This window comes from Durio zibethinus, chromosome 17, assembly GCF_047325235.1.
Source record: "Durio zibethinus cultivar Kanyao isolate XHJ-2024 chromosome 17, ASM4732523v1, whole genome shotgun sequence".
NCBI classification, from domain to species: Eukaryota; Viridiplantae; Streptophyta; class Magnoliopsida; order Malvales; family Malvaceae; genus Durio; species Durio zibethinus.
This window is the reverse complement of record NC_143178.1, coordinates 16,902,616-16,974,704: the sequence shown is the minus strand read 5'-3', so window position 1 is coordinate 16,974,704 and position 72,089 is coordinate 16,902,616. Positions and strand designations below refer to the sequence as shown.

Sequence of the window (72,089 nt, the reverse complement as noted above, 5' to 3'; positions counted from 1 at the left end):
GATGTAAATGCGAATGTCATTTTTGTTTTTGCAACATACAGATTAAATGTCTTTCTCATGATGCAAATGCAATTTTTTTTGCAACATGCAGGTCAAATGTCTTTCTCATGATATAAATGTGAATGTGAATACAAGTAATGCAAATGCAAAAACTCTTTTTATTATTAATTTTTTGAAATATCTCTCTTCAAATTTTTAATGTTTACTTTTCACCAAAAATGATCTCACTGTTTTGTACAAAATGCTCAAATAATCTTTGAACTTTTCAAAAGTAATCACAAAATTTTCATACATAAAGTATATTCGTAATCAATGAAAAAAGTTAAAAAACCCATAACTCTTGAATCTCTTGAAAATTGATGATTACTATTTGGAATGCTTGTGAATAGGATAATTGACAATTTAATTTTTTTCACTAGTGCATATTTTAAGAAAAGCTTGACAAGGGTTACAAGGATTTCTCTTGGGCTTATGAAAGAGATAATTTTTCTAAAGAATTTTCTTTTATTGAAAATCAAGCATGGCTTAATGTGATACTTCAATGTAGGTCAACACTAACTATTATTTTTCAAAAAAGATTTAAGAAGAGAAAAAGATTGGCTTTTTATTTTTACTCTTTAGTGAAATGCAAAGTTTTTAATGGGTACTGATCCTTTAAAAGGTTTTGCATCATGACTTTTTATTTTGGATAGAACCTTGAACTCTAAAATTTTTTTGGGGCCTCAAGAGTGGCTCTAGCTCTAAATTGCCCTTTTGAGTTTTCACCTTAGAGCTATATTTTCTACCAATGAAAAACTTGGTAAAATCTTGCCAAATACTAACAAGTATATACAAATTTTCAAGGACATAATTCTTCAATTTAAGTGTCCACATTTAACTAAAATAGATTTTTCAATGAATGTAATGTAAGCCAAGGTTCAAGGTTCTGAAAGAATAGATAAATAGGCTTAAAATATCTTGTTTAAGGTAATTAGGCTAAGGATCTTATGAAGCATTCTCTGGACAAAAAATCTTATGTTTTTCTTTCTTTGCTCTTTCTTTTTTGAAAATATTTGACTTCAACTTCAGTATTTTATTTTCTTGAATTCTATCTTCTTTTTTTACCTAAAATTCTAAGTGAAACTATTTTCACTTTTTACCCTGAATCCTCATCTTCAAGGTACATGTCTTTCTTTTTTACTTTTTATTTTTTGGAAACATTCAACATCATCTTTAGTATTCTACTTTCTTGAATTCTTTCTTCCTTTTTATTTAGGATTCTAAATAAAACTGTATTCACTTTTTTACCTTAAACTCTCATCTCTGAGGTGCATGTTTTTCTTTTTTACTTTTTTTTTTTGAAAACATTTAACTTCAACTTTAGCATTTTACTTTCTTGAATTCTATCTTTTTTTTACTTGAGATTGTAACTAAAATTTTATTCACTTTTTGCCCTGAATCCTTATTCCTTTTTTGGAAACATCTAACTTTAACTTTGGCAATCTATTTTCTTGAATTTCTTGGGATTTAAACTATAACTTTATTCATTTTTTTAGCTTAAACCCTCATTTTTGAGGTACATGCCTGTCTTTCTTTGCTCTTTCTTTTTTTTCTTTTTTTTTTCTTAACATTTGATTTCATCATTAGCAAACTACTTTCCTAAGTTCTTAGGATTCTAACTGAAGCCTCATTCATTTTTTACCTCAAACTCTTATATTTGAGGTGTATGTTAGATGTTCTCAATATCAAACATTTTCCTTAAAGTTGGTCTTTTGAAGATATCTTTATTTTGCCCCCTATTGTAAAAGATGATCCTTAGCTAGGGTTCATTTTGGAACAAGAAATTTAATAGGCTCAAATGGGTAACAAGTGGATAAATTTTTTATATGCGAAGGATAGAGAAAGATATCCATTCATCATTTTAAACACAATCACTTAGTTAAAAGAGAAAATTATTTGAAGAAAGAGATAAAATGCTTCTTTTTGTTATTATTTATTATTTATTTTTGTATTATAACCATCAATTATTTTTGTGTGACTGATGCCCCATCTTGTTTTCCACTCAAATTTCTTATGACGGTGAAAATCAAGTTATATGGGACGTTTTTAAATTTGATTGTACAGTTTATAAAAAAGGCTTATCTTGGTTTCAAATTGTCTACATTTTTAGTAAATAAGGGAAAAAGGTATTAATGCATAAAATAAATTACCTTAGACAAGAATGAATTTTGCTTTTTTTAGTCAATATGCCTTAAGACGTGAAATAAAGGCTGCTTGAGAAAGAAAGTTCAAGCTTTTTTTGGGTCTATGATCATCAAAACAATTTTGGATGTTTCAATCATATTGGCAAACTTTGACACACATTAAACTACCAATTAAAAATTTGAAAGAGAATCTTGCTTGGTTTTCAAAATTTAAAATGAATTTTCAAAATTAGCCTATAGTGTGCAAGTAACAGTATCCACACACACGAGTCCATAACCCACCCAATCGATTACTCAATGAGCGAATGAAGGAAATGACATAGGAGGCCATGCCACAACCGCTTGGCATGGGAAAAACGCAAGCAATGGCCATGAGATTGCCCTTGTCATCAAATAGGCAACAATGGCATGACACCACTGATGCTTGGTTTGGCTGAGATCGTACACACAAACTTTACTATCATCATCTTAGAGTGACATTTCTCGATCAAAAACTATTTTTAGGGTCTTGAGCAGCATCGACTACATAGGTTATAGGCTAAAAGCTTAAACTTAGCTATGATGTGACCTTAGGCAGGAAACTACTATCTGTATGCCTAAGTAACCTTTAATTCACTCTATTATGTGCACTAATCGACTGTGCTGTACACTTGTGCTAGAACTCAACTTAACCTCCTAGGAGTTTAGGATAAAGCTAGGAAGGAAATGGTTAAAGCAAAAGTATTATATTCATTTGATAGGGTTTGTACACTTGCTTTTAGAACACAATCCCTATTTGTTCTATACAAAGGCTCTAAAAGCCTAAGTCCTTATTGCTTCACCCTATTGTTTCTCTATGTTGTCACTTATTGCTTATATATAAATGAATAGGAGGCTCTCCTATTTATACTTGAGGCCTCTTGGTACTTATGGTTATAATGAATCTAAGTATAAGGCCATTAAGGGCCTTTTAAATAGTTCTAGGGTGCCTAGGCTCTAGCAAGGTTAGCTAAGGCCTTTCTAAAGGTCTATTGGTTTCAAGCTCCTTATCGAGCAGCTGGGTTTGGAAAAGTTTGAGCACTTTCACTGAATGCCTATGACTAGCGAGTTCTAATGCCTTTTCTATTTGGGTGTCACTCTACTCACAGCTAGGGTTTTCTAGAGGCTTTTTCACTTGGGCGCTACAGTGCCCATCACTATGCTTGTGTTTGGCCTTTCTAGAACTTTTAGTGCATGCATTTGGCCTACTTACAAGCTTCTCTAGACTTTTCTATGCCCACATACTTGGCCTATCTCCAGGCTTTTTTAAACCCTTCCATGCCCATGTTTATGGCCTATCTCTATGTGGTTTTAAGCCTTTTTGTGCCTGATTACATATGCCATATCTTAAGGTTTTGTAGAACTTTCCAATGAGTAGTCCTTATCCCTAGCACCATACAACTCATCTTAAGTGTACTATTGCACTCTGACTTTGACCTTGGCTTGTACACTTGCGTAAATTATATGCCTTTAGGACTTTAGTCTCAATCTTTCCTATTGCTTCGCTTGTTCAATCTCAAGCAAGTCTTGTCATGCAACCCTTGTGGTCTAGGACTCGTATACGGTCCATGACATTCTCTTTCACTTGTTTTAGCAACATCTTTTTTGCTAAGGGAATGTCGATCTTTTGTTACACGTGCATGCTTGAATGATGTCTGTCCCTCATCCCGATGGTCTTTGGCACGCAATCATGATAATCTTTTTCTATTGCTTGATGCTAACACAGCTGCTATTAAACTACTTTTTCATAAAAGTCAACCATTACGCACTCTGATGGGAAGGGTCAAACTGATCTTTTTGGTTCGACTGGTGGCTCTCTATGGCCACACTTCATCAATCCTGTTGGGATGATTGGTGGCTCTCTATGGCCATGCCATTATCGCATTCATTGAGAACTTGAAATGTTCGCTCCTCTTGGTTTAACCAAATAGCACCTAACCTCAATGTTCTTGTAGAGTCTTCAAGGTGCTGATGGTTACCACTATTCTAACCATTGGGCTCCTTATAATTCTTCACAATGGCTACAAGTTTTTTCTGCTATAGGCAGTCCTTAGGCCTATGTGATCCCAAACACAAGAAGCAACTTAGATGGCATTTGGTTTAGGGGAATCCATAAAATTTTTTTTGAAATCTTACTAGTGGGTATTTGATTCCAACATTTGGTTTAGGGTAATCTAATTATGAGGGAAAGTGATAGATTTTTAATAGTATCTAAAGTCTTAGAATCAAAAACCTACATCTCCCTATGATGTTCTAGGATTTTGAAAGGAAAAGTAGTGTTATTTCCAAATTTGACCTGAATAAAAAATTTAGCAAAACATTAAAGTGCTAGAAAAAGAAGTTGAACCTATAACCTTATGGTTAATAGCTATATGCTCTAACCAACTAAACTACTCCAATTTTTTTTGTATTTAATCTCTTAAATTTTATAAGTAATGAAGGGTATTATTTAAGGCATTTTTAGTCCAAAAACGCCTTAAATAATCTCATTCAATTAAATAATATCCTTTAATTTTTTGAAGAGTATTATTTAAGATTTTTTTACCACAAACGTCTTTAATAATGCTTTTTAAAATTTTAAAAGGGATTATTTAAAATGTTTTTGAACCAAAAGCGTCTTAAATAATCTTTTGATACATTTTAAAGGGGATTATTTAAGGTATTTTTTTGTCAAAAAAATGTATCAAATAATCCCCTTATATTTTTTAAAAGGCATTATTTAAAGCTTTTTTGGACTTAAGCTTTTAAAAAAATAAAGGGGATTATTTGAAGCATTTTCCAATTAAAAACGCCTTAAATAATCCTTAATATTTTTTATTGATAATATTTTATAAATAAAAATAGCAATCAAATAAAATATTTATCTTCTTTTTCTATTAAAGGTATCATTTGTTGTTTGGGTATTTATTATTAATAAAAGCTAATAAAAAGTTATCATTACATATGTTAAGGAGATTATGATTATTATTTAGGAATTAATATATGTGGATTCTTCGACACCAAACAAGTGAATCTGTACATGTGATGTTCAAAAAATAAAAGAAAACCCCAGGTATCATACTTTCTCGAGGATCACACTTTCTCTCAGAATCTAAGATTTCACAAATTAAACCACCCCTTAAGGTAATGGCCTTCTTACCTTTGTCCGTGTTAGGCTCTTTGGCCCTTGCTTTATGATGTTGAGGCTTTTCCTTATTTCATCCTTTAAGGAGGAGCTGCTACTCTTTTCTCTCCCAGTCAAGTTGCTATCTTAGGCTCAAGAGACTTAGTGCACGTATACTCAACCAATGATTCGGTAATCATAATTGCTTGACTCAAGTCTTGGACCTTACATTGCTTTAACTTGATTTGTGCCCGTGGCTTTAGTTGATCGAGGAAGTGAAATAAGGTTTCTTGCTCGTCTATGTTGGGAACCACAAATGATAGTTCCAAGAACTTCTAACAATAGTCTCGCATTTTTTCCTTGAATAAGCCTTTAATAGACTACCATCAGTATGCCTAAGTAAGCCTTTAATCGACTCTATTCTATACACTAACCAACTGTGCTATGCACTTATGTTGGAATTCAACTTAACCTCTTAGGTGTTTATGAGAAAGTTAGAAAGGAAATGGTTTAGGCAAGATAAGTATATTTACTTGATGAAGTATGTACACTTGTTCTTGGAGAACAATTTCAATTTGTTCTTTACAAAAGCTCTCAAGGCCTAAGTCCTTATTGCTTTACACTCTTGCTTCTCTATATTGTCACTTGTTGCTTATGTACAAATAAGGGGAAGACTCTTTTATTTATACTTGAGCCTTCTTGGTACTTGTGATTACAATAAATCCAAGTGTATGGCCATTAAGGGCCTTCTAGGGTGCCCAAGCTCCAATAAGGTTAGCTAAGGCCTTTTTAGAGATTTACTGATTTCAGGTGCCCTACTGAGCTCTTGGGTCTAAAAAAGTCCAGGTAATCCCACCGAGTGCCTACATCTAGCGAGTTTCAAAGCCTTTTCCATCTGGATGCCACTCTGCCTATAGCTAGGGTCTTTTAGAGGCTTTTTCATCTAGGCACTATAGTGCCTATCACTATGCCCACACCTAGACCTTTTGGGACTTTTGGTGCTAGTGCACCTGGTTTGCCTCTAGACTTTTTCAGACTTTTTTATGCCCATGTACCTAGCTTACTTTGAGGCTTCTTTAAACCTTTCCATGCCTGCACGCCTGGCCTATCTCTAGGCAATTTCAAGCCTTTTTATGCTTAACTACCCATGCCATATCTTGAGGCTTTCTAGAACCTTCCAACGAGCAATCCTTATCCTTAGCACTATGTAACTCACCTTGAGTGTACTCTCGCACTCTGACCTTAGCCTTGGCTTGCACACTTAGGTAAAGTATGTACCTTTAAAACTTTAGTCATGATCTTTCCTAGTGTTTTGCCTGTACCATCTTGAGCAAATCTCATCAGTAACCCTTTTAGTCTAAGACTTGCTTGTAGTTTGTGACACATGCACGGGCTTGGCCAGGCTAAGGTATTTTTATGATCGATAGAAAGGGACCATGAGGCTAACAAACACTTGAGAGATTTGGCTTAACCAAGCCCATGATTACAGCTTCTTTTTACACCAACTTAAGGAGCCATTGCTCGATTCAAGGACTTTGTATAGAATTTAGGGTAACATTAACCATAGGCACAGGCTTAAGCCTGACATAGCTGAGCCCATTTTTCATATGCACGCTAATTGATCGAGGCCATGGGCACTTTCAGGTCACTAAAGCAATCAGTCATCAGATACACGGCCAAAAGGATGCATGGCCTAGATTTTACTCAGAGATGTTGTCGTGGATGTATACAATGATAAGCCCATCACACACATCTACTCCCCCAATGAAGGGAGAAAGGGGCTTAGATAACCACCCCTTAAGGAGCATGATAGATTTTATAAATATGTTAGCAGTAGACATTCAAGTGTTTAAAATGAAGACATTTTTTTCAAATAGGCATATCTTGCACCAAAGATTTGTGGTACTAATAGTGGTTGAGGCATGTGCGGACACCAAAGCCTAGCATGTGCTGATAGTGTTTGAGGCAAGTGCTCGTAGCAAGGGCCAGCATGCGTTGATAGTGTTCGAGGTAACTACCCATATTAAAGCCATTTTCTGTCAATGTTAATTGAGGCATGTACCTACACTAGGTCCAAATTAAGCTAATGCTAATCAAGGCATTTGCCCACCCTAAAGGCCAACATATGTCGATGGTGGTTAAGGCAAGTGCCTATACCAATTGCCAGCTTGTGTCGATGGTGGTTGACGCAAGTGCCTGTACCAAAGGTCAGCTTGTGTCGATAATGGTTGAGGCATATGCCTACACCATGCACCAGCATGTACTAGTAATGGTTGAGGCCTTGGTCGAAGTTGGATTCTAGGTATGGTGCATATGCTGGGCTTGAGCATATGTTGGTGCCACATTTTTTTGCTTAAGGCACCATTATTGGATCATCATTAGAGAACCTGACCGACGACATTGGAGGTTCTTACGATTGAGGGTGAAGAGTCAGGGGTTTGCACATATGATGTGTAATGGGTGCTAGCCCTTGGTCTTTATATTGGTCTTTTATCCCCCAAGGAACCTTAATAACTCATACCCCTTTAAAAAGCATAAGAGTTTTTCTAGGTTTACAGCTAGTAGCCACTTAAGTGTCTAAAATAGAGACCTTTTTTTCAAATGACCACAAAATCTTCTACACTTTGATTTTTTAGTTAAAATTTTTTGTGGATGCTAACAAAAATATAAAGATCAGGTATGCCAATTTTGGGGCCAAAACTCCTTCTTTAAAAATTTTAAAAAACCCAAACTAAAATAATTTTAAAAATCATGAAAAGTAGAAAATGAGTCATATTGCCATGAAACTTCATATGAAAGTTTAGAGGACCATTATATGAATTTACAAGCTATAAAAATAGCATTGGCACAGTAAAAATATGAAGATATGCCTAAGCCCACCTACTGCCTAATCATGGTACATGGCCCGGGTCTAAGATACCTATGCATGGTGTGTAACCCAGCATGTGCCGATGGTGTTTGAAGGAACTACCTACACCAGGGGCTAGCATGTGTTGATGATGGTTAAAGCATTCGAGATAAAGGGTGAACAAGTCCTGATGGTGTTCGAGGCATATGCATGTGTCACCATCCGTAAACTGGTCTAAGCCCAAGGGTTCTCTCTGAGTCAAAGGTAATTCCTATTTTAATGAGAAATGGTCTAACAGTAAGGGACTAGGCCTTAAAACAAGGTCTAATAATAAGGGGACTAGGCTTTAAGACTTACTAGAGGCCTAGGTCATGTGGAACTAACATAGAATAGTAGTATGCACAGTAATCAAGACTCCAAAAGCTTAGCCAGGTGTTTAAGTTTGGTAAAATTAAGCCAAACCTAAGTGCTAGTGCTGATGAGTGATACATGGGCATACAGTCAAATCCAGGCAAAGGCACTAATGATCGAGGTGTGGGCACACATCAGACTCAATTATGGGTATGCTTGAACATTGTCTTAGAAGGATCAGATTTGGAGACTTTTGTAGTATCATAGCACAATCTTTGACAAACTAAAATTATGTTGAGCACTTGAGTTTTGTAAGTTGACTTAGACACATGAAGTCAATTCCTTGTCTAGAGCCACATAGAGTTTGGCTTAAGAATAGAGCCTATGACATATGCACCGAGCGTCATTTTGTGCCAATGATGCTTGATGGGCAGACAAGTGATTAAGAAGAATAAAAGAGTGGTAGAAGGGTCACGATACATATGCCGTACCAAATGCCAGCATCTGATAATGGTGTTTCAAGTAATAACTTGCACTAAGGGCTAGTATATGTAGATGATGGTCAATGTATATGCCAAAACCAAGTGCCAACATGTCTTGATAGTGGTCGAGGTAAGTGCATGTGTTGAGGGTCATTAGGTGATAATGGTGTTCGAGGTATGTGCATATGTCATAATCTATAAGCTGGTACAAGCCTAGAGGTTTTTTTTAAGTCGAAAAGTAATTTTAGTTCTAATGAGACAGGGTCGACAGCCAAAGAGTCCAGACTTTGAGGTGTACTAGAGGCTTAGGCCATGGGAAACTAGCCCAAAATAGTACTACACGCAATGATCAAGACTTCAGAGGCTCAAGCATGATGTTTAAGTTCAATAGAATTGAGCCAAACCCAAGTGTAGGTATAGTGAGCAATTATATGAATTTACAAACCATAAAAATGGCATTGGCTTGGTAGAAAGATGAAAATGTGCCTGAACCTACCTACTACTTAGTCATAGTGCACATAGTGCATAGCCTAGGCCTAGAACACCTATGTGTGGTACGTGGCCTAGCATATGCTGATGGTGTTTAAGGGAATTACTTGCACAAAAGGCCAATATATGCTGATGGTGGCCGAAGCATCTACTGAGACCAAAGGGTAATATGTTTTGATGGTGGTTAAGGCATGTGCATATGTCATGGTCTACAAGTTGGTCTAGACCTAGGGTTTCTTTTTGAGTTGAAGAGCAGTTTCATTTCTAGCATGACAGGATCTGACAACCAAAGGGACTAAGCCTTGAGGCATACTAAAAGCTTAAGTTGTAAAAAACTAGCCTAGAACAATGGTATAGGTTGTGATGAAGACTCTAGGGCTCAAGCATGGTGTTCACAAAACGCCATCTTTTGCCTCCTTCACCCGAAGCCCAATGGGCGAGGGATTGAAGGGGGTGACGATGCATGACACCTAAGTAGGCTTGCCTTTGGCCTAATGACTAGGGTTATATAGAGTTTAGCTTAAGACCAAAGTCTGTGACACATGCACCAAACAACATTCGGTGTCGATGACATTTAAGGGGTAGATAAGTACTTTCAAAAAGATAGAAATATGGTGGGAAAGTCATGGTACACATGTGACACCAAGTGCTAGCATTTATTAATGGTGTCTGAGGCAATAACCCATAGCAAAGGCCAGTTTGTACTTATAGTGGTCAACATTTGTGTCAAGACCAAGGGCTAATATGTCTCAATGGTGGTCAAAGCATGTGCATGTGTCACAATTTATGCGTAAGTCCTAAGCCAAGTGGGTAAAAAAATACAGCTTGTTTGAGTTAGTATTAGTGAAAGATTGGGAATGATCAAGACCAAGGCCTTAAAGGCATATATGAGGCCCAAGTGTGTGGACCAGAGCCTAGGCTAAGGTGTGAAAGCATGGTAAAGTGAGCAACCTAGTGTCGAGAATAGAGACTGTTTGTTAGAAAAATCTATAATGCCCTAAAAGAATGGCATAGGAAAACAGGCATAAAAGGCTCTAAATTACCCTTGAGATAGGCTAGGTATGTGAGCGTAAAAGAGTCGAGAGAAATGGAGACAATAGCTAGGTGTGCGAGCACTGAAGGTTTTAGAAGGGCTTGATGTGGTAACAATAACGGGTACCAAAACGCCTAAACAAGAAAGGTTCTGAAAGGCTCTAGTTGTCAGTAAAGTAATGACTAGACGAGAAAGGTTTTGGAACCTACTATGTTAAGGCACTCAACAAGAGTGCTTGAACTCTTCCAAACTCGAGGCTCAATAGGGAGCCTAAAACTAGCTAGATTTTATAAAGGCCCTAACTAACCTAGAAAGTGTATAGGGATAATGGAATGGTCTAAAAGGCCTATGAGGGCCACACATTTGGATCAATAAGGGCCATATGTGTTGGGGAGGCTTAAGTATAAATAAAAGCCTTCTCTCTCATTTATAAGAAACAACAAGAGAAAAGAAAGAGGAACCAAGTCATAGACTTAGCCATATTTAAAGATTTAGGGATAGACGTATTGTAAAGTCATTGAAAAATTGTACATAGCATCAAGCAAATAGAAATACAATTGCTTTAACTCTCATTCCTAACTTTTTCCTAAGCTCTTAGGGAACTAGTGGAGTGCACGGTATAAGTTTTTGACACTGAGTTAAAAAAAAGGTTGACTTAGGCACATGAGTAGTAGTTTTCAGCCTAAGGTCGCACGAGTGCTAGGCTTAAACCCCTGATTTATGATAGTTAGTATCAAAGCTAGTTCCAATCGAAGTTAGCATCAAAGTAGGTTTCGATCGTGGAGGGATCAAAACCTTCATTATAACCAAAATTGGTGTCGAATAGGTGAACGCAAGAGCTTATGTGCTAGTGTGCCACTTGTGTTATTAACTTACATGTGAGGTTGTATGCTACGAGCATTTATGGTCGTAAGTATTGAGAGTAGGGCATAAGGATGCTTAAATGTTCTTAAGAATGTGTGGGAGATCTTTAGTTTAAGCTTCATATTTGTGGTTGAGTGCCAGGTGATGTGCATTAGGACCACCCACCCACGTGTAAGGGGTGAAAAGCTAGTTCAAAGGAGAGATTATCATCCATAGAAGCTAGTTTGAGGGTACCAAAGATCTCATACAAGTGCTAGGCTCAATATGAAAGGATTTTGAAGAAATGTAAAAGCCATAGGTAAGAGCCAAGTGAAAGGTAGGGTATAAGACTTGAAGTATGAGTATTGCCATTTTTAAGTCAATGGTTGAGGTTAAGTGTACTAAGTCTCCATAGCCCAAGGGTAAAGGCTAAGCCTTAGGGTAAGAGCTTGAGTGGGAGAAACGAAAGTACCTGTTCTTCAAAAAAAGAGGAGGCCAATGAAAAATCATAGCATCGAAAGGTAGAAACTACGAAAGACTTATCCAAAAATAAGATGGGCTTATCTTTGGTCCAAATCCACTAAACAAATGCAAAAATAAGATGGGCAAGAATAAAAAGATTATGTTCACACTAGCCGAAAAAAAAACTTAAAGATGGATAAGATTATGATAAGATTCATTATCATGTAATTTGTAAGAGTAAATAGACAGATAATTGCATTCACATTACAGATTATTGTGTTCACATACAAATATTATGATTTTAGGCACGATTTAAGCAAATTCAATTTGTGAAGTTTCCATGCTTTGAGAGATGTTTCTAGCCTATTTATTTTTTGTTATTCTTTGGTAGAAGGTAAAATAGAGTTTTCGTTACCTTTAAATAATATTTTAGATTGTTGTTCAAGTTTTATATCTCTTAAGTGGATTTTTTAGAGTGGTAAACTTCTATTATTCTGTATCATTGATTAGAATTCTTAGAGTGGTGTTTCTATATCCCTTAGTGTTTAGTCTTGGTGGTAAACTTTTATCTTTTTTAATCCAATAATCATATTCTATCATTATTCAAATTTTTGTAAGTTATCTTCTTTATGAGTTTTTCTGTTTACTATTAATCTTTAACATCTCAACCATCAATTCTTAACATCATCTGTAGCCTCTATATATACAGTAGTCATAGGCTTGGTTACCAATAAGTCCTCTTCTCTAGAAACACTAATCAATTTATCCTCAACTATAAACTTTACTTTTTTATGCAAAAATGATTAGATAGCTCCTGTCATATGAATCCATGGTCATCCTAGCGGATAGCTATAAGATAGCGAAATGTCCATGACTTGGAATTCTATAATCCCTTCAAAACCCATCGAAAGCCCTCATTACCATATGGCTGGTCTTCATATGTGACACATCAATAGGTAATTTTATTAAGGTTATCATGGGCATGACATTGATTGAAGAGCCATTGTCAATAAAAACCTTAGCTATGATATGGCCTTTGCACATAGTAATGATATGGAGGGCCTTGGTACTACCCAGTCCTTTTGATGAAATCTTATCATCATTGAAAGTTATGAAATTCAGAGCCATAATACTCCCTATAATATGATCAACATTCTCAACAAAGATATTACAATCCACATGTGCTTGATTCAACATTTTCAATAAGGCATTTCAATGCAGTTCAGAATTCAATAATAGTGACAACAAAGAAATTCGAGCAGGCATTTTGTATAATTGCTTTACTACACTATATTCACTGTGTTAGATCAACTTTAAAAATTCACAAGCTTTTTTTTTATTTACAAGTTTTTTATATCGTGCATCTTGAGCCAGTACAAAATGAGTCTTATCTTTTTCTACCAACATCTTTTTTTTTTTTAGCTTTTTTTTTCAAGCCTTCTTTCTCATTTTGGAAGTATAACATCTCTCACTCCTCGTCATTCCACCTACCCTAGTTATATTTGCAGTACTAGTGGCATTTGGGTCATTCACAACCTAATAGTCATTTGATTCTTGTCCCATGACATTATAATCATAGTTGTATGGTACTACCTTATTACTATGATAAAAGAATGGGCTAATGACTAAAATTATTATAGGTTTCATGGGAAAAGAAATAGGTTGTTCTTTCACCAAGCTTAGTTTTGGGTTAAGAATAAAGTTATCAGTTTAGGCATAAACTTGAGGAATATATCTTCTGAAAATCCTCTTCTTGTTGTACTCATCATGGATTGCTCTTGTGCCTCATTTGGTTTTTCATTACCACAAATCTTTATTGACTTAAGCATAAACTTAAAGGGTATACTCTCTGAAGACCCTCTTTCTGTTACATTTATTGTATTTTAATCTTCTTCTTCATAAAACTCTATCAAGGATGAATCCATCATTGTTTGCAGCACTTGGCAAAACATGCCACAATTCTAAATTGAATGTCCTACCATATTCATGTGATAGATACATGTTTGGGTTGGATCATTGTCTTCATGATGAATCTCTTATTTTGAGGGAATTGGGTGAAGCATGTCAATTTTGACCAAGTTTTTGAATACTTGACCCATCAAGGTTTTAACTTCATCAACACTTTTCTTAACACACCTTTCCATATTACCATCTATTGCATTGATTGCTAGCCTAACATGGTTTCGTAAAAGATTTTCATTAACATTTGGTTTTCCACTTATGTTAAAATTTACCTATCCTTGCTTGATCAAGTGTTGCACTCTATACTTAAAAGCTATGTAATTTTTTATGAAATGGCTTGTAATCCCATCATGATAATCACAATGAGCATTTGGATCATACCATCTAGGGTATAGAGCCTTTAATGGTTCTATGGGGTAAAGTGTAATGAGATGGTTTGTTACTAATTAAGGGAACAAATCAGTGTTAAACATGAGAATGGGATCAATGAAAAGTAGCCTTTGGACCTTTAAGATTGCTTGTTGCACTATTTGGCTGAACAATAGGTTAGGTTATGGGTACAGGGGCGTAAGTAGGCATGCAAGTGTGAAAGTTTTACGGGAATCTCAATGGTGGTACTAGTTGATATGGGTATGGACCATGAGAAATGTTATGTGTGGTAGGGTAATAAGGTGGGTAAGTTGGGTAGAGGTGATATGGGACAAAATTTTTAAATGGTGTGCCTCTCCATCTTTCTTCTTAGGTGGCATTACTTTCTTAAAACTGAAGGTGTTACCTATCTTGATCTTACTACTTTTGATGGCATTTTTTATCATTTCACCAAAAAATTACTATATCCGTAAATTTTTTTGTTACATTGCCAACAAGTTTAAATACGATGCCTTAACAGTATTAACGAAAAGCATTATTGACTCTTTTTCAATCAAAAGTAACTGTACTTGAGTGGTAAGATCCCTCTATCTATAGGCATATTCCTTAAAAGTTTCATTGGCTCTCTTTTCGATATTTACAGTGACAACCTATTAAGAGCCCTATCTAATACATACTTGTATTGGCTAAGAAAAGCTTTTACGAGATCCTTCCAAGAATGTATGCGACTTCTATCTAGTTGGACATACCATCTAGCTATAGATCCAATGAGCCTATCCTAAAAATAATGGATCAAAAGCTTATCATTATTAGTGTGACCTATCATCTTATGACAGAACATGGTGAGATAGGACAATAGACACTTAGTTCTATCATATTTCTCAAAATCAACAGTTTTAAACTTTAGTAGAATTACTAGATCCGAGATCAAACTGAGGTTATTTGTATCAATAATGCCAAAAATATCTCTTTCTTCAATGCGTTTTAGTCTTTCTTCTAATAAGTTATACTTGTGTTAAATTTCTTTTTTCTCTCCTGACTCTGCCATGCCCCTTAATTTCTCTCACTCTTTGGGATCATCTAAATTGGGAACAAAAATTGGATGAACCAAATTACATTTTGAGTTATGTTCAAATTGCCCCTGATTTGGTTGTTGGTTAGTCGGTAAGTTCACATTCATGAATGGATAAGGTTGCCCACCCATATGCGATGGATACATTAATTGAGGAGCTTAAGCATAGGGTGGTATATACTGGGTGGGTGAAATAGCTTTTCTCTGACATTGTTGTTTTCATGGGGTCGATTTTCCTCTCTTGTAGTAGAGGCTTCAACAACGCCTTTCTCTTTGGCCATGCCTCCATTAACTCCCTTAACTCTATCATTTGTCTTCGCATTTCCTTTTGCATTTCAACCATCTGTTCTCACATATCTTCCTAAGCTTTTTCCATTTTCTCTATCCTGGCTACCTATTCATTTTCCATAATTCTAACTTTTAACCATGTACTGTACGGGTGGTGAGTAGATCAATTTTGAACTTTCTATGGTTGAGCTATCCTTAAACCTTTCATTACCATAATTTGAAAAATTAGGATGCCATATTATTTTTGTGAATGCAAAACAATTTTTATATTAATTTTAAAAACATCATTTTAATAAGGTAAAATATCGAGAAAGAAAAATATGCACAATGTATGCATGAATGCATTGAGAGGTATTTACTACAGACATATCTCAAACATTATAACTTTTTATTGATTCTGACTAGTTTTTTATTATAGAAAGTCTACCATTTTAGCATTGTAGCCATAGAAACATTTAATTTGCTTATAGTGATCCTTGGTTTCAACTAAAAAGTTCAACAAATGTTGCCCATAACTTCTAGTTGGGTTGATTTCTTCTATTAAATCTTTTACTCTCTTGACCATCTCCTCTGCTTTCCTTACTCCTTTACAAATTTGACTAGCTAAATGCTTTATGTATTGTTGCCTTCCCAAACTTTTCGCGTTCTACTTCAGAAGCTTCCACTTTGAGATTATAACGTACCTCTAATCTTCTTCTCTATTTTGCCATTCTTTAATGATTATGGAAATATGCTCTTTGCGGCCTTATAATTACTGTTCCATCTCTTGAATTACTTGGCAGAGTGATTCTTTCTTCTTTTGAATTTTATAGAGTTTTTTTTTCATATTTGATTTGTGCCTTCAATTTAGCATTCTCCTTTTGACATTCCATCAATCTTGTTGAAGCTGTTGAGTACAAACCTTACCACTGTTACTGTTATCAAAATATCCTAATGGCTTTTTCCTCATTTTCCTTGGCTTTGTCTTTCCAACATTGCATCTTTTTTTAAAGCTTAATCATTTCCCTTTGCTACCTAGCACTAAATCTATCTCATTTTCCCTTCTTTAGTTGAGTTTGCATTTTTTTATTTTCTTGATGCAAATCCTTTAGATCATTTTGGGCTACATCACAATCTTGCATTGCCTTTTTTAGTCTACTTTCCTAAACTTTCGCTCCATATTTTAGTTGTCCATCTCTTATTGGAGTCTCAAATTTTCTTTTTCTCAATTTCTCTTTTTTTGCTTCAAGTTTTTGCTTAATAAGCTCAGCTTTCAATAATGGTTCTTTTGCCTACGAGTTCATTTATTGAAATGAAAAATCATCTTGAAGGAGCACAATATCTCTAGAATACTTTACCTTTCAAATCAAATAATTAAGGGTGACTTTGTCAAGAACAGGTCCTAATCTTAGCCTTTAAGTCTTCTTCCATACTTGAATTGATTGCTCCACTATTCTTGACAAGCCCATTTCTCCGTAAGCAAATTTTTCTAGGACGAGTCCATACGTTGTAGAGATAAATTGTTTCACATCAAATTGCCTTGACACCATTAATGGAGCATAACATACCATTCCCCACAATCCTAAAAGTAGTACCCATGAATCATCTCCACCTCGATATAACATTGGCATATAAGGCATCCATGATGCCATCCATTTGACCTAATTACTAGAAAACCTTTAAAGGAATGTTACACACTTTTCTTTAGATTTTAATGTTGGCTACTGACTCTGGCAAAACTCTTTGACTGGGACTCTATTTTGAAGATAAGGCTTGGAAAAAACATTTTTCTTAGATCTAAAATGGCTTTTTATCCAAACAAATAGTAGCTATGCACTTCTTATGAAACATACTCCATTCTAGTGACAAAAGTTCAATGACCTGATTGTCTCAGCTGGAAAGGCTGGAATAGGATTAATCGACTAATTTTTTATTTGATCAAATAGATCAACTACTACCAATTCAATATATCCCAAAGCTTTTGGAAAAATCACCATGCCATAAATTGCTAGGGCAAACACTACCATACCTTTATCATCTTCTAAATGTCCTAAAATGAAATCATGAAAGAAATGCCAAGATAAGCCAACACCTTTACCTTTGTCTTTAGTCAAAGCATCCACAGCATTTACCTTCATTCCCATCAATTTAGCTATTTTCTTATTGTGCCCTAACTTTGGTTTTTAACATATACCTTATCAGGGTACTACAATTTCAATCCTACCAAAATCGAATATTCCTTATGGTGGATATCAAATCCTTCTTATTAAATGTGAAACATCTGTATGATGGGTCCTAAAACTATATAGTTGCTAGAGTCAAATGTTCCTCAATCACTATAAAGACAAAAGATGCAATCTACGTATATTTTTCACAAAACTTTTCTTTCCTAGTTTTCACCCATCTGATTCCATATGATAGCCAAACCTTCCAAATTATTTTGGGTAAGACTCAAATGCATTTTTTCTGGTAACCTTTACATGAAACCAATAGGTAAATAATCTCCTTCCTTTTGCTAAGTTTTTTTATACCATTAATGCACCTTATTGTACGATTCACATAGGGCAGTTGCAAAAGAAAAGCATATCTGTAATCTATGGGATCCATGAAAAGAACTTTGTTAAAAGATGTCTCGGAGCAAGTACCTCAATATGTTATTGTATCATGCCAATGTAATTTATGCAAAAAAAATGAAAAAGGAAAAAACAAGTCATTAGTATGAAAGAGAGAGAGAGAGAGAGAGAGAGAGAGAGAGAATATATATAGTAATAAAAGCTTCAAAAATAAAAGAAACGAAAGAAAAAGTTTTTTTTTCTTTCTTAGAAAAGGAAATGAGACAAAGATCTTATTGTATTTTTTGAAAAATCGAAACAAACTTGAATGCTTTCATTTATGATTTTCTTAAAAAAAAAATACAATACAAATGTTCCCTTTTTTATTCTAATTTGCGGAGACGGTCTGCAAAAGGGTGGATAAAGCTCTACCTCAGGTTGGCTCTTATGGTTTATTATATGCTTGGTTCGAAATGATTTGCATCTAAAGGTCTCAAAACTGTTCCTCACTGGCATCCACTCTATGCTAATAAAGCACCCTGATCCTCACCCATTATAGGTTACGAATGGAAAGAGTTCAAGTTGAGTGGGAGTATTTCACTTGCTATTACGGAGGTTATCACCTCACAAGAGCATAATAACTTTACTCTCTCTTAAAAAGGTTGGAGCCCAGGTATAGAGCTCATGCATGATGTGAAACGTGTTGTGTATGAACACGGGGACAAAGTATTATAATCTTATTCTAAGCATTTCATAATAACAATAATAGTACATATGAAGAATAAAATAAAATAACAAATAGCAAATAAATGACATGGGAAAAATAAAATGTAATTTTTTGTTTCCCTTTTTATTATTATTGTTGTTATTGTTATTGTTTTTGTTGTTATTATTATTATTATTATTATTATTATTATTATTATTATTATTATTATTAGTAGTAGTAGTAGTAGTAGTAGTAGTAGAAAGAATTAAAATTAAGAAAATTAAGGTTAAATACTAATTAAGACCATTAAAACAAAATTAAAGATAATACATTATTAATTTTTTGTCTGACTCTCTAAAAATATTATGTTTCTAGTGGAGTCACCAAGTTATCGTAATGGTTTTGGAGACTGTTAGACAAATTTGACAATAAAAGATAGAGTTACTACCAATCTTTCTTGGTTAGGTGTGATTGGCCATCTATTAAAACTTATCTTCTTAATAAAATTTTAAAACTAATTAAAATTTATTAACAAGATAATTTTTAAGTCTACGAAAACAGTTTAAGATTGGAAGTCAGTTACGCATGGAGAATGATTAACACTCCTACGATACTCGTTTAAATAGGACTAATTAATTCTATGTTATCCTTTAATTATGACTAAAATGGTCTTAATTTTGGTATTTAAAATTTAATTTCCCTAATTTTCTTTAAAAACATATTTTTAATTTTTAGTAAGCTTAAAAAATAAATAAAAACCTTATATTGAAAATTTTTTTAAAATAGTTCAATACTTTGGTAGTACTAAAAGGAACCATCTCACCTAATAACCTTTTAAAAATCGCTACTCGAAATTCTAAAAAATCCTATCATTTGTAGTTTATATTTATTTTTATAAAATTTTAAAAACAAATAATATTATCTAAAAACTCATTTGTATGCCATTTATAAAAGAACGAGAAATCTTTATTAAAAACTAATCTAAATACTCCAACATATTGGTGGTATTTTAGATAGATTTTCTTACCTAAAGATTCCTAAAGAATCACTACTCAGATTTCTTTCAAATCTCATCATCAAAGACTTTTTGTTTGTTTTTTAAAAAATTATTAAAAGTCATGTAATAATAATATTATCTACAAGTACATTTATTTTTAAAAAAACACATTCTTATTTATTAAGAAAAACTATTAAACTTAAAGAAAATAATTAAAAAATGAAAAATTTTCATATTGAAAAAAAACTTTTAAATATTCCAATACTTTGATAATTTTTAGAAGATTTTTCTCACCTAGAGAATTTTTTAGAATCACTACTTAAATTTTTTAGAGTCCCATTATCAGAATTTCTCAATACTTATTTTTTTAATAAAAAAAGTTTTATAAATATATATTTTTTATCCTTTTGTGAGAATTGTTCAAATTAATTGAAATTTTCTATTGAAAAAAGTTTCCAAATATTTCAATACTTTGGTAATTTTTTAAAAAAAATTTCTCACCTAAAGAATTTTCAAGAATCACTGCTCGGATTTCCCAAAATCCCATCATTAGAAATTTTATTTGTATTTAAAATTATATAATGCAAACAACAAAGTAGAATATGCATACAAAAAATATAATACTTATTATGATTGTTATTCATTTTAATTATGCTTTAATCCATTTAATTACCACTAAAAATTTTTGAAAGGAACAAAATAAATAAAATCTTTTATTAAAAATTTTCTTAGATACCCTGATACTTTGGTGATATTTTAAAAAAATTTTCTCGCGTAAGAATTTCATAGGAATCTCTACTCCGAGTTCCTTATAATCCCATCCTCAGAGATTTCGTTTTTTTTTTCTCTTTTTCATTTAATTTATTTTGGTTCTAATTATAAATTTTTAATGAATTAAATTTTTGAAGGATAAAATTAATTAATCATTATATTCACGTATTATTATATTAATCTCATTATTAAAAGAGTAATTATATGTTATTTTATTATCATCTAATATTTTTTAGGAAAATAGATGAATGAAAATATTTTGTATTAAGTATTTTTCTAAATACTCTATTACTTTGGTAGTATTTTTAAAAAAATATTCTCACCTAAATATTTTAAAGAATTTTTTCTTGGACTTCCTTAAAATCTCATCCTCAGTAATTTTTCCATTTAATTATTACTATTATTATGTTCTTTACTTTTTATCACAAATCTAAAGAATGTGGAAAATAAAATGTATCACAAACAAATTAGAATATAAAGCATTAAATTGCATCAAATTAAAATAGACAAAGGCATCTAATTACTCTAATAAATTTAACTTAAGTAATACAAAAGAGATGCATATGGGCCTAAAACAAAATTGTTAAATTACCCATATCCAAGATTTATCAAGCCCAAAGCAAAAAACAAACATAGCAGTATGTTCCCAAATAAAGGAAAGAGTTTGGACTTTCTTCCTCCATGGATGACTATCATGTAGAAAGAGCAAAAACATGTAAACAACATGCCCATAGTTCTTGGTTTCTATGAATGGCCCTATGTCAAAGTATCAAACATGACCCATATGCATAACAAGACCCATATGCAAAGACAACATGGATTGAATGATGAAGTGCCAATTTTCCCAAGTATTCCATGAATAGATGTGAAAATTGGTGGGACATTCCATTTTTCAAACCAATGTTATAGAGGAATAATCAAAACATGGTAAGCCAACTGTATACATGAACAACATGCATAGAAAAGAAAAGAACTAACTTTTAGCTTGCATAAAATAAACCTAAACAACAAATATCAAATGAGAAGGGACTTTGAACTTTCTTAAAATAAACTTGGGCTATGATGATTTTGAAAAGATATAGTTCAAGAAAGGAAGTTTTGGGTTTACATAATAGCAAAGGAAAAGAAAAACAAAACTTTGGGATTAGTTTTGGGTATCAAGTGAAATAGAAGTTTTTTTTAACCTTTCAAATAACACGGAGACTCATTCCTCAAAACTTTCGTTCTCATGGGATTTCTAGACTATTAGGATTTAAAAGCTTTTCTCTTTTTCTTGTTTTAATCCAATGGGAGTCATAAGTGAATAGGATAAACATAGTCTCAAGTTATCATAGAAACAGAAGAATAGAAGAACACCATACTCATACAACGAACTTGCTAGGTCTAGAATGCAACTTAGTCTCTTACAAATAGATCACACATGTAATGAAGCTTTAGACTTCAACCCACACACCTTATATGCAAGAAAAACAACATGAAATAGTACAAACTTTAGGGTTCATGTGGGTCATTCACTAACGAAAATAATAGTCTAAAGAAATGACCTTTACATCTATTCTCATTCAAAACCCATTACCCGCCGTTTTAAGATGCCATTTTCGGTCATTAAAAAATTTTTCTTTCTTCTTTTTTTTTTCTATCTTAAAGCTAAGAATCATGGTCTTAAAACATTATTTAGAAAGTTTGGAAATAGGTATGATCCATGACCAAAAGTTATAAATTTTTTGAATAAGTTTTCTCATTCCTTATGCCTAAAAAAAAACGTGTTTATCTTTCTTAAACCAACTTGTATTGATCATAAAAACAGCATGGGATGGAAAATGTATATCAATTAATTAAGAAAAGTAATGGCATTACCTTTTTCTCGGTTTCAATAAGGTTTTATTCTTTTTTTTCTTAAACACCCTTTTTGTAGTTACTTTTTCTCCTTCTTTTAGAAAGCTTCCAACCTTAAAAAAAAAAACCTCCCAGACTACTCCAAAAAAAAAAAAAATCCTTCTCTCTTTTTCCAAGAACCTCTTTTTTTTATAGACTCCTCCTCAATTTTTTTCTAAGAGCCCCCTTCTTTTCTTTTTCACCAACTCCCCCTCATTTTAAAGAATAAGACCTTCCAAAATATCTTTTTTCTTAATGAGTATAGGCCTTTGGATCCAATCTCATCCAAGGGCTAAAGTTTTTTTCTTTTTTTTCAAAGAGTAACCTTTAGCCATTGGATCAAGATTTAATAGGAGATCAAATGGTCCATATTATTCACTGCAAAAATTGGATTTTTATAGCCTCTAAACCCATGAAAAATCATTTTACCCATAATATAAAATTTTTGATATTTAGGCCATTTTCTTAGAAATCAATGTTTCCAAGTTCATTTTTAGGATTTTAAAACACAAAAAATTATGAAATATTATAAAATTTAGATATGAAAAGTTTCATGAAAATCCGAGCTCAAAAAAATCAAATTAAGAAAATACCCTTATAAAGGTATTTTAATAATTTCACACTTCTCGGGGTACTGCAATGATTTCAAATGCACCAACAATCATGAAATATTATGAAATTAAGATCTGAAAAGTTTCATGAAAATCCAAGTTGGGAAGGCCAAATTACGAAATACCCTTATAGGGGTATTTTGGTAATTTCACACTTTCTGGGGATATTGCTATGATTTCAAATGCACCAAAAATTATGAAATATTATGAAATTAAGATCTGAAAAGTTTCATGAAAATTCAAGCTTGAAAAGGCCAAATTATGAATATACCCTTATAGGGATATTTTGGTACTTTCACACTTATTGGGGTACTGCTATGATTTCAAATCCATCAAAAATCATTAAATATTATGAAATTAAGATCTAAAAAATTTTATGAAAATCTAAGCTCAGGAAGGCCAAATTTTGAAAATACCCTTTAAAAGGTATTTTAGTAATTTTGCATTACTCTCAGTGCAATAATAATTTTTAGTGTATTAAAAATCACCAAATTTAATTTTAAACCACATTGATTCCAATTAGGTTGTGAATTTTGAGGATTAACCCAAGTTCTATTTATTTTAAACAAGTTTTATGTAATTTTGACCAGAGTTGACTTTGAGGTTTACTCGCTTCATTTATTCTTTATTTCTTATGCATCTATGTGAAAAGGTATCATCCATATAAATTCCATATGAAAGAATTTGACAATAATCATATGGGTCTCTTTTTTCTTTGTTTATTATAGACCTAAATATCGATGCATTTTATAAGCTCTTAAATGAACTGCTTTATGGGCTTTGTTCAACCATGCTAAAAATTCGATATCTATAGTAATCTTTTAAAGACTTGTTTTTGCCTTAATGGATTGACATCAAGTTTAGGTAGTTTTCTTAGTTTTTTTGTTGCTGATGAAACAAAAGAGAAAAGAATGGCTGAGCTCTTTAAATATGGTGATAGACCTCGATTTAAGATTATAATACTAGGATTGAGCTACCCCTTTTGAGGTTTATGGCCAACCTTTTGCACATTAGGGCTTCATCTACACCTTACATCATCATGTTAGTTCTATAAAGTTCTAAGTGATCAAATGGATCAAAATCACTGCTATAAGTCTCCATGGTCGGCATTTTGAATCCCTTTGGGGGTATGGTCTTGTCAATCTCCTCAATAGAGGGCAAGGTTTTTAAAAACTTTAACTCATCTTCAAAATTGATGGCTTTTCCTTTTAATTTTTTTTCCATGTCCTGCATTCTAGCTTCTAGATCTATATTTGGCTGAGGTTCTAGTTAATTTGTTTGGATTTTTTTGTGGTCGTGTGAGTAGAGTTGTGGTTGGGGTAGTGATGATGGATAGCAAGGGTAGCATGTTCTTCTTCACTTGAGGCTAAAAAAGTCTCAACTACCTCATAGCTTAGTTGCCTTTCTATTGGCTATCTACTGGGGGTGACTAGGTCGAGTTGCTTTGAGACTTAAGGTGACATTATGGTATGTAACATTTGTTTTAGGGCTTAGATCTGTTTGGTCAAGGTTTGAAATTGTTCCATGGTTGGCCATGCTTGTGTTGGTACAGATTGGTCTGTATGCTGGCTATTATGGGTTTTGGTCCCAATTAGGATGGCTATCTTTCCTCACTCATTAGCTCTCTTTTTAAGTAGCATGGTGTTCAACTCAGCTGAAGGATAATGCTTTTACCTAACGCGCCAAATGTTGGTGTCAAGCTTGGAGCTAAGGGACAAAATCTTGAAATCATAAGAAAGGGAAAATAATGATTAGGGCAAAAGGAAAGAGTGTTTTCTACATTTATACTCTAATGCTTAAGTCAAAGATCAGGACCAAAGAGGTCAGAAAGAGAGAAAAATAAGAATATAAGGAAAAATGGGATTTGATTGATAGTACTTAGATGGTTTCTATTTATAGATGGAAGGTGAGGGGTCTATAAGATAGTATAGTGACGTAGTTGAGCTAACGTAACACTATACATGTCAGGTTGACTCAAAAGTCTAAAATGCCTTTAATTGTCTGCCGACAGTTTTTATTGAGCGAAAAGACCAATTGCTCTTTGAACCCAAAAATACTCTTAACAAAAAATATAAAAAAATTTGTACTTTGACTTTAAATAGAGCAAATCTCAATCATTTAAAATCAAACATTATTCAATTTTTATTCTTAAAATATCACTATATAAGATATGATACAAAAGCATGTTTCAATAAACTTTATTATATAGCTTTAATTTTTCCTTTACTTATTTTACATTAAAATTTTGTTATTATATTATAAATGAAATTTTGTATACATAAGTGCATACCCGTACATCATAGGGCTTAAAATTAGTTATTTAAGAAATAACATAACCTAAAGAAGATCTCATAAGCCGTGTTCTACAATTTCATCACCTTATAAACAAGCATGATAGTAAGATTAGCTAGATTTTTTAAATTAATTGGACTAATTCGAGATTTCTTTCCACCCCATAAAGCCTTGGAGATAAGTTTATAGGTATGTTCTGTTGGATGGAAGTAATCCAAAAACAAGAACTCATTGGAGTTTGGACAAATTTTGTAACCTTCCCTACCGCATTGTAGCTTCCCCCCTAGAGGTCCATCTCCATAACAGGCACTATTTACATCAAAGAAACCTATGGAATCAAAGAAAATGATATTATCAATAATTAAGAAAAAATAAAAATTTTTGGATTTTTTTCTAAAAGAAAAGCCAACAAAGTCACTAACATGTAATTTAAAATTTGTAAGAAAAAAAACTATTTTTTATAGGAAAACTACAAAAAAAAAACGTGTTCTTCATTTTCGCTTTTCTTTTTTTTTTTTTTGCTTGTCAACTTTGGTTTTTTAATTTAATCCAACTATTTTTTTTTTAACAAATACCACGTCAAGGTTGACATCATCATTTAGCAGCTAAAAGATTACACAAAAATTAAGGTTGAGAGGTAATATTGTATAAAATAATAGAATGATTAATATGAAGCTCTTAATTTAGTTTAGTGAAAAATATACTTCTTATCCCCTATTAAAAGGAAAAAAATGTATTAGTAAAACTAGATGGAATAAACTCTAATGGACTCTTGAAAAGAGATTTGAGATTACTTGATTAAGTATATCCTTGAAAAGTTTTGAATATGTAGAAGTTGGGAAAGCAAGTACTTTTTTAAATTTAATTGTTGAGCAAATTACATCCTTAATCCCTAAAGTTCATGTATATCATTTTGGTTCTTATAATTTAAAAAATAAATTGCCCATTCCCATTTTTCTAAAATTGTAACGGAATGGTCCTTTATCAGTGATATATATATATATATATATTAGATTATGCTTTAAAAAAGTTTATTTTTTACTAAAAGAACTGTTTCTTGTATTTTTTTTCTATTTTATTTAATTGAGCTGTTAAAATACTATTTTTATTTAATTAAATCTTTGTTTGAATGAAATAAAGGTTTGTTATTTTTGTCATGTTAACTTTGTCATAGATAGTTATTATCTATATTAAGCTAGTGATATTTACACTACACATACGTGACAAAACTAGGACTTTTGTAGTTGTGGATATAAAATCTCATGTAAAGGCAAATTCAACATGAAACTTCATAAATAAAAGTTTATCTTAGAAATTTTAAAAATTGCCAAGCCTTTTTGATATTTTAACTTTTATAATTTTTTTTATCAAATTTGAGAATCAAGGTGTGTTGCTCTTTTTTTTTTTTTTTAAGTTTGAGAAAAAAAAAAACAAATTCAAAACCTACTCTTCGAGATATATGCACCAACTATATCCAAATGCTCAAATTCTTTAATTATTTAAATTTTATGGGGTTAGATATTTACCATAACAAGTTGGAATTGCTCGAAAAGGTTGGACAGCATCATTTACTACCCTATAAACACCAATTGCACTAGGATGTCGAACCGGGATCATATTTACCAAGCTTTTTAGTCCCTTATTGTACTTCTTAATGATCACATTCATCTTTCTATAACAGCGATTGGTTGGTGCACCAGGTAAGAAGGCATTTCCTAGAACACAGCCAACAGGACCTAGTGAAAACACAACAATTTTATGAGCACCGAGTTTGTAAATTGATTAACTAGGTTAGCTACTTCTTTGATCATGGCTTGCATATAGGCTTCTAGATCAAGTGTTGGGGTACCAAAAGGAATGAAGTAATTTTATGTGTCATTTGAGTAGGACTCTAAGAAGAATGAAGGTTTTTGAGCTAGACTTTTATCTATCCTATTTTGCTCTACTACTATTTGGAATTATCGTAGTTGGTCTTGGATTGATATCACTCCCTACGACGTGGCATCAAAGATCAAACTATTAGTAATATAAAACTCTAAATTTTCAATATTTGCAAATAGAGAGTGTTCAGTGACTTTAAAATACTCTTTTAGGTTTGTTTGAATATAAAGGCGTATTCCAATTATACAATAGGGTATTTATGGACACTCCCTTAAATTGAAAAACAAAAAATATTTGAACAAAAATTTTATCTAGATGCCTTCAAAATTTTTTCATGATATCTTTTTCATTAATAAAATTAATAAATAATTCATCGATAGTTTATATATATATATATATTATAAGTGCTACTTAAAAAAAAAAAAATGAATCTACCATAAGTTAAACATACGAGTATAATAAAAAAAATTAATGAATTCACTTAAATATGAAGAGCAAACACAAAGCTTCTCCATTCTCACTCTCCAAGCTAACAAATAAGAAATAAAATAAAAAGCAAGAATAATTAAATCTTACCCAATCTTTATTGGTTTCTTACATAGCACCACTTAGTTTATATATATATTATAAGTGCTACTTGAAAAAAAAAAATGAATCTACCATAAGTTAAACATACGAGTATAATAAAAAAAAATTAATGAATTCACTTAAATATCAAGAGCAAACACAAAGCTTCTTCATTCTCACTCTCCAAGCTAACAAATAAGAAATAAAATAAAAAGCAAGAATAATTAAATCTTACCCAATCTTTATTGGTTTCTTGCAGAGCACCACTCCTAGTGCTAGTAAAGTTGATGCCATTTGATGGGTAATCATTTCTACTACCATTCATGAACGCTATCTATGCCTCAAAGTATGGTTGTTGCATATCAATGCTTATAAATTGTGCTGATGCCATTTTAATCATTACTCCAAAAGTATTAATTATCCAACAATTGAAATAAATAAAGGAAATGAAATCAAAATAGCAGTATAAGAAATACATAATAAAGTAAGAGGTAGCTAGCACAAAAATGAAATCAGTAATTGTTGTGCTATTAGTGAACCTACCACTGGGTAGTGGAAAAATGTTGAGCCATAAAGAAGGAAATCTGCCTGTTCACTACAGTTTTTGTTAAAATGGTTGTTTCCAACATAACAAATAAAGTCTTTAAAAATGAAAATTGTTAGAACTTTTTTAGGAAGAGACTATAGCAAATGAAAGATAAATAAGGATATTGATAAGTGTAAAGCTTCTTCTCCATGTTGAAAGAGGAAATCGAATTAATGAAATTTAGAGAATGTAAAGGAGGTTATATGAAGTGAAAATGGAAATAATAATAAGACAAAACAAGAGAATCAAAAGACAAATTGAAACGGAATACATGAGCATGGCGTTAGTCTCCCAAATACTTTTTTTTAAAGGCATTTTTGGGTTTAAAGGACAAAATGGCTAGCATATAGTCGAGGGCATTTATGACTTTTAGGTCGACTTGACATATACAGTGCCATATCAGCTTAACCATTTCTTTAACCTATTTAAATGATCTTTTTTTATGCTAACTTGTCACTTTCTAAGTTGATGATCAGTATCCAGGTTAGTTCAACCTACCAAGTCATCCTAACTATAGATTGAATGTGGACAACCTAAGCTACCTAAAAACTCCTTTTCAACTATAAATAGGGTCATTCAAGTATTATCTAAACATTTCATACTCTTTCACTTTAATACTTTCTCCTTTTTTTTCCTTCCTATACCGATCTTTAACTTAAGCATTGGAGTACATAAGCTAGAAAAACTCCTATCATTTATCTTTAATTGTTCTCTTTCTCTTTCTTGTGGTCTTAGGGTTCTACCTTTTAGCTTGGAGCCAGGCATAACATTTGGCACACCAGTTAGAGGGCTATTCATTATTTAGCCATGCTAAATACCATGTCACCCAGAAAGAGATTTTTTAAGGATGGAGAGCTAGTTGCTGAAGTTGGAACCGAAATTCATAGCAACCAACCCATAGACCAACCTGCACTTGCACAAGAAGGCTTTACAATGAAGCAATTCCAAGCCCTAACTTACTAGTTACAATCCCTCATAGAGGTGATTTAAAGCCTCATACCTCCATAAACTTTTAAAGTACTCGACCTAGTCACCCCTAGAAGATTACCAGCTGAAAGGCATTTGAGCTACAAGGACGTTGAGCCTTATCGGCCTTACATGAAGAGGAACCAATTATTCCAGCTAGCCACTTCCATACTCATGCCTTAACACAAGCCACCACCCAAAAATCTAAACAAGCCAATCTAAAGCCTTAACTGAATAAAAACCTAGAAGCTAGAATGCAAGCCCTAGAAAAAATAGTTGAAAGAAAAGGCTATTACCTTCAAGGATGAGCTTAAATTTTTAGAGACCTTGTCTTTTACCGAGGAGATTGACAAAACCATGCCCCCACAATGTCGACTTTAAGGACTTACAACAATACTACTGACCCTTTTAATCATTTAGAATTTTACTGAACTAACATGATGATGTAAGGGGTGAATGAAGCTCTTATGTACAAAGGACTAGCTACCACACTCAAAGGGGTAGCTCAATCCTAGTACTACAATTTAAAGTCAAGGTCCATTATAACTATTAAAGAGTTTAGTCATACTTTTTTATTTCAATTTATGAGTAGCAAAAAATAAAAAAAACTACCCTGAGCTTGATGTCAATCTACTAGGACAAAAACAAGTTTTTCAAGACTACGTAACGCGTTTTAATGCAGAAGTCATCCAAGTAAAAGATTTAGAGTCCTGACTAGTGGACTCAGTGATAGAGAGTACCATATGAAGCTTACACATTTCCTAAAACCACTAAAGACATTAGGCAACATGCTACTTGTCATAAAAAAATACATTAATGCTAAAGCTACAATGAAAAGCCAAAGTAAGAAAGGTTTATCCCTTTTTTTCGATTGAAACAAAAGGAAAAAAATCTATGATCTTTCCCTGAGAGAGATGACTGTGGTACCCTTAGACTAGGAGCCTGAACAGATAAAAGAACTATACAACATTAAATATCTTCAAAGAAAGGATTTGGATGCATATAGAAAAAGATCCTAAACTCAGATGGCCAAAGCCACTAAAGTAAAATACAAGAAGAGATTTGACAAAAAAAATGTAGTTTCCACCAAGATATTAAACCATAACATAAAAGATTGTGTTAGCTTAAAGAATGAAATAAAGAGTCTGATTAAAAGAAGTTAACTAGGCATATTTGTGGACCAAGCCAAATAAGGTTAAGGTAGGCCACAACACAATAAGGGTAACTAGTGAAAAGAGGTAGGAAAAAAATTAAGAAAATAGATAAGAAGAAAATCGAAAAAGTGGAAACCATATAAATGAGCAAGAAAAAGATGAAGGCTGAACTATAGATAATAGGCCTATTATGAGTATCATAATATGATAACTAGCAAGAGCTTAACCTCAACCAAAAATAAGTTAGACTAGGGGATGATTATGACCATTGGTTTTTCAGCCCAAAAAGAGAACTGCAGGAAAGATAAGACAATCCTTTTTAGATCAAAGGATTTGTAAGGGATCCAATTCTCATATGATGACGCGATTATGGTTGCTACTATAGTGTATAATAATATGATGAGAAGGATCCCATTTGATAATGAAAGCTCGACTTATGTGTTGTATTATGCCATTATGTTGAAGATGAGCATAAGGAAAGAAATGTTAAAGCCATTCATTACCACTTTGATCAGTTTTGGAAATGAACAAGTGCTAGTAAATTCAACTATTAAGCTACTAATAACATTGGGCACTATATAGAAGAGCATCACTTTGATCATAGAATTTATGGTAGTGGATGTTCCCCTTACATTCAATATGATCCTAGGTCGACCTAGCTAGTTTGTTATAAGATCGATTAGTTTAACTTCTCATCTGAAGATTAAATTTCTAACCTAAAATGAAGTTAGAGAGATCAAAGGAAACCAATCCACCGTACGATAGTGTTATATGACAATAATGAAATGAATGACTTAGAAATAGATTTATAATTCAACCAAAGCCAAGGAACTTGAGAAGATAAATGTGATTAGGGTGAATGTCAAGAAAATTGAAAAAGCCAAGCAAGACAACCTTGGTAAAAAATAACATAAAATCAAAAAGAAAAAAAAAAGCACGTTCTTAAGCCACTTTAAGCTCTTAAGCTCTACAATTATACATGTTAAAAAGTTTTGCAAATTTTGAATGATTTTACAAAGCTCAAACTCTTAACTCAACATACATACATACATGTCAATAGAATCAAGCTGTTAAGCTAGTTAAAGTAAATTTGAAATACAATTCTACATTTTGTTGAGCTCAACTTTTCTACATATAATCTTACTAATAATAAACTAATTGCCATGTTGAGATTCATCCTCCTCACAGAAAATAATCCTGACTTAACAGAGCAAAAAAAATAATTGATCAAAGATAAAAGATTAATAACAACTGACAAGAATTGGCTGAAGACCTCGTTTCTATATCATTCTAAGAAAATAATTCTGAAAAATATGTAGAAATTAGAGCGAAGCTCGATCATAAATAATAGCTAATTCAACTTTTAAGAGATAGTACTAACTTGTTTTCTTGGACCTCATTCAATATGTCCAAAATAGATCTTGAGGTAATAGTCCACAAACTATATGCTCTTCGAACATGAAACCAGTTTGGCAAAAAAAAAAAAAGAGAACTTATGCCTCAAAGAGGCAAAAGGCAATAGAGGAAGAGGTTGATAAACTACTAAAAGTAGGCTTTATTAGGGAGACCTACTACTTTAGCTAGATTGCTAATCTAATAATGGTAAAAAAGCATAGCACAAAATGAGAAATGTATGGAGACTTTACCAACTTCAATAAAGCTTGTCCAAAATATAGTTTTTCTCTACCTAGCATGGATCAACTAGTTGATGATTGAGCCAAGCATGGCCTGCTCTACTTTATGGATGCTTACTCTAGCTATAATCAGATTAAAATGCTTAAAAAGATAAGGAAAAAATAGCCTTTATAACTAAGAAAGGCTTATATTGCTATAAGGTCATGCCTTTTGACTTGAAAAATACATAAGTGACCGACCTAAGATTGGTCAATAAAGTCTTCAAAGATTAGATTGATCAAAATATGAAATTATATGTAGATGACACGATTGTGAAGAGTAAGAGCTTGAACGTTTACTTGAAAGATCTAGAGGAGACCTTCGACACTTTAGAAAGTATAATATAAGGCTTAATTCGAGCAAATATGCCTTTAAGGTCACATAAAAAAAATTTCTCTATTACATGATCAACAAAAAGGGCATAAAGATGAACTTCTAAAAGGTTCAAGCCATTATTGACATGAAAGCATCAACCTTAATAAATGAGGTGCAAAGCTAATTGAAAAAATAGTCCCTTTAAGTATATTTATGTCTAGATTGACAGATTAGTGCTTGCCATTTTAAAAATCTTTAGGAACATTCTAGAATTAGATGATGGACACCTCAATGTCAAAAAGTATTAGAAAAGCTAAAAGAATTTTTGTCTCTCATTTTATTCTTTTTAGACTAAGGTCTGACAAGGTCCTATATTTGTATATCATTACAACTAACCAAGCAATCAACTCGGTATTGATCAGGGAAGAAAAAAAGAGGTAGAGGTTAGTATATTTATGAGCAAAGTTTGGATAGGGTCCAAATGAATTATGCCAAGATAGAGAAATTAGCTTACATAGTTATCATGTTAGTTGGAAAGCTTTGGCCATATTTTCAAGCTCACGCAATCAATGTTTTGATTGACCAGCCACTTATGTAAATCTTACAAAAGCTAAAATTATTAGGAAGGCTGATCAAATGAATAGTGAAACTTAGTGAATATAGCTTTCATATGCTTCCTAGGTTGGTTTTGAAATCACAGGTACTAGTAGATTTTATCATTGAATGAACCTTATCTCAGACCAATGAATAGCTCAAGAAGACTGATAAGGTCAAAAAAAAAAGAAATGTAAAAATTTTTTGTTGATGGGTCAACTACTAATCAAAGAAATAAGGCCAGCCTAATCCTGATCAGCCTAAAAGATCTACAATTTCAATATGTTTTAAAGTTAGGATTCAAAGTTTTGAATAACAAAGTCAAATATGAGGCATTAATTGTCAGACTGAAATTAGCTTTCCAGCTTAATATAAAAAAAACATTATTACGTATAATGATTCCTAACTTATGGTCAGCTAGATAAATAGAAAATTCGAAGCTTGGAAAAGATTGAATAAAAAAGTATCTAAATAAGGTGCTGGCTTATTTGGCCACATTCTCTAAGGTCAAGATTATGAAAAATATTGAGGTTAGAAAACACCTTGGCTAATTCGCTATCAAATTGGTAGTAAGAATAACAAATGACAGCTCATCCCATATTTTGGTGAAGAGCTACTAGAAAAAAGTATTGATAAGAAACTAGTCGACCAAATTAAAGAAAAAGTGTCATTGATGACTCCAATCTGAGCTTATCTAATGAATGGTGAACTATCCAAAGATAAAGTTTGAGCTAAGGCTTTAGTAAGAAAAACTCTTTGATACATTTTAATCAATGGGAAACTATATAGAAAATTTTTCATTTTGCCTTACCTTAAATACATAGATGAAAAGGAGGTAAACTATATGCTTAAAGAAATTCAAAAAAAAAATATATGGCAACCACTTTGACCTCAGCCACTGTCCTACAAAGTACTCAGATAAGGCTATTACTAGCCTACCATTAGAAAAGATATAACCAACCTAGTGAAAAGAAGTGATAAATGATAAAGATTCACACACATACAACACCTTCCATCAATCAAGCTAACTCTTATCATAAGTCTTTAGCCTTTCATATAACAGAGAATAAATGTCTTTGGCCTTTACACCCCTACCACAAGGTAAAGAAAATTTGTATTAATAACAATTGACTATTTTAAAAGTGGCTTGAAGTCAAGGGCCTAGCTACCACAATCGAATTTCAAGTTGAAAATTTTGTTTGGAAGAACATAGTCTGTATATTTGGTTTACCTTAGTCCATAATAATGGACAATGAGAAATAGTTTGATAATCTAAGTTCAAAAAATAGTGTTCCAAATTCCATATTGACTTAAGTTTCACCTCAATCTCATAACTTTAGTCTAATAGCTAAGCCTAGGCAGCTAATAAGATTATACTAGAAGCCCTTAAGAAAAGACTAGATGAAACTAAAGGCAAGTGGGCCAATGAGCTACTCGATATACTATAAGCTTTTAAGACGGCCACTAAAGTCTCTACAAGAGAAACTTCTTTTAATTTGGCTTTTGGAATAAAGGCCGTAGTGCTTATGGAGATCAGCCTTTCAAGCTTTCGAGTTGAGCTTGAATTTAAAGAGGAGAATGAAGAAACCCTTGGGGCCATTCTGACTTGGTTGAAGAATAAAGGGATATAGCCTATTAGCAGAGTGTGTCTAATTTCTATAATAAAAGGGTCTAATGTAAGAATATCAAGATGGGTAACCTGTTACTCAAAAAAGTAAAAGCCTCAAGAGATCGAGGTAAAAAGTTAGCTTTAATTGAGAAAGCCCATATGTAGTTAAAAAGGTCATCCATGACATGACTTACATGTTGCAAGATATGAAGAGTAATCCAATCTAAGGACATGGAATACAGACAACCTTAAAACTTATTGCTACTGAAAGGATGCAGAGCCTAGCTCAAACTTATAATTTTGAAAAGTACTTGTACTATGCAATTGTAAAGTTGAATAAAAGTTTTAACTTTGCTTAAATCATACTTAGTGCTCAGCTTAAGCACTAACCATGCTCATACTTGTAAAATTAAAGCCAAATCTAAAAAAATTAAGTATAATTACATTTGATCTAATAACAAAGTATGAAATCTAAAACTTTTGGCTCAGATCGGTAAAAGAAGTTGTCTGCCTTGAAACTTGTAAAAAATTATTATATGAGGGTTACTAAGGTCCTAAAATCAATCTTGAAGAACAAATTTAAAATTGAAGTAAAAACCTTGGTTGTAGCCTTGCACTGAGTTGGCACTTATTTAACCATCAAATTAGATTCTCAAGTTAATTTATTAAATCAAATTGATCAGCTCATCTTATCTAAGCTAACACTTCAGCAATTGTTTCAATTCATAAAGGCTTATCCAAAATAAAATAATACTACTTTATTAATATGTCAAAATTAATAAGTAAGAGATTTAAAAAATAAATCAATTTAATTATATATTTCAAATTGTTATTACCTTTCATTTTATCATAAAATAATTGTTTTTCAACATACAAGCTTATTTGAAATAAAATAATACCAATTTATTAATATTTCAAGAATTAGTAAAAGATTTAAAAATAAATCTGTTTACCAAAACAGTTTAAATGGTTTTAATTATTTGAACAATTATTTATTTCAAATTGTTATAACATTTTGTTCTATCATAAAATAATTTTTTCTGTTCATATAAGTTTATTTAGAATAAAATAATAGTAATTTAATAATATTCTGAAAATTCATAACTAAAAGATTTAAATCTGTTTGCTGAACCAATTTAAACAGTTAAGACTAAATGAACAATTATATATTTCAAATCATTATGACTTTTTGTTTTGTCATAAAATAATTATTTTAGCTCATATAAGTTATTTAAAATAAAATAAAACTAATTTGTTAATAGTTCAAAATTTTATAAGTAAGAAATTTAAAAAATAATTCTATTTACCAAACTAGTTCAAATAATTATAACTATTTGAACAATTATCTATTTCAAATCATTATTACTTTCTGTTTTGTCATAAAACAATTGTTTTTGTTCATATAAGTTTGTTCAATATAAAATAATACTAATTTATTAATATTTAAAAAATTAATCACTAAGAGATTTAAAAAATAAATTTATTACCAAGCCATTTCAAATAGTTTTGACTATATGAATAATTATCTATTTCAAATCATTATAACTTTTTGTTTAGTCATAAAATAATTAATTCTATTCAAACTATTTTATTTGGAATAAAAAAATACTAATTTAATAATATTTCAAAACTTTATAACCAAGAAAATTAAAAGATAAATCTAACTACCAAACCAGTTCATATAGTTAAGACTATATGAATGATTATCTATTTCAAATTGTTATGACTATTTGTTTTGTCATAAAATAATTTTTTTTGTACAAGCTTATTCGGATTAAAGTAATACAAATTTAATAATATTTTGAAAATTAATAAGTAAAAGATTTAAAAAATAAATTTGTTTATCGAACTAGTTCATATGATTATTACTATTGGAACAATTATCTATTTCAAATCGTTCTAACTTTTTCTTTAGCCATAAAGCTATTATTTAAGTTCATACAAACTTATTTGGAATAAATTAATACTAATTTATTAACATTCAAAAAATTAATAAGAAAGAGATTTTAAAAAGTAAATCTATTTACCGAACAAGTTCAAATAGTTATTACTATTTGAACAATAGTTTATTTAAAATCATTATGACTTTTTTTGTTTTTTCATAAAACAATTGTTTCAATTAATACAAGTTTATAATGAATAAAATAATACTAATTTATTAATATTTCTAAAATTAATAAGTAAGAGATTTAAAAAATAAATTTGTTTATCGAATTAGTTGAATAATTATGGCCATATGAACAATTATCTATTTCAAATTGTTATGACATTTTGTTGTGTTATAAAACAATTATTTTTAATCATATAAGCTTATTCTAAATAAAATAATACTAATTTATTAATATTTCAAAAATTAATAACTAAGAGATTTAAAAAAATTGTGTTTGTCAAACCAGTTCATATAATTAAAACTATAAGAATAATTATCTATTTTAAATCATTCTAACCCCTTTTTAGTCATAAAATATTTGTTTCATATCATACAAGCTTATTTGAAATAAAATAATCATAATATATTAACATTCAAAAAATTAATAAGTAAGAGATTTGAAAAAATAAATCTGTTTACCGAATAATATCAAATAGTTATGAATGAATAATCAATTATTTAAAATCATTATGACCTTTTTTTTTATCATAAAACATTACTTCAGTTCATAAAAGCTTATCCAAATTAATAATAAGCAAGAGATTTAAAAAAAATAAAATGTGTTTTCTAAACAAATTCAAATAGTTATGACTATTTGCACAATTGTATATTTAAAATCATTATGACATTTTGTTTTGTCATAAAATAATTGTTTGAGTTCATAAAAGTTTATTCAAAATAAAATAATAATAATAATAATAATTTATTAATATTCTAGTGATTTAAAAAGTGAGTCTATTTACCGAATCCATTTAAATAATTATGGCTATTTCAAACAAATGTTTTTGTTCATATAAATTTATTCAAAATAAAGTAATACTAATCTATTAATAATTCAAAAATTAATAAGAGATTTAAAAAATAAATCTATTTATCAAACTAGTTTAAATAGTTATGACTATTTGACAAATTATTTATTTCAAATAGTTATGACTTTTTATCATGTTATAAAGCAATTGTTTCTATTCATATAAGCTTATTCAGATTAAATAATACTAATTTATTAAAATTTCAATAATTAATAGGTAAACATTTAAATAGTTATGACTATTTGAACAATTATCTATCTAAAATCGTTATGATCTTTGTTTTGTCATAAAATAATTGTTTTTATTCATACAAGCATATTTAGAGTAAAATATTGCTAAATTAATAGCATTCTACAAATTAATAAGCAAGGGATTTAAAACATAAATGTGTTTGTTGAATCAGTTCAAATAGTTAAAACTATTAGAAAATTAGCTAGTTCAATTCGTTCTAACCTTTTGGTTAGTCATAAAATAATTGCTTCAATTTATACATGCTTATTTGAAATAAAATAATACTATTTTATTAACATTTAGAAAATTAATAAGCAAGACATTAAAAAAAAAAAGTTTGCTTACTAAACAAGTTCAAATAGTTATAACTATTTGAACAATTATCTATTTAAAATTGTTATGACCTTTTGTTTTATCATAAAACAATTGTTTCAGTTCATAAAATCTTATCCCAAATAAAATAATATTATTTTATTAATATTTCAAAAATTGAGAAGTTAATCAGTTGATCGAATCAGTTCAAATAATTATGGCCAATTGAATAATTATCTATTTCAAATAGTTATGAACTTTTGTTTTATCATAAAACAATTATTTTTCATCATACAAGTCTATTTGGAATAAAACAATACCAATTTATTAATATTTCAAAAATTAATAAGTAAGAGATTTAAAAAATAAATTTGTTTATCGAACCAATTCTTATTTGAACAATTATCTATTTCAAATTATTATAACATTTTATTCTATTATAAAATAATTGTTTCAATTAATATAAGCTTATTTGGAATAAAATAATACTAATTGAATAATATTCGTAAAATTAATAACTAAGAGACTTAAAAAATAAATCTATTCATCGAAGCAGTTCAAATAGTTAAGACTATATGAACAATTATGTATTTCAAATCGTTATGACCTTTTGTCATAAAACAATATTTCAACTATTTATTCAACAAATTCAAAATGTTATGACTATTGAAGCAATTATTTACTTGATATTGTTCTAACTTTTTGTTTCATCATAAAACAATTGATTTTGTTCATACAAATTTATTTAGATTAAAATAATATTAAGTTATTAATATTTTGACAATTAATAAGTAAAAGATTTTAAAAATAAATATGTTTATCGAACAAGTTTAAACAGTTATGACTATTTAAATAATTATCTATTTTAAATCATTATGACTTTTTTTTTGTAATAAAACAATTGTTTTAGTTTGTATAGGCTTATTTGAAGTAAAATAATACTAATTTATTAATATTCCAAAAATTAATGAGTAAGAGAATTAAAAAAAGAGTGTTTACTAAACAAGTTCAAATAATTATAACTATATGTAGACACTGAATTTTATCTGGAACATTTTTGATGTGATTGACCCAGGCTCATTCGCTAACATAGGCTAGAACCATTAATATAGGACTATTACATAAACCATTTAAGAGGACCATTTACAACTCATAAAGAGCCCACAGTCAACTCAAGTTAAATCTGGTCAAACTTGGTCAATAAAGTAAAAATTAGTCAAAAAAGTCAAATTTGTGTAAAACTTGGTAAAAATGGATAGAACTTGGGTTAGTTCTCAAAATTCACAACCTAATTGGAATCAAGGTGGTTTAAAATTAAAATTGGTGATTTTTAAAACACTAAAAATTTGTATTGCACTTGGGGAAGTACAAAATTACTAAAATGCACTTTTGGTGTATTTTCATAATTTGGTCATCCCAAGCTCAAATTTTTGTGAAACTTTTCAGATCTCAAATTCATAATATTTCATGATTTTAATGCATTTGAAATTATAGCAGTACCTCGAGAGATGTAAAATTACTAAAATACCCCTCTTGGGTATTTTTGTAATTCGGTCTTTCTAAGCTCAGATTTTCATGAAACTTTCTAGATTTCTATTTTATAATATTTCATGATTTTTTGTGCTTTCAAATCCCAAAAATGACCATGGGAACACTGATTTCTAAGAAAATGGCTTAAATACAAAAAATTTTGTACTAATGATAAAATAGTCTTTTCATTTAGTTTAGGGGCTATAAAAATCCATCCTTTGTAGTGAATAATATGGACCATTAGATCTCTTATTGAATCTTGATACAATGGCTAAAGATTGCTTTTTGAAATAAAAAAGGAAGAAACTCTGGCCCTTGGATGAGATTTGATCCAAAAGCCTATTTTTAATCTTTTAAAGATATTTTGGTGGATTTCTCCTTTACAAGAAAGGGGGGCCCTTAAAAAAAAGAAGGTTTTTGGAGTTTAGGAAGAGGAGCCAAAAACTAAATAAAAAAGAAAGGGGTGAAGGATTAGTGGAAAGGAAGGCAAGCAAGAAGGCAGGTCACGTTTTTGGGAAAAGTTGGTAAAAAAAGTGACCTTTTTTTTTCTAGCTCGATCTCTTACATGTGCATACTATCAAAAAATTTCTGCATTTTCTTTGCTCATATGGTTTCACATAAAAAATGAAAAACTTTTTTCAAGTTTCGGTGAGCTTTTAGCAAATGATAGGAAATGGTAGAGTTCATAGTTTTTCAAAAGCTTTAGTTTAGGTTCATAGTGTGGAGATTTAAAGTTCTTTCTTTTGGCCGATGTTCTTTTGGTTTACTATGAAATGAAGTTCCTTTAAAAACTTTTTCTTTTTCTTCTTTTAAAATTTGTTTTTTTTTTTTATTGTTGTTCTTATGTGCCAATGGCATGTAAAAACTTGAAGCTTCATCTTCACTTCCTTATTGATGATTTTTCATTGCATGTGATAGTTTGCAAGAGCTGAAAGTCCGAGTGTGATCTTGGTTTTTTTCGGCATAGCTATTATTTATAAGAAAGTTGGAACTTTTAAAATTTTTTCCTATTTATTGGTGGATTAGTACAAGAAAGGTGGTTTTTCTTTTTTGTGAAAATGCAGCCATGTTTTGTAAATATTGAAGGCTAAAAGATGAGGACCAGGGGGATAAAGCAATTGAATTTTATGTTTCCTTTGTGGTCCTGACATGAATAATAAAAAGTAGAATACTAGTTTAGAAAATCACTTTAGTTGGAATCTTGTGATAAATAAATTTTATAAAAATATAAGGCTTAAAGTTTGTTTCCAATAAAGTTTATTTCTATGTATGTTTGATTTTAATTATACCCATGCAATTCTTTTTATGATTGTTTAAATTTAATTGTAAGTTTAATTTCATGCATTGTTAATTTTCTTATTGTTTGGATTCCCATGCTCGTTTTAATTTAAGCTTTCATACTTAAATCCATGTTTGATATATTTTATTTTTCATGCACTTTAAAGTTATGCATAATAATAATAATGATGATTTTAAAGAAAGAAGAAATATATATGAAATGTGTAAAAATATAAAAATTTATTTTTTAAAAGAATTATAAAAATGAGCTTGCTCTGAAAGTCTACCTAAATGTTGGAAACTTTTAGAGAGGTTCAAAAATTCTTAAAATTTAAACCCAAATCTACTCAAAACCCCAAACTTGTTTTAAGTTTAAAGGATTCGCAAGAAAAAACTTTTATGAAATAATCTTTTCTTGAATGCTGCATAGATGTTGGGGTATTTAGGAAATTTTATTTCATTAAGAATTTGCATAATTTTCGTAACTCAAAATGAAAATTTTTTGTTAAAATATCCAATATAAATATAAAAATAATAGTATAGGATTTTAAATATAAAAAGTTACACCCAAACTCTACCTAGATATTGAAGAGTCTGGATAGTCTCTTTATTTTTGAAAACCTTATTCTTAAATTCATAGTTGATCATCATTGGCATATGTTTCGTTTTTGGATTAATGTGTTCATTTATAATGCATATATATATATCTACTCTAGTTATGGATGTTTAATATTAATTATATTGTTTTTTGTTTTTTTACTACATAAAAAGTTTTCTTGAAAATTTTTAGTTTAACAAATGAAATTAAAATAGAATTCCATGAAATATGATTATTGGTACTCTGCCTATATATTGGAAAGTCATTAATAATTATCATTTACAACGAATGTTATTTTATTATTTTTAAAAGGAATGGTATGATAAATCTCAGATGAAAAGAATAAATTTGAATTATGCCTTTATTTTGGAGAATTCAAAAGTATTTCTTTAATTTGAAGATTTTCATAATATTCCTAAACAAAGATTTTTTAAAACTAATTTCATTGTTTTAAAATGAAGGGAATTATAATTGAATTTTGTATAAAAACCATTTTTGTCCAATATTATATATAGCGTATAATTAATTGGTACCAATTTTGTAGGCGTTGTGGGGGTACTAATCCTTCCCCACACGTAACCAACTCCTAAACCCAATATGTTTTTGTAGACCAAAATCATCTTTTTAATAAAGCTTCAAACATGTTTTATTTGTTTTATTAAAAGATAAAATTTTTGGCAAGCCAATCACACATTAAAAAAAGATTGGTGGTGACTCTTCGTATTTTTCACAATTTTAAATTTTTACATCTAGCGATCAAGTCTTCAGATCGATACGTTACAATAGTTTGGCAACTCCACTAGAGACATTTTAAGAGTTAAGCCAACAATGTTAATTATGCACTATTAAAAACTTTAGATTAAATTGGTTTTAATTGATATTTAATTTAGTTCACTTTATTTTAATTTCTAAAAAAAAGTCAATAAATAAAATAAATTGTATGTTAGTTTTTACTTTGTTTTGATTTGGTGTTTATGATTTATTTACGTTATTTTGATTAATACATCACTTTGCACATCTTTGTATATTCACTTACATGCATAAACTCTAGACCCAAGTTCCATCTTTATTAAGAGGAAGTGAAGTAAATACGCTCTCGTGAGGTGATAACCTCTGCATTTGCTAGTGAAACACTTTTACTTAGATTGAACCCTTTCCATTAGTAGCCTATAATAGGTGAGGATCGGGGAGTCTTACTAGTCTATAATGGATGATGATGTAAGGAATAGTTTGGGAACCTTTAGATATATAAATCCTAACCTAGAATATCATAAGCCCTAAGGATTCAACCTAGGATAGAGCCATACCATCCTTCTTGAAAAAATTACCTAAAGCAAGGACACTATGTAGATTCTACTGTGTTATATGCCATGCTTATTTATTTATTTATTTGTTTGTTTGTTTATTTATTATTTAACATTACTAACTTATTTAATTCTTTTATTACCCTTAATCTTGCTATATGCATCATATAGGCATCATATTTCTTAAAAGGGGGTATTTTTTTTGAATTAATCAATAGTAAAAGAAGAACTCATTAAGCCATCATTAGCATTCACCCCCAGCAAGAATTATTTAGAAGTCAAAAGCCAATCAACAAGCACTCAAGGAAAAGAAGGAGATTGCTTAGGGTTCAGTTTTATGTCTACACTTCCACAATTGGTACAGATGGATTTGAGTCAAAATTATGTAGCCGAGTTGGAATTTATATGGCAACAATTGAGAATAGAAAATAAAGAGTCTTTTTGGAAGAAATATAGGGATATGGCATTACTCATGCTAGTGAAGATTGATGAGGCATTAGTTAAGGCTACGATAGAGTTTTAGAATCCATTTTATCGGTGTTTCATATTTAACTAACAAGACTTGGTCCTTACAATTGAAGAATATTCATCTTTACTCTGAATAAAGTCTGCTAACCAAGACAAGATCTATTGGAAGAAGCAAAAAACTATCAGATATAGAAAGAAGTTAGCTAAGATTTTGTAAATAGTGGTCAAGAAGATAGACAAGCATAAGAAAGAAAAAAAAGGTTAAGACTATTCCATTAGCCTTTCTATTTGAGCATATAAAAAAGCATATTAATACTAATAAGGTGTTAGATGTGTTTGTTTTGGCCATGTATTAGTTGATGATATTCCTTAAGGTATTAGGACATGTAAAAACATTAGTGGTTGACTTTTTTGAGCAATTGGATAAAGGTATAAATCCTTTATCGACTATTTTAGCAAAGACCATTAGATCACTTAATTTTTGTTAAAAGAAGGGTAAGGGGCAATTCATTGAATGTGCTTAGTTGCTTTTTATTTAGCTTAGAAGTCACTTTTAGGGAAAAGAAAAGATATTATTTTGACCAATCTCTATTCATTTTATTCTTAGCAAGGAGTTTGTCACCAAGGAATGGTAGAGGGATTGGATAAAAAGTCAATGGATGTCATTCTTTCTAGAGCTTACTAGTGAAGATGTAACATAAAAGGCACCATGGATGCTTTCTATGACCATTTTGTATAGTTATGAAGATAAGTCATGGGTACCCCTATTAGGGATATAGAGGGCAGTGAGTTATGCACCTCTTATGGCTCAAAGACAATATGACTCGCATCAGTTCATCCCTATGACTCATGGACTTAGTTCACTCAAATTTGATTATGAGGCATCTTATTATATGAAAAAGGTTTATGAAGTCATTAAGGCATGGAAGTGGGTTAACCAAATGAGCTCGGGTAGATTTACAGATAATATTGTAGAAGGATATAAAAAATAAAAAAGGTTAATGAAGTTAGGCCTTTACCAGTCAATGTTTTAGATAAGTTGCCTAGTCCTATTTCAAGGTCGGTATTGTTAACTCTTAAGATCACCTAATGAGAGTTTGAGATTGAAAGAAAAAAGATAGAGAAAGAGAAGATGGCAATGACAGATTAGGTCAACCAATTAAGGTATGATTTGATAATGAAAGGTGATGCAATATAAAAGTTGACCAAAAAACGAAAGGATTTGAAAGAAGATTGGCAAGATCTTTATCAAGAAAATAAGAGATTGAGGTTGGACATCAAACCTTTGAGGGGATCCAAGAAGGATGTGGAAGAATTAAGAAAGATGGTTGGAGTATTGGAAGAATAGAGATCGAGAAAACAAGGAAGTGATCTTTACATTCATTAGAGAATAGTACATATGGAAAGAAAAGTTTTTGAAAGTCTTTGCAAAAGTAGTCAAGTGCCAAAAAGAAAACGAGAAGCAAAAGGTTGAATTAAAGAAGGAACAAACTAGGAAGTCTGATTTGCAAAATGAGAAAAAGGCTTTGGAGTAGGAATTAATGAGCTTGGAGCTTTAGTTGATCAATAATCAACATCCCATAGATAAGATTTTGACTAATTAGTAATAGGGGGAGAATTTTTAGGCCCATATTTGTAACATGGAAGTGGATGCTTGAGAAATGTAAAGAGTAGAGAGTTTAGGAAGGTAGTAGTACATAGAGCATTTGACTTCACAAATCTACAAGGTTGTGCAAAAAGCCAATGAAATGGTGGAGAGAGCTAGAGAACTAGAATGGAAAGTCGTACCAACTCAACATGGTAATAAGCCTTTGTTGAGTTTCTTATGTGAAGTTAGGGAGCAATATGCTCATTAGGTGTTTTTATGGGTTCAATGAAAGAATGATTGAATGATGTACAAGGATTTCTATGGTTAATGAATGTTTTCTTTACTTAGATTTATCCAAAGCAATACTTCTTTTGCATTGCATTATATTCATTGCACTAATAATTAATAACAATATTAATAGTAGCAATGACAACAATAATTATACCATGTGTTCTAATTTACAATCAATAATTAGAGGTTTAAGGATAGAAAAGCCAAAGAAGTCCGATCAAGCAATTTCACATAGATATAATACCCGTTCTAATTTTTGAGCTACGAAAGAAGAGGATATGGCTAGGTTTGATAAAGGAAAGGGTGATGGAAATTTAATTAAATATCAAGGTAGAGATGTTTGAGTTAAGATAGTTGTTAACTAGCTCCTTAAAAGGCAAGGAAGTTGCTAGTACACAACAGTTAGGAAACAGGGTTAATGTGGCAAAACTAGCATATCCTTCAAAATTTGCTCCACCGCGAATTCATACCTCCCAAGGAATCTATTTATAGTCACTAGCCACATAACCTTTCACTGGACCTTCTATTAATCAATACTAGCCTTTCATTTTTAGTAAACCATCTCAGATGCATGTGAATATTAATCTTATCACTATAACAAATCTGGATGAACCTATTAAACAAGAAAAGCTACATGGCATGTTTACGCTAGTAGTGAGTGGTGAGATGAAAAATAAGTATGATTTGTTGGAAGAAAGACTGAGAACCGTTAAAATGAATGATGTCTTTGGGAACGTGGATGCAAATGAGCTTAGTTTAGTGCTCGATGTGGTTATACAGACAAAATTCGAGGTTCCTAACTTTAAGAAATTTGATGGAACCAAGTGTCCACTGCTCATGTTACAATGTTTTGTTGTAAGATAATGGGTCATACTTATAATGATAAGCTTCTAATACATTATTTTCAAGACAGTTTAACTAGATCTATAGCAAGATAGTATGTCCAATTAGATTAAAGCTAGTTTATACGTGGAAAGACCTAGCCAAATCTTTCTTGGCTCACTATAGGCATGTTATGGACATTACCCCGAATAGGCTATCTCTACAAAATATTGAAAAAAAAGTCAACTGAGACTTTTTAAGAGTATGTGTATTGTTGGAGAGATGCAACAGCTTAAGTTCAACCACCATACCTAAAAAGAAAGTTACAGTATTATTTATTAGCACATTAAAGGCCCCATACTATGATAAAATGGTAGGAAATGCTACTAAGAATTTCTCTGATATGGTGATTTTAGGAGAAATGATTGAGAATTCCATTAAAATTGACAAAATTAAAGGACCTAGAGCTTTCGGTGCTAAGAAGTCAGCCAATCTAAGGAAAAATGAGCAAGAGAAACATGTTATATCTATAGGGAATCCCTTATTTTGTTCCTTTATCTCGTATAATCCAAGACCACAATTCCCCACTTACTATCCAACTACCAACTTAGTTGCCCAACTATCATACTTTCTCAACCCTCCTAACAATCGCCATATAGATTAAAAGTTAATCTATAGCCACCCAGTTTTACTTTAGTAATGGCAACCCAAGCAGCTAATCCAAGTCAAAAGAATTCACAAAGTAGCAATAATAGGGAGAAGCCTCAGTTTGACCTTATCTTTATGTTGTACACTAGCTTATATCCACAGCTAATAAGGGGTCATCTTATTGCTCCAAAGTATGTAGTGCCATTGAAGCCACTATACCCAAAATGGTATGACCATAATGCTAAATGTGATTATCATTATGGTGTGGCTGGCCATTCTATTGAAAATTCATGGCTTTAAAGTATAAGGTGCAAGAGTTAATAAATGAAGGTTTGTTGAATTTTAATTCTAGAGAAAAGCCTAATATTAGTAAAAACCCTATTCTCAACCATTTCGATGGTAATATTAGTGCTATGGTAGAAGGATAATGGTCAAGAATGAAGAGATGGGTAGGTGAAATGGAGATCCCTATAAAGAAAATATTTGATTGTTTGGTAAGGACAAACATGGTTGTTCTAGTAGTGGATGATAAAAGCAATTTAGATAAATGACCATGATTGTTGTTACCATAGGAAGAATGTGGAGCATGTGATCTAAGACTATCAAGGGTTTAGTGTTGCAACAGTTATAGATGAATAGGGTCATTGATTTTTTATCTTGAAAAGAATGTTGGTAGTGTGGACATGATAAGTGATAAATTGGAAGCACCTTTCATTTCAAAACCCCTTACCATCTTTTATGTTAAGGAAATAGAATCGGTTATAAAGGAGTAGGTGTATTTCCCTAGGGCATCACTAACAATTTATGTCCCTAGTCTTTTTCTTTACAAAAAATATCGATCGATTTTATGGGACTATAACAATAAAGAAGAAATTCAAAGGTCTACAGATGGATTAGCTTTAAAAAATAAGAAAGGCAAACTCACTACAAATATAACAGTGGTCGAAGGAATGACTAAAAGTGGTCATTGTTATACTCCTAAAATGATTGTAAGGGCTAAGAAAGGAAAGGCAAAGGAAGAAGAAAAGTCACAGCAAAAAAATGTCCTAATCCTGTTGAAATAAACCTAGAGGTCCATTATAAAAAGCTTGTGCTAGAAAAAGAGCCTTGCGAGTTTCTAAAGTCATCAAGCATAGTGAGTATAGTACAAAGGACCTATTGAATAAGTTGCCATAATGTATCTCTTTGTTATCACTCGTGTTGAATTTAAAACCACATAGGAATGCTTTGTTGAAAGTGCTTAATCAAGCTTATGTTGAGCATAATCTTTTTGTGAAAAGTATGGATCATATGAGGGGAAGTATCATGGCCCCAAATTTTATTTCTTTAATAATGATGAGATACCTTCTGAAAGGCATAGAAATGTCAAGGCTTTACACATTACTATTAAGTGTAAAACCTATACAATGGCTAAGATGCTTATCTATAATGGGTCATCCATTAATGTAATGCCTATGACCATGCTCTCAAGCTACCAATAGATTAGTCACATATGAGGATTAGCCATATGACAGTTAGGGCTTTTGACGGGGCATAGAAGAAAGTGATTGGTGATATCAAGATTCTATTATAAATTGATCCATGTACCTTTAATGTCCAATTTCAGGTTATGGATATTACACCCTCATATAATTGGTTACTTTGAAGAACTTAGATTCAAACAACGAGAGCCATACCTTCATCTTTGCATCAGAAGGTGAAGTTCATTATTGAAAGAAAACAAGTTTGCTTAGATGGTGAAGAAAACCTACTGGTAACCAAAACTTTGACCACTTTATATATTGAAGCTATGAAAAAGCATCAAGTGCTCATTTAGAGCCTTTGAGATCGTAAATGCTACATATGTTGAAGACAGGTAAAAAATATCTATGCCTTGGCTGTCAAAAACTATAAGCATGATAGCTAAGTAGACCATTAGCAAAAGCTAGCGAGCTGGTCAGGGTTTGAAGCATCTTTACAAGGAATCAAGAAAATGCCAATTGCAATTGAGGAAAGGCGAGGCATAGGTTTTAAGCCTACTGCTGTAAATAAGAGAAGAATGATGTTGGAAAAAAGAGAAAATAGAATGGCACACTTTAGAGGCCACGATTCAGATAGTGAGGGGATAGTATTCTCATACTTTATAAAATATTTTATTTTGACAGATATGTTTATCTTAGATCAATAGAAGGAAAAAAAAAAAAGAATCAATTGTCAAAATGGAGGAAGTTTTCTCTCAGGTTCAAATTACGAAAGATATAAAGGAGATGTAAGAAGAAAAGACTTTTTTTCTAGAGTTAGGAGTTTAAAAATGGTGTTTTGGTTACTATCGTCTTTTGAACATCTGAGGCTTTAAGTTCCAATTGCTTTGGCCCAAAAGCATGCAGAGAGTAAATATATGGGCTTTGTTTTTAATTATCCTAACTTAAGTAATGAATGCAATGCATTTCTCATACATCATATTCCTATTTCTTTTTCTTTGTTGTTTATATTTCTTTTATTTTGCCCAATTAACCTATATTTCCTTATGACTATATATACCTATTTTCAAGTCTTTAAATAATGAACATTATGGATGAGCAAAACAATGATACCAAATTTGATTTCAAAAATTCAATTGACATTAATGAGCTTGTTGATGATGTTGACTCTAAAGACTATGAGTTACCTCATGAGTTGCTAAAATGGGTGGAACAAGAAAAGAAACCTATAGAGCCTCATCAAGAGACTATAGATCTATTAAATCTAAGAGATGAAAAGAATAAGAAGGATGTCAAGATAGGTTTTTCATTGCCACTAATGGAAAGCAAAAGTTAGTGGATTTATTAAAAGAATATGTAAACATATTTGCATGGTCTTATCAAAACACGCCAAACAGATATTGTCGAGTATAAACTGCCTCTAAAACTAGAGTATTAACCAATGCAACAGAAGCTGAGGCACATAAAACCAAAGATGTTGTTGAAAACAAAAGAAGAAGTAAAAAAACAATTCGATGTAGGTTTTCTTAGAAGTGGCTAAATACCCAAAATAGGAAGCCAATGTAGTCTTGGTTCTAAAAAATGACGGAAAGGTAAATATGTGTATGGATTATGGGGATTTAAATAAAGCTAGCCCAAAGAATAGTTTTTTATTGCCACATATTGACATTTTGGTGGATAATACTGCCAAGCATTTCATTTTTTCATTCATGGATGGGTTCTCTGGATATAATTAAATCAAAATGATTTAGGAAGATATGGAGAAAAACACATTCGTGATGATATGGGGTACATTTTATTACAAAGTTATGCCATTTGGGCTTAAAAATGTTAGTGCCATATATCAAAGAGCAATGGTCACTATTTTTCATAACATGATGCATAGGGAGATAGAAGTATATATGGATGGATAGCAAAGTTTAGGAAGGGAGAATATCATGTAGTTAACCTTAAGAAATTCTTTGAAAGGCTATAAAAGTACCAACTCAAGCTAAATCCAACCAAATGCATGTTCAGGGCTAAATTAAAGAAATTATTAAGATTTGTAGTTAGTGAAAGGGGTATTGAGGTAGACCCTAATAAAATTCAAGCCATTCAAAATTTAACAGTGTCACATACACAAAAGGAAGTGAAAAGCTTTATAGGGCAATTGAATTATATTTCTCACTTTATATCTTAGCACTTAAAAGTGTGATCCAATCTTGAGGCTGTTGCATAAAAATAATCTTGGCAATTGGGATGAAGAATGTCAAGGTGCTTTTGAGAAGATTAAGTAGTATTTGACAAATCCATTGGTGTTAGTGCCACTTGTTGCCAGAAGACTGCTAATCTTATATTTAATAGTGCAAGAGAATTTAATAGGTTGTATACTGGGGGGCAAAAAGAAGAAACTGGCAACAAAGAACAAGCCATTTACTACTTGAGCAAAAAGTTCACAGAATATGAGATTAAGTATTCCCAATTTGAAAAAATGTGTTATGCATTAGTGTGGACTACTAGTAGGCTTAGGTAATATATGCTTTATCACACAACCTGACTTATATCAAAGTTAGATGCCTACAAATACATGTTTGAGAAGCCATCCCTATTGGGCAGAATAGTTAGATGGCAAGTCATGCTATCAGAGTATGATCTTATGTATGTGCCTTAAAAGTCTATAAAAGGAGCTACGATAGTCGATTTTCTTGCTGATAGGGCCATAGACGATTATGAGCCCATAAAGCTTGATTTTTCGAATGAAAATCTAATGAAAATCTTATGAGATGAGGATGAAGAGCTTATGACAAAGTTATGGAAGATTTTTTTGATGAGGCATCCAACGTAATGGGGTATGGCATCGAGGTAGTATTAATATCTCCTAAAGGGAATTACTACCCTAGCACTGTAAGGCTAGATTTTAATTCTACAAACAATGTTACTAAATATGAAACATGTGCCAAGGGATTACATATGGCCATTGAAAAAAAAATTAATGTATTGAAAGTGTATGGGAACTCAGCCCTAGTGATTTACCAATTGGAAGGTGAATAAGAGACTAAGGACCTAAAGTTGGTGTTATACCAAAAGCACATAGCTGATTTGATTAAACAGTTTAAGGAGATTTAGTTTCAACATGTTCTTTAAGAAGAGAATTAAATTGCTAATGCAATGGCTACTTTGGCTATAATGTTCATGATAAATGCCAATACAAGAACTCAACCCATTCTAGTACAAATGCGGGATTCATCGGCCCATTGCTCAAATGTGAAAGAACAAAAAAATTATCGACCCTGGTATCATGACATTGTACATTGCATGAAGTGTCGTGAATATCCCAAGCATACTTCAGAGAATGATAAGAGGATTATTCGAAGATCATCAATGTGGTTTGTGCTAAATAGGGAAATCTTGTACAAGAAAGGTTGAGATTAAGTACCATTAAGATGCGTAGATGCCATGGAAGCTAGAAAGATTCTAGAGCAAGTCCATAAAGGGATTTGTGGGATGTATGCTAACAAACACATGATGGCCATATAGATAATAAGGGTAGGATATTACTAGACAACATTGGAGAATGATTGCATCAATTATGCTAGGAAATGCCACAAATGTCGGATCTATGTAGACAAAATTCATTTTCCTCCAGTTCTATTGTATGTGTTAGTGTCATGGGCTTCAGTCTTAAGCCTAAATCTATGCAGCCTTAAGCTGAGAAATGAACTCCTTAGCCAAAGTTTAGCCTACTAAAGAAACATGCAGGTAAGCAACAACAAGGAAAGGCAGAATACACAAGTTAGAAGAAAACACAATAGAATATTGGAATATGTTTTGTATATTACTAAAAACAAGTGTTTGATAGTGTATAAAGGAAGGAGGGGTGACCCTCTATTTATAACCCCAGTATCGTATGTCTAATCATAAAATCAAGGGATTATATGATCTCTAAGAATAGGAGACTACACATTAATGCACAGATTACATAAGGCTTCTTCTGATTCTAAGGGCCAACCAAATCTTACATTGAGTGCTCTTAGAAGATTTTGGATTAGTCTAACTCTCTTTGGTCCATTTAGGTAGGCATGATGCTGGCTTGGCCTTGGTTGTATGGGCAAGCCTGACTGATGTGCGAATAGTCTGGACTTCTCTACCAAGCTTATTACTCAAACCCCTGTAACTATCATTGGTGCTTGAGCCTTGGTCATTGATGCTTAGTTTTAAGCACCTAGTGTGCCCGCCTAAAGTATGACATTCTCCTTCACCTGATCTCACAATGCCTTTGTCACATCTTCTATGTGCAACTACCTGATCTGGTCTTAAAACTACCATAAGTCCTCTACTGGTTCCCAGTTCACTTCATTATCTGAAAGCCTATTCCATTGCACCAAATACTCCTACCTTGGTTGTTAATTTTACCCCCTAACAACCCTGTTAGCCAGAAGGCACTGGACCTCTTTTTTATACAAGGCTCTGGCTCTCAATGGTGCATGCCTTAACTTTGCTTATCCTGGATCCCCTTGGTCCTTATGAAATGACTTGAGCATGCTCACAAGGAAAACTTGGTGTACTCTTGGCTTTTGTGGCATATCTAGCTTATAGGCAACCTTGCCTACCTTCTTAATAACTCAGAAAGGTCTCTCATAACTCCAAACTAGGCCTTTGTGCAACCATTTGTGGCACACAATAGGATACAACTTCACTAAAACTAAGTCTTTCACTTGGAACTATACGTCCCTCTTTTTTTAGTCTACCTACTTCTTCAACCTCTTTGCAACTTTTTGTAGACAGACTCGGGCCAAGTCGACTTGCTCCTACCAAGCCTTGGTAAACTATAGGTTGCTAGATTAGGCCTTCTATAACTTACAGTAATCTAATCAGAGGTTAGTGGTTGTTGACCTATCACAATCTCAAATGGATTTTGATTTGTTACTTCATTCTTTTACAGGTTGTATGAGAACTAGGCAACATCAAGCAGCTTTGGCTTGTCCCTTTGTGTGGCACTCACATAGTGCTTGAGGTAGACCTCTAACAAACCATTCACTCACTGAGTTTGCCCATCAATTTGTGGATGCATGCTGGTGGAAAAGTTTAAGTCTAACCCTAATAGCTTTAACAACTCAGTCCAGAACCACCCCATGAATCACCCATCCCGATCATTAACAATAGTCCTCGGTACTCCCTAACACTTCACCACATTCTTTAGGAACAACCGGGTTACCTTGCAGGCTAGGCAATCCTTTGTTGTTGGGATGAAAATCCCATACTTGGAAAACTTGTCCACCACTACCATGATGTTCCCAAACCTTTCTGTCTTGGGTAAACTGACTATGAAATCCAAAGTGATGCTCTTCCATGGTCGCTCTAGTATTGGCAAAGGCTATAAAAGACTGCCTGGTGGCTTGAGCTCTACCTTATCCTATTGGCATATAATACAAGTTTTAACATAAGCCTCTATATCATCCTCATGTATGGCAAGTAGTATCGATCCTCTAACAATGCTAAGGTGCGATGCATGCTTGGGTGACTAGCCCACTTTAAGTCATGGCACTTTTGCATCACCTTCTTACGAAGTGTCTCATGTTGGAGCACAAACAACCTGCTGCCCTTTGTGTACACCAAATTATCCTACAGCTAAAATCGTTTAGTCTTACCTTGCTTGGCATTGTCGATAAGGGCTTGTACTATAGGATCATGCCCAAGCCATTCCCTAATGTATGGCACTAAAGACCCCTCTAGTTGGCTAATGGTAGCAAGGCTCACCTTTTGGTTTAGGGTGTCAACCACCATGTTTGCTTGTCTAGGCTTGTACTTTAACTTGTAATCAAATTCTGCAAGAAAGTCTTACCACCAAGCCTACTTAGAGGTCAGCTTCTTCTGTGTCCAGAAGTAGTCGGTTGCCATATTGTTGGTTCTGACCAGAAACCTTGTCCCCAATAGGTAATGCCACCAAGTGCACAAACAATGCATCACCATTATCATCTTTTTTTCCTTGATCATGTACCTATACTTGGTCTCATTGAGTTTTCAACTCTTGAATGCATTCGAATGGTTTTCTTGCATCAGTACACCTCTTATTGCAAAGTTTGATACGTCTACATGCATTACATATGACTTGGCATGGTTTGGTAAGGCCAATACTGGCTTCTCGTCACTACCTTCTTAAATCAATTAAAAGCTTCCTAGCACTCGATGCTCTATTCCCATCCTTTTCCTTTCTTGAGCAAATTAGTCAATGGTGTGCTTATGGTTGAATGGCCTTTGATGAAGTATTTGTAATAGTTGACTAGCCCAAGGAATGATCTCAACTCGATGACCTTGGCTAGTGATTCCCACTCTAGGATGGCACACAGACCTTGCTAGCAACTATACGTATTTTACCACCTCCCACTATGTGGCCAAGAAACAATACCTCTCAGTAGGCAAATAAACACTTTTCTCTCTTGACATATAGTTTGTATGCCCACAACACCTAGCACACTTGTCTCAAGTGGTTCACATGCTCTTCTAATGTCTGGTTATAGATCATAATATCATCAAGATAAACCATAACAAAACTATCAAAGAATGACTAAAATACCTTGTTCATAAGTGTGCAAAATGTGATCGGAGTATTGGTGAGTCCAAATGGCATTACTAGGAACTCATAAGAGCCATAGCGGATGACATAAGCAATCTTTGGCTCATCTCCCTTTGTAATCCTGATCTGGTAGTACTCTAATTGCAAGTCTAACTTCGTGAACCACCTTGCACCTCTAAGTTGGTGGAATATGTTCGTAATGAGGGGGACAGGATACTTATTCTTAATGGTTAGCTTGTTCAGTGCCTTATAGTCAATACATAACTACAAAGACTGTTAGAACAAAATTGAAGCACCATATGGAGCCTTAGATGGCCTAATGTAGCCAGCATCAATCAACTCCCTAAGCTGTTTCCTCAGCTCCTCTAACTCTGAGGCTAACATATGGTAAGGGGCCCTAGCTGATGGCTTGGCCTCGAGCATTAGCTCGATCTTATGGTCTACCTCTTTCTTGGGTGGTAGATTGCTATACAACTGTGTGGGTATCACATCGTTAAAGGTCTCCAGCACCTTTAGCACCTCTAAAGAGGTGTTAGACTCTATCTCCCTCAGTTCATCATACTTTAGGGCAGCCAAGAAGGTGTCTTCATCCTTGCTCACTGCCTTGGCAAACTATATGGCCGATAGCACATTGGTTCCAAGCCCTTCTTCGCACCTCAGTTGTATAAGGCATTGTCACCATACATCCGGAATGCATAAACAATTAGTAAAAGGCACAAAGAGGACATTAATTCGAACAAAGAAATCTAACCCAATCATAAATTCATACCTTGATGGTCTTTTTGCCCTTTCAGTCTCCAAGCTATAGCTCTACCCCATGTGTTACTCTAATGGTTAGAACCTCCTTGGAGTTTATTATCTTAATGGTACCAACCTTTTTCTGCACCTTCAGGTTGAGTTTTTGGGCTCCTTCACTTGAAATGAATAAGTGTGAGGCTTCTATGTCCACTAGGGTGCTCATTTTCTTACCCGTAACCAATAGATCCACGAACATCTATCTCTTTGGCTCACAGCTTCCCTTACATTGGATAGCATTAAGCATGATTGACCTAAGCTTTGCTATCTCCCTCTCTGGCTTTTCATCCGACTCCTTATCTATGGTAACCAGCTTACCTCTTTTTAGGCAATCTCAAATCCTATACAGCTCTTCATATAGGTAATAAGAGAGTGACTCTACCTTTTTCTTTGCCTTCTATTTCCCTACTAGTGGCTTCCCCTAACCATCTTTATCCGAATGATCTTGATCTCTATTTTTGGACTATCGATCGTGGTCTCCTCTATTGGATTATTGATCTCAGTCTCTCTTGCCTTTATATTTCCCTTTGGGCTCGAAAGACTTAACTCCACCAAGGATTCAACTGTAGTCATGGCTTTGGATAGTTCACGAACTCCTTTTCTTTGTAGCTTATACATCACCCATGGCTTAAGCCTATCCATGAAGATAAATAGACCATCAATCTCATTCCAATATGAAATCTGAAGCATCAATTCAGAGAACTTTTGGCATACTCCCTTATGTCCCCCTGCTAAGTAAGCCGACGTAACTTTGCCTTCACTTTATCATTGGCATACTCTAGGTAAAACTACTGCCTAAATTCTTTTTGGAACTCTACCCAAGTCCCAATCAAGGCACCTATGTGCCTTACATCATCACATTTACACCTTTACAACAATAAGGCAATATCAGTAAGATACATGGAAGTAGTGTTTACCTTAGTGGCATTATCATACAAGCTAGAGGCTCAGAAGTATTGCTTCACCCCTATAGAAAGTTATCCACTTCTTTGACAGCCCTAGTCCCCTTAAACTCTTTGGGCTTAGGGATCTTTGCATAAGACTTTGGCACTCTAGCTATTACATCATTCCCAATGTTTGTCTTGTAAGTAGTGAGCTCCCCTTTGAGCTCCTTGATCTCTTTCTTATCAATTCCACCAAGGCCTCCAAGGCTTCATTTCACTAGGTAATCATTTCGATGGTCTCATTCAGAGTAACTTACAACTCACCTTTGAGCTCCTCTTCTCAGGAGTCCAATTCCTCAAAGTGAGTTTCTATCCTGTCAAGCTTCTCTTTTACATCACCTACTATCACCTCGCCCTTAGCCAAGTACCCATTTATGATAAACCAGATGTTCTTTGAACTGGCTTTCTTGTCTCTTTCACGACCTTGCTCCTAAGCCTCTAGTTGTTGGTTAGCAACATGACTCTGGGATGCCATCTTTATAACACTTTGGACGCAACCTGCACATAATCAAGCAGAACTTGCTCTGATACCAACTGTCATAAGCTTCGATCTTAAGCCTGAATCTGTGTGGCCTTAAGCTAGAAAATGAACTCCTTAACCTAAGTTTAGCCTACTAAAAAAGTATACGGGCAAGCAACAATAAGGAAGGTAGAATACGTAAGTTAGAAGAGAACACAATAGAATGCTGGAATATGCTTTGTATATTACTAAAAATAAGTGTTTGATGATGTACAAAGGAGGGAGGGGCCACCCTCTATTTATAGCCCCAGCACCATATGGCTACTCTTAAAATAAAAGATTCCCTCAAAATAAGGGATTACACATTAATACACAGATTATATAAGGCTCTTCTTGATTCTAAGCGTCAACCAGATCCTATATTGAGTGCTTGCCAATCCTAGGCACCATGAAATATTTTGGATTGGTCTAACTCTCTTGGGTCCATCTAGGTGTGGTACGGGCATGATTTGGGCCTGGCGCTAGTTATGCGGGCAGGCCTAAGTGATGTACGGGGTGGTCTAGACTCCTCTACCAAGCTCATTGTGCAAATCCTTACAACTATCCCTGGTGCTCAATTCTTGGTCACTAATGCTCAATCCTAAGCATCTAGTGCACCTGCCAAGGGTGTGATATTAACACCTCTATAGCCATTTTTTTATGTAAGGAATGAATGTGATTGGGCCTATAACTCTAAAAGCTTTAAATGGGCCTTGGTTTATTATTATGGTGATTGATTACTTCACCAAGTGGGTAGAGGCAACTTCTTATGCTAGTGTTTCCTGATCAATATGTGCAAGTTTTTAAAAAGGAGATAATATAATGGTATAGGCTCCTAAAAAGAATTATCTCTAACAATGCTACCAACTTGAATAGAAAAATAATTAAGGAAATATGTGCAAAGTTTAAGATAAAGCATCATCATTCAGCACTATAGCACCTGAAGATGAATGGTGTGATAGAGGCCATAAATAAAAACATAACAAATACTACAAAAGATGAATGATATGTATAAAGATTGGCATGAAAAATTACCTTTCACCTTGCTCGCTTATAGGACATTGGTCTAAACTTCAACTGGAGTTACCCCGTTTTCCTTAGTTTACAAGATAGAAGCACTGTTGCCGATTAAGGTAGAGATCCTTTCTTTGAGAGTGTTGATGAAAGTAAAGTTGGATGAGGTAGACTGGGTTCGAGAACATTTTGAACAATTGAACCTTATCTAAAAGAAAAAGCTTTTGGCACTCTATCATAGGTAGATGTACCAAAAGAAGTTACGATCTTGATGCTTTCATGAGAGAGAAATGGTCCTAAAGAAGATCTTGCTAAATCAACAAGATAGTAAGGGAAAATGGGCACCTAATTGGGAAAGCCCATATATGGTGAAAAAGGCATTTTTGAGTGGAGTCTTGATTTTAGCAAAATGGATGGAGATTAATTGTCTACTCTAGTAAATTTTGATATTGCAAAAAAACTTTTCATAGTTAAAAAAATTAAAAAATAAAAAAGGTTGATTCAGACTAAAACCCAAAAAAGGTAGTGTTTGAAAAAAAAAAAGAGGATTGATTTAGACTTAAAACAAAGAGAAGGCTGTTTGAATCAAAACAGGGATCGTTTAAGCTAAAAACCTAAAAAGATGACTTAAATGAAAGTAGAGCTAGAAAAAAACCCTTCAAGTAGTGAAAATATGGCACATGACTGGACATATCGACATCAGAATCAAGGGAGACAACTTTTGGGGAAATTTTTGTTGGTTACAAGCGTAGGGCAAGGGATTAGTTATAAGAGTTCAAGTCTAGCAAGATCACTTATGTAATGAATTTTCAAGAAAGGATGTGATCTGAGTTGATTTGGCTTGTCAAATGTTCATTATCTAAAGAAATGATATTTGATTTCCTTAAGTACCTTTTTAAAATTTCTAATTCTCTGCATTTTAACAACCTTATCTTTTTCTCTTTCCAAATTGAAATAAATCAACATTGGTTTGAACCCATATTCCATTTTAAACCTTGAAATCATTGCATTTGTCATTAAAGGTTGGGATAATTATTGATAATGCTCATAGCAAACCTATATGTGGCTTAGGAAAACATGAATGTAAAATAATAGCACAAAAAGGCAAGGAATTAATTGATTGGATAAGAGATGATCAAAGAAAGATTCTAAGAAATACTTTTAGATAAGTAGCAATCACAAAAGGCATTTGTAAACTTTTATCCATCAAAAAGAAGAGAGGGAAACAAGATGGAAGGTATTAAAGCCACATTTAGGGTTTGAAAGAGTCAAGCTAATCTTGGACTTAAAATTGATATGATTAAGAAACGCATGGTCTAAACTATTGATGGGCTTAAAATTGAAATGCAAAATTTTTTTTTTATAGTATTTACATGTATGAGATCAAGCTAGAAAAAAAAAAAAGGTCACCTTTTTTACTAACTTCTCATAAAAACCTAACTTTGCTTCTTACTTCCCTTCCTTTCCACTAGTCCATCATCCATTTCTTTTTTTTGGTTTTCAGCCCCTCTTTCTAAACTTTAAAAATCTTTTTTTTTCAAGAGCCTTCTTTTCTTATAAAGAAGAAATCCACTAAAATATCTTTAAAAGATTAAAAATAAGCCTTTGGATGAAATCTCATCCAAGGGTCAAAGTTCTTTCCTTTTATTTTTCAAGGAGCAATCTTTAGCTAGTGGATCAAGATTCAATAAGAGATTTAATAGTTCATATTGTTCACTACAAAGGTTGGATTTTTATAGCCCTTAAACCAAATAAAAAACCATTTTAAAGTTTTCAGTATTTAAGCCATTTTCTTGGAAATCAATGTTCCCATGTTCATTATTGGGATTTTAAAACACCAAAATTTATGAAATATTATAAAATTAAAATCTGAAAAGTTTTATGAGAATCCAAGCTAGGAAAGGCCAAATTATGAAAATACCCTTAAGGAGTATTTTGGTAATTTCACACCTTTCAAGGTACCATTGTGATTTCAAATACACCAAAAATCATGAAATATTATGAAATTAATATTTGCAAAGTTTCATGAAAATCTGAGCTTGAAAAGACTAAATTACAAAAATACCCATAAGTAGTATTTTGGTAATTTCATATCTCTCAAGGTACTACTGTGATTTTAATTGCACCAAAAATCATGAAATATTATAAAATTTAGATATAAAAAATTTCATGAAAATTCAAGCTTAGGAAGACCAAATTATGAAGATACCTTAAAGGGTATTTTAGTAATTTTATACTTCCCTAACTGTAATAAAAAATTTTAGTGTTTTAAAAATGACAAATTTTAATTTTAAACTACGTTGATTCCAATTAGGTTGTGAATTTTGAGAACTGACCCAAGTTCTATCCATTTTGACCAAGTTTTGCGTAATTTTGACTTTGTTTAACTAATTTTAACTTTATTAACTAAGTTTGACCAATTTGACTTGAGTTCACTATGGGCTTTTAATAGGTTCTAAATGGTCCTCTTAAATGGTTTACATAATAGTCCTATGTTAATGGTTACAGCCCATCTTCGCTAATGAGCTCCAGTTAATCATATTAAAAATGTTCCACAAAAAATTTGATATTTACAGTTGCCTCTTTTTACATATTTCTAAGAATAAACAAAAATGCAAATATATAGACGATAATTTTGTCCGAATGATGCTTACAAGTTAAAGAGAGAACCATTGTTCCCATTGTTCCCATTCTTCCCTTTTTTTATTATTTTTTTGTTTGTTTTGTTGTTGTCTTTTTTTTTTTCTTTTTGGTTTTGGAAAATAAAGAATGACCGGGACATCACTACAAGTTATAAAAATAAAGATGACTAAGACAATATCATAAGTCAAAAAACAAATAAAATTGGGACAATATTGCAAATCAAAAAATAAAGATGATTGGGACAACACTATAAGTCAAAAAAATAAAAATAACTGGGATAATACCAATGATTAGGAAAATAAATATAATCGAGACAACATCATAAGTTGAAAAATAAAGATGACTGGGATAACACCAATCGTCAAAAAAATAAAGATGATTGGGACAACACCAACAGTGGAAAAGTAAAGATAACTAGGACAACACCAATGGTCGAAAAGATAAGGATGATCGGGACAACACCAATGGTCGCAAATATAAAGATGACTGAGACAACACCAATGGTAAGGAAGTAAAGATGACTAGGACAACACCAATGGTTGAGAAGATAAAGATATCAGAACAACACCAACGGTAAAAAAGATATGATCGAGACAACACCAATGGTTAGAAAGTAAAGATGATCGGGATAGCACCAACAATCAAAAAGATAAAATGACTAAGACAACACCAATGGTCAGGAAGATAAAGATGACTAGGACAACACCAATGATCGAGAAGATAAAATGACCAGGGCAACATGATAAGATGACCCAGACAACACCAACGGTCAGGAAGATAAAATGATCATGACAACACCAATAGTTAGAAAGATTAAAATGATTAGGACAACACCAATAGTCACGCAGTAAAGATGATCAGGACAACCCCAATAGTCAGAAAGATAAAGATGACTAGGGCAACACCAACAATCGGAAAGATAAGATGATCGGACAAGACAACACCAATGGTCAAAAAGATAAGATGACTAGGACAATATCAATGGTCAAGAGGATAAAGATGACCAGGACAACACCAATAGTTGAAAAAATAAAGATGACAATGGAATATTAATAAATTAGAATTAAGTTATTTCGAAAAAGCTTATATGAATAGAAAAAATTATTTTGTGATAAAACAAAAGGTCATAACGATTTAAAATTGATACTTGTTTAAACAGTCATAACTATTTGTAATGGTTAGGCCAACAGATTCATCTTTTTAAATCCATTACTTATTAATTTTTAGAATATTAATAAATTAGAATTACTTTATTCTGAATGAGACTGTATCAATGGAAACAATTGTTTCATGACAAAAAAAGGGTCATAACGATATGAAATAAGTAATTTTTTAAATTGTTATAACTAATTGAACTAGTTTGGTAAACAAATTTATTTTTTAAATCTTTTATTAATTTTTAAAATATTAATAAATTAATATTATTTTATTTCGAACAAACTTATATGGATAAAAACATTTGTTTTACAACAAAACAAAAGGACATAATAATTTGAAATAGATAATTATTTATATAGCCTTAATTATTTGACTTGGTTCAGCAAACATATTTATTTTTTAAATCTCTTAATTATTAGTTTTCATAATATTATTAGATTAGTATTATTTTATTTCAAATAAGATTTTATAAATATAAATAATTATTTTATGACAAAACAAAAGATTATAATGACTTAAAATATATAATTGTTCAAATAGTTATAATTATTTGAATTAGTTCGACAAATAGATAATCTCTTACTTATTAATTTTTGAACTATTAATAAATTAGTATTATTTTATTCTGAATAGGCTTGTACAATAAAAACCAATTGTTTTATGACAAAACAAAAGTTTAAAATGATTTGAAATAGATAATTGTTCAAATGACTATAACTATTTGAACTGATTCAATAAACTAATTTATTTTTTAAATCTCCAACTTCTCAAATTTTTAAATATATTAGTAATAGTATTTTATTTTGGATAAGCTTTTATGAAATGAAACAACTGTTTTATGATAAAAACAAAAGGTCATAATGATTTTAAATAGATAATTATTCACATAGTCAACTATTTAAATTTGTTTGGTAAATAGATTTATTTTTTTAAATTCCTTCCTTATTAATTTTTTGAATGTTAATAAAATAGTATTATTTTATTTTGAATAAACATGTATGAACTGAAACAATCATTTTATAACTAAATAAAAGGTCAAAACAATTTGAAATAGATAATTGTTCTAATAGTTTTAACTATTTGAATTGGTTCGACAAATACATTTATTTTTTTAAATCTCTTATTAATTTTTAGAATAAGATTAGTTTAGTAATATTTTACTCCAAATAAAATTGTATGAATAGAAACAATTGTTTTATGACAAAACAAAGATCATACCGATTTGAGATAAATAATTGTTCAAATAGTCATAACTATTTGAATTGGTCTGATAAACAGATTTAGTTTTTAAATCTCTTATTAATTTTCAAAATATTAATAAATTAGTATTATTTTATTCTGAATAATTTTGTATGAATAGAAACAATTGTTTTACGACAAAACAAAATGTCATAACAATTTGAAATAGATAATAGTTCAAATGTAAATGACTATTTGAACTTGTTCGGTAGACATATTTATTTTTTAAATCTCTAACTTATTAATTTTTAGAATATTAAAAAACTAATATTATTTTATTTTGAATAAACTTGTATAAATAGAAACTATTGTTTTATGACAAAATAAAATATCATAATGATTTAAAATAAATAATTATTTAAATAGTCATAACTATTTGAACTTGCTCGGTAAATAGATTTTTTTTTAATCTTTCACTTATTAATTTTTTAAATTTTAATAAATTAGTATTATTTTAGTTCAAAAAAGCTTTTATGAATAGAAACAATTGGTTTATGACAAAATAAAAGGTCATAACGATTTGAAATAGATAATTATTCAAATAGTCATAACTAATTGAACATGTTTAGAAAACATCTTTATTTTTTAAATTTTTACTTATTAATCTTTGGAATATTAGTAAATTTATATTATTTTATTCAAAATAAGCTTGTATGATTGTTTTTTGATGAAACAAAAGGTCATAATGATTTGAAATAGATAATTATTCAAATAGTTCTTTCTATTTGAACTTTTTCGATAAACATATTTATTTTTTAAATCTTTTACTTATTAATTATCAAAATATTAATAAATTAATATTATTTTTTTCCAAATAACCTTGTATGAACGAAAATAATTACTTTATGACAAAACAAAGGTCATAATGATTTGAAATAAATAATTGTTCAAATTGTTATAACTATTTGAACTATTTGAACTTATTTGATAAACATATTCATTTTTAAATCTCTTACTTAATAATTTTTGGAATATTAATAAATTAAAATTATATTATTTCGAATAAACTTGTACAAACAGAAACAATTGTTTTGTGACAAAATGAAAGGTCATAATGATTTGTGTTAGCCTTGAATTGATAAAACAAAAATTTGCCTAACTTAAATTAAATTCTCTTAATCTCAAATTGAATATTTTTTCAGCCTTCTATCTTGCCAAAATTCATTTAGGAAATAGAACAAAACAAATTCTAAAAACAAAATGGGTTGTTGGCATGTTTTGGATGGAAGGGATCAATCCCCTAAGGGAGGGCCTCCTTTAACCGATTGATCCATTTTTCTTCCATTAGCAAACTTCTGTAAATTTATCAAGAACCAATTGATCCCCTCTTTGTAGGGATCAATTGGTTGGGGTTTTGAACATTCCCGATCGATCCCCCCTTAAAATGATCGATCTATTTTTTTACACAGAATGCAAAATTGGGTCAAAAATCAACAAAAGGGATCGATCCCCCCACATAGGGGATCGATCACCTATGCATAGGATCGATCAGTTATGTTACTTAATCAATCGAGTAAGTGTTTTCATGCACAAAATGGGCTTTCTTATCACTAACCCAATCAATCCCCTACATGAGGGGATCGATCCCCTAATGCCGAGAAAGCCCCAACGGCTATTTTCTTGTCTAAAATTTTGTAGGTTTGTAGCATTAAATGCAAAGCAATGGCTATCTTCTCCTTTCAACAAATAAATCAAGGCTTCCACTACAAATTAAGAGCATGAAAAGCTAAGAGAACTTATTGCCTCCACCAACCATCTTATTCAAGCATTCAAACTAGTTCAAAGGGAAAAAAGTGCAAAAAATCCCTTATTGTATCAGTTTTTCTCTTAATCATCTTGTCAATATTGTTTTGTACTTCATGTTAGCAAACACCCAACCTAGAGAGGTTCTTTAAGTTTGCAAAACACTTCAAAAATTTTGTATTGTGAGATTGTGAACTTAAGGGGGAGGATAACCTTTAAGAGTTTGTGGTGTTTATTGTGTAAAACTTTGAGAGGCTAGGTTGTAACTTTCAACACATAGTGGATTGAACTCCTTGGCAAGTGAGGTTAAGGGAGAGGACGTAGGTGCCTAAAGGAAGAACTGAACCTCTATAAATCTTGCTGTCTAATTCTCTATCTCTGCCTCTTGTTTTAAGATTGTTAGTTTACTCTCATTCATTGTATTCATTTGCTTAGAAAAATTGTTTTGTAGAATTCGTGCTTATTAGGTATTGATTTTTGAAAATTTTATTATCAACCAATTCACCCCCCTCTTGGTTTATTTCAAGTTTTTAAGCTAACAATTTGAAATAGATAATTATTCAAATAATCATAACTGTTTGCACTGGTTAAGCCAACAAATAAATTTTTTAAATCCGTTACTTATTAATTTTTAGAATATTAATAAATTAGCATTACTGTATTATGAATAAGACTGTATGAATAGAAACAATTATTTTATGATAAAACAAATAGTCAAAACGATTTGAAATAAATAATTGTTAAAATAGTTATAACTAATTGAACTGGTTTGGCAAACAAATTTATTTTTTAAATCTCTTACTTATTAATTTTCAAAATATTAATAAATTAAAATTATTTTATTTTGAAAAAACTTGTATGAACAAAAAAATTTGTTTTATGACAAAACAAAAGGTAATAATGATTGCATTAAAAATTTTAGCTTCTTAGTGCTTAATTTTAGTGCAATTTGACTATTATTTTAGCTTGTTGTTTAGCATTTCTAAACAAAAATACTCCTAAAAACACAATTGTAATATGTGTAGGTAAAAGTGGAGAAAAAAAGGAAATTTGGTTAATTTAGATACATTTTGGAGGATTTTTGGTGCTAATTGTGAAAGTGGCCTAAAACTAGTCTCATTAATTTAGATTGCTTTTGAGGAAGTTTTCTTCAACCTTTCTTCCATGAATTTTTTTAGCATTATTTTTGGCATTTTTGTAATGATTTTATTGTTAAATTTCTTATGAAATACTTGAATTTTTGTAGAAAAAAAAGTGAAAACATACATGCATGCAAGAGGCTTAACAAGGAAAACATGGTGCACTAGTGGCATGGAATGCAACCTTCATTTGCATGAGAATCGGGCATCATATTTTGGCATTCAAAGGAAGACTTGAAGAGCTGATGACATGGCATGGTGGAGAGCTATCATTGGTCATAACTTGGACTTTTTGGAAGTGCCAAAATGCATAAGGAAGGGTTGCAATTGAGGAAGAACAAAAAAAAAAAAGCCAAACAGCCATGCACCAAGTGCAGAAGCAAGGATGAAAGAAGTCTCTAGAACCTCACCTCATTGTAGATATTTTGGAGAGATTTTTTAACACTTCATTTAGCACTCACCTGCCTATAAGTAGGAGTGGAGCCAGCCATTTTAGGGAGACTTTAGCTTAGGATTTATTTTTCTTGTTCTTTAATCTCTGCACTTTCCTTTACTGCATTTTATTTTCTTAGTAAACAAACAGCCCTTGATCTTCATGTTTTTCCATTTATTTTGATTGCACTTCTACAATTCCTCAAGTATTTTTCAGCGTTCTTTACGATTTTGGCAATGAAACTTGCAAATTTTATTGATTTCTAGCTTAAATCTTCAAGTTTTCTCATTGATCTCAAATCTGTTTCTGCATTTTTGTACTTGACCTAGTTGCAATGTTTTAATCAGAACCCAATCATTTATGACTTGTTTTTGCCCCATTTTTTTTTTACAGTTTCTTAGCTCATTAGGCTCTAACATAGTAAAAAAGAGAATAAATTCGTTCCAAACAATACAGTTAATTCTCACAATTTGAGGTTGAAATCTGGATCCAGTGCAGTCCAGGGGTAATCTCCAAGCTTGAGCACAACTCTTCTCTCCTCTTGGAAAATTGTTTGATCCTTCCAACCTTTGATCTCTTGGATTTGCTTGTTGTCTAGCTTATTTCCATTTTGTTTCAATTTATTTCATGATTTTGATAGCTGGTTGGAATAATTGTCTTGTTCATGCTCTGTTTTTCTGCTTAGTCATGTGCTGTTTGGTTTTCTAGCTTAGTGAGCTTATTTCCTTGTTAATTTCTACGATTTTTAGGTTGAATCTTATAGAAAACTTGTTGATAAATCATTCCTTAGCTCAGTTCCAGTTCATTTTCATTAGAAGCTTCTATATCTAATTTTTCTCTTATCAACTCAGTGAGTTTAGGATGGAATTTCAATTTCTGTTTTGGTTTTTCTTAGTTAGATCTTACATTTTCTTGCACCTTTTGTTCTTTAAATCAGTTTTAATTCTAGCTCCTTAATTGATCTTTTCATTTCCAGTTCATTTGCATATGTTTATGCATCATTAGTCATAAATATTTAAACTTGTTCAGTAAACTGATTTATTTTTTTAATTTCTTACTTATTAATTTTTTGAATGTTAATAAATTAGTATTATTTTATTTCAAATAGACATGTATGAGTTGAAACAATTATTTTATGACTAAAAAAGTTAGAATGATTTGAAATAGATAATTGTTCTAATAGTTTTAACTATTTGAATTAGTTCAGCAAACACATTTATTTTTTAAATCCTTATTAATTTTTAAAATAGTAATAAATTGGTATTACTTTATTTTGTATAATTTTGTATGAATCCTAATTATTTTGAATAATTGGTATTATTTTATGACAAAACAAAATGTCATAATGATTCGAAATAGATAATGGTTTAAATGGATATGATTATTTGAACTTGTTTGGTAAGTAGATTTATTTTTTAAATCTCTAATTTATTAATTTTTAGAATATTAATAAATTAATATTATTTTACCCCGAATAGACTTTTATGAATAGAAACAATTGTTTTATGACAAAAAAAAAAGATCATAATGATTTCAAATAAATATTTGTTCAAATAGCCATAACTATTTGAACTGACTCGGTAAATAAATTTATTTTTTAAATCTTTTACTTATTAATTTTTTGAATTTTAATAAATTAGTATTGTTTTATTCCAAATAAGCTTATATGAATAGAAACAATTGATTTATCACAAAACAAATGATCATAACAATTTAAATTAGAAATTATTTAAATAGTCGTAACTATTTAAACGTGTTCAGAAAAATAAATTTATTATTTAAATTATTATGTATTAATTTTTAAAATATTAATAAATTTATATTATTTTATTTGAAATAAGCTTTCATGAATAAATCCAACTGCTTTATGACAAAAAAAAAAAGTCATAATGTGTTGAAATAAATAATTGTTCAAATAGTCATAACTATTTGAACTTTTTCAGTAAATAGATTCATTTTTTAATTCTTTTACTTATTAATTTTTGAAATATTAATAAATTAGTATTATTTTATTTCCAATAAACTTATATTAACTGAAATAGTTCTTTTATTACAAAACAAAAGATCATAATAATTTGAAATAGATAATTATTCAAATAGTCATGACTATTTGAACTTGTTCAATAAACATATTTATTTGTTAAATCTTTTACTTATTAATTGTTGAAATATTAATAAATTAAAATTATTTTAATTTGAATAAGATTGTTGAATAGAAACAATTGTTTTATGACAAAAAAAAAAGTCATAACAATTTGTTGTTCACATAATCATAGCGATTTGAACTTGTTCAGTAAATACACTTATTTTTTAAATCTTTTACCTATTAATTGTCTTAATATTAATAAATTTATATTATTTTATTCGAAATAAACTAAAATGAACAAAAGAAATCTTTTATGACAAAACAAAAAGTTATTGTGATTTCAAATTGATCATTGTTCAAATAACCATAATTATTTAAACTTATTTAATAAACAGATTCATTTTTTAAATCTCTTAATTATTTATTTTCAGAATATTAATAACTTAAAATTATTTTATTTCGAATAAGCTTATATGAACTAAAATAATTTTTTTATGACAAAACAAAAGGTCATAATAATTTGAAATAGATAATTATTCAAATAGTCATCACTATTTGATCTAGTTTGGTAAACATATTTATTTTTTTTATTTTTTAACTTGTTAATTGTCAAAATATTAATAAATTAGTATTATTTTAATCCGAATAATCTTATATGAATAGAAACTAGTGTTTAATAATAGAACAAAAGTAATAATGATTTGAAATAAATAATTGCTTAAATAGTCATAACTATTTGAACTAGTTTGATAAAAAGATTTATTTTTTAAATCTCTTATTAATTTTTGGAATATTAATAGATTAGTATTGTTTTATTCCAAACAAACTTATATGAACAAAAACATTTTTTTTGACAAAACAAAAAGTCATAACAATTTGAAATAGATAATTGTTCAAATAGTCATAACTATTAGAACGATTAGGTAAATAGAATTCTTTTTTAAACCTCTTACTTATCAATTTTTGAAATATTAATAAATTCATTTTATTTTATTCTGAATAAGCTAGTATAAATTAAAAAAATGTTTTATGACAAAAGAAAAGGTCACATTGATTTGAAATGGATAATTGTTCATAAGTCTTAACTATTTGAACTGGTTCGGCAAACAAATTTAATTTTTAAATCTCTCGGTTATTAATTTGCATATTATTAGTAGATTACTATTATTTTATTTCAAATAAGCTTGTATGAACATAAATAATTGTTTTATGACAGAACAAAAGATTTATTTTTTAAATAATTGATTGGAAGTATACAATTGTTCAAATAGTCATAACTATTTGAACTGGTTTGGGAAATAGATTTTATTTTTTAAATATCTTACTTATTAATTTTTGAAAGATTAATAAATTAGTATCATTTTATTCTGAACAACCTTGTATGATAAAAAACAATTGTTATATGACTAAACAAAAGGTAATAATGATATAAAATAAATAAATGTTGAGATGGCCATATCTATTTGAGCTTATTCGATAAACATATTCATTTTTTTAAATCACTTGCTTATTAATTTTTTGAATTTTAATAAATTAGTATTATTTGATTCTAAATAAGCTTGTATGAATTGAAATAATTGTTTCATGACTAAACAAAAGGTCAAAACGATTTGAAATAGATAATTGTGCTAATAGTCTTAACTATTTGAACTGATTCGACAAAACCCATTTATTTTTTATTGTTAAATTAGTATTATCTTAATCCCAATAAGCTTATATAAAAGGAAACAATTGTTCTATGACAAAATAAAGATCATATTGATTTGAGATATATAATTGTTCAAAAAGTCATAACTATTTATACTAATTTGGTTAATAGATTTAGTTTTTAATATTCTTATTAATTTTCAAAATCTTAATGAATCAGTATTATTTTATTCTAAATAATTCCATATCAATAGAAAAAATTATTTTACAACAAAACAAAAGGTCATAATGATTTGAACTAGATAATTTGTCAAATAGAAATGACTATTTGAACTTATTTGGCAAATAGATTTATTTTTTAAATCTCCTAGCTATTAATTTTTAGAATATTAATAAATTTATATTATTTTATTCTAAATAAACTTGTATGAATCGAAACAATTATTTTATGACAAAATAAAAGATCATAACTATTTGAAATAAATAATTATTTAAACAATCATAACTATTTGATCTTGTTTAGTAAATAGATTCATATTTTAAATCTCTTACTCATTAATTTTTGGAATATTAATAAACTAGAATTATTTTATTTCGAATAAGCCTATATAAATTGATATAATTGTTTTATAACAAAACAAAAGTTCATAACGATTTGAAATAAATAATTATTCAAGTAGTTATGATTATGAGAACTTGTTCGGTAAACATATTTATTTTTAAAATCTTTTACTTATTAATTGAAAAAATGTTAATAAATTAATATTATTTTAATCCAAATAAGTTTGTATGAACAAAAACAATTGTTTTATGACAAAACAAAAAGTCATAATGATTTGAAATAAATAATTATTCAAATAGTCATAACTATTTTAACTTATTTGGTAAATAGATTTATTTTTTAAATCTTTTACTAATTGTTGTCTGAATATTAATAAATTTGTATTATTTTAATTGAAATAAGCTTGTATATGAATAGAAAAAATTATTTTATAACAAAACAAAAGGTTATAGCAATTTGAAATAGATAATTGTTTAAAAAGTTGTAACTATTTGAACTTGATCAAGAAATAGATTCAGTTTTTAAATCTCTTACTTATTAATTTTTGAAATATTAATAATTAGATTTATGTTATTCTGAGTTAGCTTGTATGAACAAAAACAATTGTTTTGTAACAAAACAAAAGGTTATAATGCTTTGAAACAGATAATTGTTTAAACAATTATAAATATTTGTAATAGTTAGGCCAACAAACTTATTTTTTAAATTTGTTACATATTAATTTTTAGGATATTAACAAATTAGCACTACTTTTATTTCAAATAGGACTGTATCAATAGAAACTATTATTTTATGACAAAAATAAATGGTTATAATGATTTGAAATAAATAATTGTTCAAATTGTTATAACTATTTAAACAGGTTTGATAAATAGATATACTTTTTAAATCTCTTATTAATTTTCAAAATATTAATAAATTAATATTATTTTATTCTGAACAAACTTATATGAACAAAAACATTTGTTTTACGATAAAACAATAGGTCATAACGGTTTAAAATAGATAATTATTTATATAGCCTTAACTATTAAAATTAGTTTGGCAAAAAAATTTATTTTTTAGATCACTTAGTTATTAATTTTCATAATATTATTAGATTAGCATTATTGTATTCCGAATAAGCTTGTATGAATATAAATAATTGTTTTATTACAAAACAAAATGTTAGAATGATTTGAGATATATAATTATTCAAGTAGTCATAACTACTTGAACTGATTCGGTATATGAACAAAAACATTTGTTTTATGACAAAACAAAAGGTCATAATGGTTTGAAATATATAATTATTCATATAGCCTTAACCATTTGAATTGGTTCAACAAAAAAATTATTTTTTAAATCTCTTAGTTATTAATTTTCATAATATTATTAGATTAGCATTATTGTATTCTAAATAAGCTTGTATGAACACAAATAATTGTTTTATGACAAAATAAAAGGTTAGAACGATTTGAAATATATAATTGTTCAAATAGTCATAACTATTTGAACTGATTTGGTAAGTATAT

General features: G+C 30.8%; 1 pseudogene; it reads right to left on the bottom strand.

Moving 5' to 3' along the window:
* Positions 1 to 25,347: 25,347 nt before the first annotated feature.
* LOC149514049 (GDSL esterase/lipase 6-like) lies at positions 25,348 to 52,425 on the bottom strand (annotated as a pseudogene).
* Between the last annotated feature and the right edge of the window lie 19,664 nt (positions 52,426 to 72,089).